This window comes from Marmota flaviventris, chromosome 18 (genome assembly GCF_047511675.1).
Source record: "Marmota flaviventris isolate mMarFla1 chromosome 18, mMarFla1.hap1, whole genome shotgun sequence".
Classification (NCBI taxonomy): domain Eukaryota; kingdom Metazoa; phylum Chordata; class Mammalia; order Rodentia; family Sciuridae; genus Marmota; species Marmota flaviventris.
This window is the reverse complement of record NC_092515.1, coordinates 30377008-30448440: the sequence shown is the minus strand read 5'-3', so window position 1 is coordinate 30448440 and position 71433 is coordinate 30377008. Positions and strand designations below refer to the sequence as shown.

Here is a 71433-nt window from a genome sequence, read left to right as displayed (position 1 = left end):
CCGCAGCTCCTTAGTGGCTCTCTGAACATGCCAGGTGGTGGTCTCAGGGCCAAGGGCAGCATGGTTGCCCCACCCACACCTCCAAGTACCGCACTGTAGCGTCACAAGGAGGCGAAGGGCTCAGAGTCGGGCATGAGACCGCTCTCCTGCTTTGGGACTGTTGTCAACTCTTATCGATTTTCTGAACCTGTTCTTTGACTGCTGTGGAGGTGGCTGGGACCAAATCCAGGGCCTCCTGCCTGCCAGGCACCCGTTCTACCCCTGGGCGACATCCCAGCAGCTCAGCCTGTCTTTTTCTGTAAAATGGGGTTGAGGATGCCGGCAAGAGGGCAGTAACATGCCTGGTCAAGGTCACCCAGGACAAAGCCCAGCCACTGGGAGGGTCCTGGGAGGGACCTGTGTGAGATGTGAGCTTGGGCTCCTTCCCTTCTCAGGGTTGTCCCCAGGGTCAGGGAGAGAAGGTGACTGTGGAGCGTTAGAGTGGCTGTCCCAAGGTCATTCCTCAAGATCCTTTGACTCATAGACCCAGGGGACTCCTGAGACCTCAGGACTGGGAGGTCTTCTTCAGGGTCCCCTGTCATTCTCAGCCAGCCCTGACTCTAGGGACAGCTCACCCTTACCTCAAAACAAATGGGTCTGATCCCCAGGAAGTCCAGTCTGTGAGTCCTGGAAATTTGGGGCTGGGTAGTTGCTGAGGGAAGGTCCTCTCTTCTCCTCTCTGCCACCTCCTCCAGGCAGGCACCTGGGAGGGTCACTTAAGTCCTCGACCCCCATGGCTTCTGCTCTCTGTCACCCTGCCGGCAGGAACGCTGTCTCCGTTGGCCACAAGGTCCACTCAAGCTGCCTGCAGAGGGTTTGGAGGTACAAGGTGGTCTCTGCTCTGCCTGATGCTCTCTGGGCATTTTGGGGTCACTGGTTGGGAAGGGTGTGGGGATCTTTCCATCTCTGCCTTTAGTCGTCCCCCACAGCGCTCACATTCTTCTTTTCCCTTGTTTCCCTGCCTCGGGTCCTTCAACCTGCTCTCCCTGTTTCCTGCTGCGTTCTGTCCCGTGGTGACTCTGACGAACTGTGGAAAGTGCCAAGCCAATCCCGAGGCTCCTTTGTTTTAAACCTCAGAATGCCTGCCCCGCCCTCAGGGCCCCCTGCCCGGGTTCCTGCTGGGGTCTGCCTCTGTGCCCTGAATCGTTGTCCCTCCAAACCCCTTTTCGGGCCTCTGGCCAGGCCCTTCCCCATGCTGTTCCCTGCACGGGAGCTACTTCCCTTCACTCTGCTCCTCTGGACCTAGATGCCTCTTCCTCGGAGACCTCCTCCTGCGGGTGGGTGGCAGGGCCTGCGCTGACCCTCCTCAGCACACCCAGTGCCCTTCTCCCCAGGCGCGTCTCCCATTGATCTGTGAGTGGGATGTCCCCGGAGTCCCTCCATGCTCGCCCCACTGTCCACCCTGCTGGTTTGGGGAGGCCTCCCCTGCCTGCACCTGTCCTGCCCTGCCAGGTAACCCCGGAGACCCGGGACCAAGGCTCCGCCGGGATCTGGGTGAACCTTGGTGGCTTCTCGGCAGCGCACAATGGCAGCCTAATAATTAGCTCTCCAATTATCGGCCCATAATAGAGGCTTAATCTGGGGCTCCCTGGTAATGAGGCTGTTCACAGAAGGCCTTTCATGCCGGTCCCAGCCCTGCCCCGCTCAGAGAGCTCCCGCCTTGGCCGGCTGTCAGAGCCACCCTGGGGTTCCCTGGGGCCTCCGCTCTCTGGTCCCCACCCTGGCTGGGGGCCTCCCCTGGCTGCGGTGGTGTCCTGGGCGGAGTCTGCTGTCCAGGTAACCCCGGGTGGGCTCCAGCCTCCCTGCCCAGGGAGGACTGGTGGGCAGCTGAGGTCAGAGGCAGCCTGAGATGCCCCTGCGGGGGCAGCCGGGCGGTAGCCACTGGGAAGCGAGCCGCCCGGAGCGCCGGGCCCCCTCATTATGGAGACGCACCAGTTGGCGCGGCCCGTGAAAGCCTCAGGTTTGCGGAGGACTGAAGACTTAATTGCCTTATGGACATGGGAAGAATGGAGGGCTTCTCCAGGGAGCGCTCCTCGCCTCGCGCTCTCTCTCCCCCACTGGATAATGACAGGGCTGGTGGCTGATTAAAGGGGGGAGAGACAAACTCCTCTCTTGGGGGCCGGTGACAGGTTCCACCTACATTTACAGCATGTCCCCTCCCCAACTCCACTCCTCCTCCCACCGACTTTTCAGAGGTGATTTTTAATTGCGTTTTCCCAGGTGGAGAGAGGGAGTCGAGATGAGAGGGGGGCGGGCCAGTCTCTGCCACGTCTGTCTCCCAGCATCCTCCTCGTCACCGTGGCACACTCTTCCCGGGGACTTGGACTCTCAGTAAATTTGTGGACCAGGTCAGCGTGGGAGTGAGCAGTGACACCAGAGTCCCCTCCTTGGCCCCGGGCCTGCTCTGCCCTTGCCTCTCCTGGTCTAGCTCCTCACTCTCTGCTCCAGCCACACGGGTCCCTTCTTCTAGGGACTTGGTCCTTGGAGGTTCCCTCTCCCCCAAAAACCACAACTCCTAAATCTCTGCATGTCTTGCTCTTTGTTGTCATGTCACCGTTGCTTCAAATGACCCTGACTGCTCACCCTGCAGAATGTCGAGTATAGTCGTCCCTTGGTATCTGGAGATGGGTTCCAGGACCCGTGCAGAGACCAAAATCTGGAGACAACTCAAGCACTTTCTATAAAATGACACAGGATTTTCATATATTCTGTGTGCATGCTCCGGTATTGAAAGTATTTTCAATCATCTCTCCATTATTTCTAATACCTAATACAATGTAGAGGCTAAGTAACTAGCTGTTATATTGTATCACTAGGGAATCAGGACAAGAAAAAAAAAATCCGTACCTGTTTAGTGTAGACACATTTTTAAAAACATTTTTGATCCACAGTTGGTTGAATGGTGAACGCAGGACCCGAGGATTTGGAGGGCCAAGTGGGTGCCCTACAGAGCTTCCCTCTCCCTGAGCTCTCCACATACTTCCTTGTATTTTATTAGGACTCGCTCTGCCTTGACTGCAAGGCACGCTCCTAGACAGCAGGTCTGCTCACCGTGGTTTACTCAGTGCCTAGTGCAGTGCCTGGTCCAGAAACATTTGTGACAAATAGAAGGGCTCTTCCCCTCCTTGACACACAAGCGCTCTTTGGGCCCCGAGGTCTGGCGGGAAGCCCGGTCTCGCCTCTCCTGGTTGGGGACAGGCCCCTCCTAAGGCTTCGCGGATGATAATGGTACCTCCTGGAAGTCACCTCCATTTCTAGGCGGGCCCAGTGGGGCCAGGATAACGAAGCTGCTTTAACATAAATAATTTGCTTCTGAGGTGTAAGAAATGGGGGATATTTTTAGAAGGCCTGCCCTCCTAGGGGAAGTAAATGACTTATGAAAATGGGATTTTTCAAAGTGGCCTTCAAGAGAAAAGGGAGCCTGTGTGTGATGGCCAAAATGGAATTCTATGAATTAGTGCGACTCATTATTCTGGCCGTCCGCACACGGGGACACACACACACACACACACATGCACACACGCACACACACACTTGCTCGCTCACTCACTTTTCCTCCTGCCTTCCATTTCATGGTCTTAGCTCAAATCTGAAATAAAACCACCGCAGCCCTCCTCCCCTAGCCCTCAGCGGCGGCCTGTCTGATTGGATGCCTCCCACAGCCCCGAGGACCAGAGCTTCAAGGAGGAAGCAGCCGGGGACACGCTGAGTCCTCGCTTCTTAAAGTGCGCGCCGTAAGTTACCTTGAAAATGTTATTTTTTTTTTTTTTAAAAGTATTTTAGGTTCAACAGACACTTGGGTTCCTGTTAACAACTCATTTAAGGAGAAAGTGGGGGGAAGGCATTCAGATCAAGGTTTCTTTGACAACATGAACCTCCTTACTTTGAACCCTTACAATGTCGGTGGGATGAAAGATTTCGTGGAGACGCAGATGGGTAAATGCGCAGGTGAGAAAGGACAGATGTTCGCTATGCGGAGACGCGGGGATCTTGGGATGGGCTTTGTCTGGCCAATAATGGAGAATAGATATCGGAGGGAGGGGGGGTGGGAGACCCAGAAAACCAAGACACAAAAACCACTTTTGTGGCCATTGTGTTTCTACCAGAGTCTTGATCTAGGGAAGATGTGCTGTTTGGAGAACTAATAAGGCAACCGGTTTCTTTGATGAGACACGTTCTGAAAACCAAGGTCTATAGGAGTCATCCATAGCTGGCTCCCTGGGGCCTTTCTCCCCTTATCTGCAAAATCTGGCCTCCCAGGGGGCTTGGATGTGTCTTCCGCCCATCACCCCTCAAGCCCCAGAGGCCCCTCTCTTGAAGGTCCAAGGTAGCTTCCTATCGCCCACATGCTCAACTTCAAATCCCTAGTCTAGTAACCAAGGTCACCATGAACAGGCTCCACTTGACCTTTTCTTCTTGGTCCCCTCCCCATTCCAAGACCTCTACTCTTACTAGACCAATCCTCTCTGAGAGCCCACTTTATTTTTTCTCTCCCATGCAAGGTGCCCTTCTCTGAGATGCTCTTCTGCTGTTGTCCAAAGTCTACTTAGGCTGGCCGACCAGAGTCCCAGGAGCCTCTGCCCAACCTCATGGAGTCCCTTCATTAGTTCTTACACATGGAACCAGTATGCATCTCATTGAGTGTCCCTCTAGCATGCTCTCCAAAAAGGGGCACAGGTGACAGCTTTATAGGGGCCAGAGAATAAACAGAGTGGGCACAATAAGAAGCACTAGCCTTCTTCAAAAATCAAGAAGAGGCCTCCAGCAGACTGCAGGGTACAGAGGACATCACCACTTTCCCCTGAAAATCTTCTAACTCGGAGGCCTGGGAGCAGGGCTCTAGAGAAACCGCTGACATATTGCTGACATCCTCTGCCAAGCACCCCTGAGGACCAGAGCTTCAAGGACCAGACATCCTCTGCCAAGCACCCCGAAACCCAAAAGGTGAGTTTTTAAAACCTGGAATGATCCCTGGGACAAGGCCCAAACTTTTAGCCTCTCAACATTGTCCCAACTCCTTCTTTTCTATAATATTTCATTCATTCAACAAAGAGTTGAGTGGCCAAGTGTGCCTGGGGATTTGGTGGTGTATAATCCAGACACAGCCCCAGCCCTTGTCATGGGGCTTGCAGATGATGAATCAAGAGCCACAGAAGTGACTGATTGCAATTGTGACAAATGAAGTGAAGGGTGAGTGCAGGCTGCTCTTAGAGGATTTAGTTAGATGGAACAGTCGCTTCTCAAGTAGAATCATGTCTAGTTCTTTGCATAGCAAGGATTCTAGTGAAGGCATAAACCAAAGTATCTGGCATGCCTGCCTCTACTTCCAAATCCAGTGGCCATGGCAGACATTATTAATCAACCCTGGCACTCATTTCTGGACAAGGTTTTAAAGCACCTCCTCCGAATGCTTTTCCACGGGGTGGGCTGTGTGCAGGCTGCCCTGCAGCAGTGGCCGTGGGGAGCCTGAGTTGTCTTGGTGCACCGCTTAATGGATGCTGGAGTGCAGCGAGGCTGATGGAAGAAGGTCAGTTCTCACTGTGGGTCTGAGGCAGACTGGGGCCCAGGAGCAGGTGGAGAAGGAAATCCAGGCAGAGATTGTACCTGAACTTGTCAGGAATGTGCAGAGGATCAGAGCAGGAACCAGCTGGCCCATGCATGATGTCGCAGCCTGAGATGTTCCAATGTCCTCCCAGGCACTTGCCTTCTCCTACTTAAAATGAGGACCTTCTTTTCAACAGGGCCCCAAATCCCATGCGAGGAGTCCTTCAGGACTTGCTAACATCCCCTTCATGGGAACCAGTCACTCCCTCACTGGTTCTATTTCACTTCCTCAATTTTTCTACCTAGGAAGCTAGTGAATTGCCTTGAATCATGGTTTCGACTGCAAATGTTCATCTACTCTACCTCACAGGGAATAGTAGGAGTAGAATTATGTCTAGTTCTTTGCATAGCAAGGATTCTAGTGAAGGCATAAACCAAAGTATCTGGCATGCCTGCCTCCACTTCCAAATCCGGTGGCCAGGGCAGACATTATTCATCAATCCCGGCACTCATTTCTGGACATGGTTTTTAAGTACCTCCTCAGATTGCTTTTCCCTGGCTACCCTCAAAAGGAGTCACCCTCTTCCAATTGTTGCTTTAGACTGTTCTCATTCTTCTCTTTATAGTGCTCTTCACACTTGGTAATTAGGTATTAAAAAAAAAAAAGACCTATTTAAGGCCTGTATCCCCAACAGTCCTGACCCTTCTTGAGGGTGGACCATGCCTGAAGTTTGTTCATCACAGAATCTCTGATTCTGATCACAAGGCTGAGCACAGTCCTGATCACCTGGAAAGAGCTCAATGAATAGTTACATCAAGTTGACCAAGAGCTTGAGAGAACCCAGGCCTCCCGTTACCATTCCTGGTCTGATCGCGCGCGGCTCTGCAGTTTCCTAACTGCACTTGGGCAGGTCCCTCTCCTTCTCTGGGCTTCAGTGCCATGAGGCTGCAGCCACTTCCTCTGCAGTCTCAGCGAGCACCGGGCTGTGGAAAGGAAAAGAAAACACTTTGCAAAACCAGATACCGACGCTGGCTGCTGTGATGATTGGTCTGGTTTCTCCCCTTTTCTCTGCGCGAGGGCCAGGAGCTGTTTGAGCAGAAGTTTCACTCTCTTGAGGCTTTTGAAAATCTGAGATAAAACCTGTCCCTCCTGAGTGTGGTGGCCACGAGGGAATTTTATTTTGGGTTGGAGGGCTGGTTTGCTGTGGAGTCCATGGGCTGGTGTTCAGGGTGGGCCCAGAGGATGTGAGGGGGCAGGGTTGCCCTCCTCTCCTGCTTGGGTCCAGGGTGGCATCCTCTGAGCTCCTGGACCCTGAGGGGAGGTGACCTTGGCTCCTGGGGCTGGACTCTGCCGCAAGGATGGGACTCTGACCCTCCACTGCTTAGGATGCAGTGTGGCAGCATCTCCCCCCCCCTCCCCACTCTCCCCTCCCCCTCCTCCCCCTTCCTCTCCCTCCTCCTCCTCCCTCTCCCCCTCCTCCTCTCCCTCCTCCTCCTTTCACCACAGGGAAGGCGAGGGCACTGTGGTGCCCCTTTGTTGTTTCTACAGCTGGGGCTCTGCGGCCCCTCCCCCTGGGACTTGAGCCCCAGAGCCTGGTTCTCAGCAGGCTGGCCTGCTCTGACCAGCGGAGCCTGCCTAATGTGCCCTGGGGGAGCCTGCTGGAGCTGATGGGGCTGCCCAGCGCCCACGGGGATTTCTCTGTGTGCAGTGCCAAGTGGGACGGTTGGCTGCATGACTGTCACCAATCCCAGAAAGGGGTGTGGTGCGATGGGGCTGCCAGGGCCCTGTGACTGAGAAGCACAGAGCCCCTGGCTGCCCTGCCCTGACTCTCAGCTGGGGTGGACGACGGGCCCCATGACTTGTCTTCCTAGGGGCCAGTTAAGGCAAGCTGTGTTCCCGGGACAGAAGCCACTCTCCCCTGGCAGCCAGACAGCTGGAGCTCTGGGAGAAGGAAGCAAAGGAGGACCCGGGAGCTGCCCCCTTCCCAGGCAGGAGGCTTGGGGCACTTGCAAGACTCTCTCTCCCACTCTCTGGGTCAAGCCCCATCAACTACCCAGCAGAGCCCGACTCCACCCCTTCCCACTCCTGCCCATGCCTGGAGTGCCCTTCACCCCGTCTTCTCTTTGTTCACAAAGTCCAACTCCAACATCACCACCTCCAGGATGCCTCCCGTGGCTTCTCCGGATGAGCTCAGTGGCCTCCTCTTCTGGGTTCCTAGGCTCTTTGTTCTGCTTCCCGTTGCTGTGAGTGCTCTCAGCCGAGTAATCACTAATTAACTATGACATCCTTATCTTCTGCCTTCCTCTACACTGTGAGCTCAAGGGCATCGTCACTGTGCGGAACATCTGTTAGGCCTCCTGCCTCGCCTCCAGATCCCCTTCCTCCTACGATGGCACCTACAGTAGGTGGGCCCTGTGACCGTCCCAGAGATGCCCAACTCCTGGTTTGCCACGTGCGTTTTCCCCTTTCCTGTTGAGTAGGACTGAGCTGTGTGACCAATGGGACATGCAGAAAGGAGGTTATGTGACCCTGAGGAGGGAGCATCAAGACCTCTGAGGTTCTACCTCGTTCCTTTCTGGACCGTTTACTCAAAGGAAGACGGCCCACTGTGTTGTCAACATGCTTAGGCTGAAGAGGAGAGGCACCAACCGCCTTCTTGGAGACAGAGCCAGGTCAGAAGTGGATCTCCAGCCCCACGAGGCCTTCAGATGACCGAAGCTCTGGCCAACAGCTGGACTGCACCTACTCTGAGACCCAGAGCCAGAACTTTCCAACTATGCTGCTCCTGAGTGCCTGGCCCACGGAAGCTCTGCGAGATGATCCGTGCTTCTTACTCTTTGGAGAAAAATCACCACTTGGAAATAGGTAACTAGTAAGTACGTCGTGCTCCATAGGGAACTGTCCTTTCTATGCGTGGGCTTGGTGGAATTGTCACTCCAAGTGCTCTGCCCTTCCTGGGTCCCAACAGGTGGAGGCCCTGACTCTAGAGAGCTCAATCAGACCCTCTCCTTAGAATTTATACCTCGAGCAGAAATACCAGACCAGGAAGTGTTTGGGTTGATTTTGGAAACCACTTGTCATTATACACACATACACACTTTTTTGTCAAAGTTAGGTATGGCCATTGCCATTGCTATGGTCTCTTCATATTGCTATCACCTTGCTCATCAAAGGCCTTCTGTGTGCCCGGAACACACATCACTCAATAAGCGCCCAACCATTGTGTGTTGGATGAATGGAACACTTAGAAATGCGAATGACCTCAGGCCTATTTATTGCACTTTTAATTTGTGTTTTGTCTGCGCTGTTGAAGAATTTAAAAGCCTGGGAATTCATGATGTTGAATCTTTCCCTGTCATTTACCTTCTCAGAGAAAAGCGGCTTTGGGCTCATTCGCCTGCCACAGGAAGTTCCCGTCCCAGGCCAGAAGCAAGTGTCTGCAGACACCTTCCTGCCTAGGTCTGGAAGCCACACTCTTTGAGGTACGTCCTAGGGTGAGAAAGTATCAGTCCCAGGAGAAAGAGATTGGCAGCAGGGCAGGGTGATGATGCATCTTTGTGTTGGCAGTGCCCTGGAGGTGACAAAAGTCCCATCCTGGGAGAGGGGGCTGTGTGGCTCTTCTCAGGAGGCAGCATCACGGATGTGGCCAGCTGAAATCCTTGAGCCAGCTCAGTGAGGACCCAATGGAGCTGCCCGTCTTCGGGGGACATTTTGGGCTTTGGAGGGCTGTGACCTGCAGAATTTAACAGTGTCACCGGATGATGGGAACACCACAGGGCCCCCACGTATCACTCAGTGTAACATCCTAGGACCTTGGGGGTGTGAGACAGGAACCTCACTGGGGACAGAAATTGAACTTTCCACCAAATCCAGTATGACAGGGATATGATGTCGTTATTTATATTTATCGATTTAGGGATGTGGGCCATTTCTTTACACCTAAGCGTATGGAATAAGGCTCACACGCCCACTCCATGGTGACAGGAACCTGTTTTGTTGTCCTGTTTGGGCCATTATTGTGTTACAAAGCCTTGCATATTTCTTGACACACAGTAGGAACACTATAAATATTGTGCCTAAAGGCACAGAAGAAAATAGAGTTTACTGAGTGCTTACTAAAGCGCTGGAGGAATTCCCCTCAGATTCTTTCCACGACAACCCTCAAAACTTGCTTTTCTCATGGCACTCATCAAGAATGCCAACAGTAATAAATGCTGGAGAGGATGCGAGAAACAGGGACACCTTTACACTCTGGTGGGGCTGTACATTAGTAAAACCACACTAGTTTGGAGGTTCCTCAAAAGACTAGGCTTGGAACCACCACGTGATCCAGATAAATCATGTCTCAGTATTTATCCTGGAGAATCAAAGGCATCTTCATGCAGTGATACATGAAAGCTGTTGTTTATGGCAGCTAATTCACAACAGCCAAACTCTGGAACCAGCCTAGGTGTCCATCAGTGGATGAATGGATAGAGAAAATATGGCCTATATAGGAATCTATATAGGAGCTTTTTTTAGTTGTCAATGGACCTTTATTTTATTTATTTATATGTGGAGCTGAGAATCTCGAACTCAGTGCCTTGCACATGCTGGGCAAGTGCTCTCCCACTGAGCCACAACCCCAGCCCCTCAATGGGGGAAATGGCAGGGAGTGATGCTGGCCAAATTATAATTGTTATATCGTGTATTGGGTGTGTGTTCAGATATGTAGCAATAGAAAACCCCAATTTGGAATTCTCCTCCTTGTTTCATTTCTCCCTGCTCCCTCCCTCCCCCTCTCTCCCCCTCCCTCCTCCTCCCTCCACCCCACTGGGCCATCTTAGCGCTCACACGTGTTTTGGTGTGCAGCATGCTGTCACGCCTGTGCACTCTTAGGTGTAGAATGGCCGAGTGTCACTTCTCATCCCTTTTCCCATCTTTGTCACCCTTCACCTCTTGCCCTCTGCATCTTGCAGACATTGTCTTGCTCCAGGACCTGGCTGCTGTGTGTCCCTCCTGGGCTGAGCCTCCTCAGATAAATCCCTGGTGCAGCTGCTGTGGGGGATGCTCCCAGGCCTGGGATCGCTACCCAACCAAGAATGACCGCCGGGGCCTGGTACCGACCTGTCCCTCCATGGCGGTTTCGGTGCCCATCATTCTCCGGCTCTCTTAGTTTCTGGTCTAAGAGGTGCAGACTCCTTATTATTTTAAATTGCATTTCTCAACCCCATTCTGGGGCGAAGAATTGAAGCTTTAGGAAAGCGGCACGCCCAGGGTCCCCAGTTGTTTTGTAGGTAGCTGGGCTTGTGCCCAGCCCCTCTGGGCCGGCCTGGAGGGCCCAGCAGCCCCTCGGAAGGGCCCGGGCTCAGCCGGCAGCGGGCCCCTGTGGGCTCCGCCGGGAGAGCGTCTTGCGCTGGGATCGAGCCCCACCTGGTGGCGCCGAGAGGGAACTAACGCGGGGGGGAAGAGGGAGACGACAGACGAAGGGGAGAAAGAAGTCCCCCACCCAGGGGCTGGGGCCAGGAGGGTCCACCAGGCTCAGGGCCACGATGGGATGCAGTCTCCGCACACCTGGTGGGAGTGGGCCAGCCCTAGGAAGTGGGTGAACCTTGGCCATCTTCGTTTTTGAGGCTTCTGTTGTTTTTCACAAATGAAACCAGAACTTTGTCACCAAGATATTTAGTAGACTTCTTTTAAAAATGCACTTTTAACCAAAGTACAACCCACCTACGTAAAAGGCAGGAATCCTAGGTTTGCAGTTCAGTGAATTTTCCTAAGCAAACATCGCTCCTGCCACCGTCCCCGCTTCCAGGGTGGCCCCTGCCCTGACATCTAATAGCATGGATCAGTCTGGCCCGGGATGAAGGCTGTATAAAGGGCACTGTTCAGGTGTCCTTTATATTTTGCTACTGTGTGAGGCTGCGCAGGAACTTTCAGAGGTGAACCGAGAACTGTAACCTCTCACTGGATTAATCCACTCGGTAGATTAGTGATTTGGGTGGATTTCTGGGTGGTTACTGAAGGCTGGTGAGGCGTGGCTGGAGGAAGTAGGTCACTGGGGGATGAGCCCTTAGGGATTATTTATCTTGTCTAGGGTTCCCCACTTGTGCACGCAGAGTCTCTCTCTCTCTCTCTCTCCCTCTCTCTCTCTTCTCTCTCTCTCTCTCTGTTTCTCTCTTTCCTCCACAGCGCCTTCTGCCTTGATGACCTGCCTTACCTTGGGCCCAGAGCCCTGCAGTCGTCCAAACACAGAACTCTGAACCCATGGTCCCCAAACAAACTTTTGGCCCATTAAGTTGTTCTTGTCAATATTCCAGCTACAGTGTCAGAGAGCTGCCCAGTGCTGTTTAGAGTGTTCTTTTACATTGTTTGTTCATTCTTGTTTTTACATCATAGTCTAAGTTATCTGTTCTGCTCTTGACGGTTGGTTTCATTTTTTGTTTCTATGGAATCAAGGTGCTGGGAACAGCTAGCACGTGTCTGTCTGGTGGTGCCCACCATTCTGTCGCATATGCATACATGTGCACTGGCAGGAAACACCGGACCATGGGGTAGGTGCAGATTCAACTTTAATAGATGCTGCCCACTTCCCTGAGCTGCTGGCCAACTGGACAGTCCCAACTGCAGGGGAGGAGAGTTCCGGTTGCTCCACATGCGCACCAACAATTGCCGCTATCACTCCATTAACCATCCTAGTAGAGGTGTGTGTGTGTACGTTGTGTTTTAGAATTTGCATATTCTGGTGACTAATGAGAATTTCTTGCATTTCTTGACCACTTGGCTAATCTCTTCTGTGAAGTCTCTCTGTGATGCACAAAACTTTAGCCCATTTTCCTATTGAATGGTCTGCCGTTTTCTTATTTATAGGAGTTAAATAAATCATCTGGACAGAAGTCCTTTGACAGATATATTGACAGAAGACATCTCACATTGGCATCACTTGGTCTTTCACTCTTTTGATGAACAGAAATTCTTCATCTTAACATAATGTTTAAAAATATTATTTTTCTGCTTTTTGTGTTCTGCTTAATTTTTTTTTAGCCTACCCCAGTTCATGGGACTCGCCTTGCATGTTTCTTCTTCGAGTTTCCATAGTCGGCTTCTATCTGGAACATATTTTGCATACGGCAGGAGGTAGAGGGTCAGTATATTTTTTCCATATGGATATTAACTGATCGGCCTGATTTATTGGGAAGATTAGTTTCTTCTCACACACTGCAGATCACCTTTTTTGTTAATGTGTGTGTCTCTGTTTCTCGTGTGTGTGTGTGTGTGTGTGTGTGTGTGTGTGTCTGTTTCTGAATCTGATGAGAACTCTAAGGAAATGCCATAGAACTGTGCAAGTTTGGGTTTGGAGTGCACTGCAGGGGGCGCTGTCTGCTGACAGATGCTGCCTCTGGGTTGGCTTGGGAACATTCCCTTTTTTTTTTTTTTAAATTGATTTTTTAAAAAATAAATGACAGCGGAATGAATTACAATTCTTATTACACATACACACACAATTTTTCCTATCTCTGGTTGTATATAAAGTATGTTGACACCAATTCGTGTCTTCACACATATACTTTGGAATATGATATTCATCACATTCCACATCCTTGCTAACCCCTGCCCCCTCCCTTCCCCTCCCACTTCTCTGCCCTATCTAGAGTTCATCTATTCCTCCCATGCTCCCCCACCCTACCCCACTATGAGTCAGCCTCTTTATATCAGAGAAAACATTCATCATTTGGTTTTGGGGATTGGCTGACTTCACTTAGCATTATCTTCTCCAACGCCATCCATTTACCTGCAAATGCCATGATTTTATTCTCTTTTAGTGTAAGTAATATTCCACTGTGTATATATGCCACATTTTTTTTATCCATTCATCCACGGAAGGGCATCTGGGTTGGCTCCACAGTTTAGCTATTGTGAATTGTGCTGCTATAAACATTGATGTGACTGTGTCCCTGTAGTATGTTGTTTTTAAGTCTTTTGGGTAAAGACCGAAGAGAGGGATTTCCAAGGAATCTCCATACTGCTTTCCAGATTGGCTGCACCAATTTGCAGTCCCACCAGCAATGTATGAGTGCACCTTTTCCCCCACATCCTCGCCAACACTTATTGTTGTTTGTCTTCATAATAGCTCCCATTCTGACTGGAGTGAGATGGTATCTTAGAGTAGGTTTGATTTGCATTTCTCTAATTGCTGGAGATGATGAACATTTTTTCATATATTTGTTGATTGACTGTTCAGGTCCTTGGCCCATTTGTTAATTGGGTTATTTGTTTTTTTGATGCTTAGCTTTTTGAGTTCTTTATATACCCTAGAGATTAGTAGTCTATCTGATGTGTGAGGGGTACTCCCAGGATGTAGGCTCTCTCTTCACCTCACAGATTGTTTCTTTTGCAAGAGAAGAAATTTTCAGTTTGATTCTATCCCATTTATTGATTCTTGGTTTTAATTCTTGCACTATAAGAGTCTTATTAAAGAAGTTGGGGCCTAATCCCACAAGATAAAGATTAGGACCTACTTTTTGTTCTATTAGATGCAGTGTCTCTGGTTTAATTCCAAGATCCTTGATTCACTTTGAGTTGAGTTTTGTGTATGGTGAGAGATAGGGGTTTAATTTCATTTTGTTGCGTATGGATTTCCAGTTTTCCCAGCACCATTTGTTGAAGAGGCTATCTTTTCTCCAATGCATGTTTTTGGCACCTTTGTCTAATATAATTGTAATTTTGTGGGTTAGTCTCTGTGTCCTCTATTCTGTACCATTGGTCTACCAGTCTGTTTTGGTGCCAGTACCATGTTGTTTTTGTTACTATTGCTCTGTAGTGTAGTTTAAGGTCTGGTATAGTGACGCCACCTGCTTCACTATTCGTGTAAGGATTGCTTTAACTATGACCATACTATCAAAAGCACTATATAGGTTTAATGCAATTCCAATCAAAATTCCAATGGCTTTCCTAATAGAAATAGAAAAAGCAATCATGAACATTCCCTTCTTAATGCTTTCTGAATCTTGAGGCTCACTGTGGGCTTATTGGGCTGGATTGTCAGGAAGCCAAGGTCCCTGGTGCCTGTAAGGTCGGTGCATAAAACCCCTGAGGATCCCCAGAGAGAATCCTTGTAGCCCCAACATTTACAAGTGGAATAAGGGCTCTTTTCTATTTTCCATACTATGTAGAACCCAGGGAAGCTTGCAGCCAGTCTCTGTAGGGCTGTCTGGAGCCCAAGAGGTGGCCTTCCACTGCAGTTCCCTCTTTGAGGGTCTGGAGGCACCACACAGTCCCTTGAGGCTGTGACACTCAGCTCAGCAGGGGCTGCACCTCATGCTAAGGTAACCGTGGAAAAGTCCAGTAGTGGGCCTTAGGGGTTCAGGGGAAAATCCCCCAGTAACTCTGCCTCTGGATGTCCCAATGTGGGGGTGGACAGTGGTCACTGGGTATCAGGGTATGGCTATGGGGCCAGGTCAGCAGAGTGGTAGGCATGTGGCTCCATGGTGACCTCTGCCATGAACTCAGGAGCATCTGGGGGGATCCGCTGCCCCTCTCTGGGCCCCTGACTCCTCACCTTCGATGTCCTGGTGTCATGGTCGTGTCTCCTGAGAAGATGTGTTGGGATCTACCTCCCTGATGCTAGAGAAAGTGACTTTATTTGCAAACAGGATCTTTGTAAGATATAATCAGGTTAGGATGCGTTCTCTGGGTGAGCCCTGATTTAACACGAGAAAAGGAGACAGAGCTGGGGGTGTGGCGCAGAGGTAGAGCGTGCCAAGGTCCTGGGTTCAGTCCAAGCATTGCAAAGACAAAGAAGGGGAAGAGGGAGAGGGAGAAGACAGAGGAGGAGAAGGGACCGGAACCCAGAAAAGTGAACCCGGAGGCAGAGACTGTGTCATGCTGCCACCTGACAGGGAAGCCCTGGGGCACAGGAAGCTAGGAGAAGCCACTAACATTCTCCCCTCGAGGTCTGGGAGCTGGCAGAGCTGCCGACACCTTGGTTTCAGACACCCAGGCTCCAGACTTCTGAGACAAAGTGTCCAGCCACCCATTTTGAGGGCCTCGGTCACAGCAGCCCTAGGAGTGAATGCTGCCTGTCTCCGGGTGTGCTCCTCCAATCCTTCCCCAGGTCGCTCTCTGGCTCAGAATTCCAGTGGCATTCCTAATGCCAGCCTGTCCCTGGCCCCTGGCTGTTCCTGGGACAGCATGTGGGGGCTGAAGGCACCTCCCACCCTGCCAGCTCCTGCCTTCCTCTCTTTCCCCTCCCCTGCCTCCTTTTACTGAGCACCCAACACTGACCCAGACCACAGCATGGCCAAGGGTCTTCCCGAGTCCTTTGTGACACTCTCACATTCAATCCGGTGACAGATTCCTTCAGCTCTATCTTCAAAATGTCTTCTTGGTCGTTCGCTCCCACCGTGATCACCCTGTTTAAAGCCAAATTCTCTGTCACTTGCAAAAGTGGCCACTGTCCTTGGCTCCTCCTGCATTCGGTTCCTCCGCAGCGGGACCCTGTGGTTCTTTCCTTCAGCAGGTGAGGGCTTACTTCTCCTCCCTTGAATCTGAGCTGATCTTGGGACTTACTATGGTCACTCTAGTCTAGAATGACAGGAGTGTGGCTGTATGCAGGTTCTGACCTGGGCCTCAACCTGGGCTTGCCCGCTTCCTAGAATTCGGCCACACCCTAAGCACAAGCCCAGGGCCACCCATTAGAAGAAGATGGTCCTCAGGCAGAGACTGGCCATCCCAGCTGCACCGTCCTAGGCCAGCCAAGACCCCAGCTAACCCCACTTGCTGACCACAGACCCCCGTGCCCAGTCTAGGTCCCCTGAGGCTGGCCAGGATTCGCAGAAATGCTCTATTGACCTGTAGACTCCTGGGAAGTTGTATTCTGTGTGTTGGGTTCATTTGTTACACAGCTGTAGCTAACTGATACAACCTCTTCACTGATCTCTAGGCGTTCAGTTCCCCTCTTAGAATATTCTGTCTTCTGAGAAGCCACAGGGGTCTCTTCTCTATTCATTATTCTCCATAGTGGTTCCCTTGTGCAAGCAGAATGAGATGCAAGCTCTAGACCACAGCCTGCAAGACCTGGGCATGTCCCTGGCTCTCCCATCCCTTGCTGCTTCAGCCATTGCTGACCTTCATCTCTCTCCCCTCTGCGGGAGCTCGTCCCTGATCTCCTTCTTGCCCTTCAGGCATTAGCTCAACTATTTCCCGGGAGAGTCCTACCCTCAAGCCGCGGTCCCCTCCCCTCTGCCCAGGCTCCTCCTGTCCCTCCACCTCACTTTCAATTTCTCACTTCTTGCAAGAATTTTTGCCAAGGTGCGTGTGTCTCCCAACTGGAATGTCCCCCCAGTGTCCTGTTATACCATTCAGCTTATCTCCCCAGCACTGTGGCTCTGTGAAAGCCAGAAGGTGACCGTTGGGACTCACTGCTGTACCCTTAGTCATTAAGAGAGTTCCCGGCCCATAGTAGGTGCTCACTGTGTGGGAAGTGGATGAAGAACAGCTCCAGGGAGAAACACCTGTGCAGCTCCCGAGCCCTCCCTGCACAGGTCTCTCGACCCCGCTCCCCTGTCCACTGTCCCCTCCATTCAGACTCAGCCAATGCGGGCTCCCCCACCTGCCACTCTGTCCCTGGCTGCAGACTTGGTTCCCTTGACCTTCCCCTGTGTCTCACTCAAAGGCCCTGTGACTCCTGTTTATCCACAAGTTTTGCCTGAGCTCCTCTGTTTCCCGAAAGTCTTCCCTACCCTTCCTCTTCCCCCAGGCTATGGGGATGAGCCTCCATCCCTGGCTCTCCTTGGCACTTGACTCCCTTCACTGTGCTTTGACTGGTTCCTCCTCTGTCCTTGGGACGCTAAGCCCTGTGTGGACAGAGTAATGGAGAACTGGGATCCCAAACATCCGCCTGCTGTCCATCACCCCGAACACTTCACCAGGTGTCGGGGAGAGGGACGGGATGCTGGGCCCTGGATCCTTTGCCTTCAGACCTCTTAGTGCTACCTGGAAGGATGGAAGAAGTAAACCACCCCAGCTCTGCAGGAAAGGATCCAGGGGTCTTAGTGGACCACAAGGAGAATGCAGAAATCCAACCATATAATGCAACTGGTGCGGGGCAAGAAAAAGGATGAATAAATAAAATCTAGGTTACCCCAAAGTCATCCCTTATTACTGGAAAATAATTCAGTCATGGGCTTCATGCCTTATTAAAGACCTGGGCTGAGACTCTTCCTGGTCATTCATTTTAAGGAGAGACGTGGTAATGATCCTGGAGAGAGAAACTGAATTGTAGGTAGAAAACTAGGGGGGAGATCTAGTCTGAAGATGAAGGCGCTAAACGGCCGCTGTCGTGTTACATTGCTGTGGTTGATATATCCGACATTTAACTTTTCAGGGCCATTTAATCTGTTATTTAATTTGTTCCTCATCCCTTGTCCTTCCTGAACACAAATATTTACTAGACAATGAGACCTGACATCTTCCCTTCCACAGTGGTTGGAGTGAGAGAAAATAGTTGGAATTGCAGCAGGAGAGAGGCAGGCTGGACAGGCTGAAGGACTTCCTGGAAGTGAAGACCCTGGATGCAGGAGAGAAATTGGCAGAACCTCATCCTGATTTGCTGAGTCTGCAGGAGTGAGGTTTGAAGATGGTTCTGGGTTTTGCTTTTGGCTGAGATACTATCGACAGGGCTCCTAACACCTGGGCATTGCTATGGTTTGGATCTGGTTTGAGTGTGCCCCCAGCGGTTCCTGTGCATGGGCATCTGAGGGGTGATTGACATCTGAGAGGACCTGTGAGAGGCAGGGCCTCATGGGAGGGCACTGGGGGCAGTGCCTGTGGGACCCTGGTTACTTCTCCTAGAAGGTTGTCATGAAAGAGTAAGCTGGCCCTTCCCCCTCTCGGGCTTCCTGTCTTGCCATGTGATTGTTGCCTTCTGTGTGCTCTTGCCTTGAGGCCATCTGCTGTGATGAGATGCAGCCAATGAGGCCCTTGCAAGAGCCACTGCCCTACCGTTTGAATCTTTAGCCTTCAAAGCTATGAACTAAATGAACCTCTTTGCTTTCTAAGTCACCCAGCCTCAGGTATTTTGTTATAGGAACAGAAAATGGACTAATATAGTTTTTTTTTTTCAAAAAATACTTTCCTTTTCTGCTTTTGAACTGCTGCTTCTCTCAAAGGAACAGGTGTTTACTGGAAAGGAGTGTCATCTCATCATACGCACCTGGTTTCTTGAGATTCTGGTGAGTTTTGCTGTGGTTTTATCCTAACATAGCAGGGCTCACTGAGATCTTGCTCATGTTGCTGTGGCGTCCCAGCTCCTCCAAGGGGCCCCACCTCTCAGCTGTGACTGTACCTCTGGTGTGGGCTTTGGTAGCATGGGGTCTGGTGGTCTCCAGGGCCTTCCTCTGACCCAGGGTGGTGACTCTCATGGGAAGGCCACTGACCTCTGAGGGGTCACTTTAGAGCCTCAGTGTGAGCATGGAAATTTAAAGGCCCATGGACCGAGAATGCCTGCCATTTTTCTTTGCGGAGTCCAACAGTCATGGTGGCTCGCTGGGCCCGGCTGGAGCGCTGTGCACACGGGTGGTTTTATGAGTCTTGCTCCCCGGGCTGTGTACTCGCTCTCAGACCCAGGGACCATCCCATTTTAGGGTTTACCCGGGGAGGACCTAGATTTAGCACCAGTAGCTTTTTAACGTTGCTTGACTGACATGCACAGGCCTGATTTTGAGGATCATTTCTAGGAATGCAGCCACTGGGAAGTCAGTTCCCTACCCAGCCCAGGGGACCATGGGAACAGCTCTTAGGTGTCAATGTCCGGGCTTCTTTACTCTTCACGGCAACTCTGCTCAGCAGCTACCATCATTAGTACCATTTTGCAGATGCATAAACAAAGGCACAGAGAGGTAAAGTGGATTACTTAAAGTCACACAGATAATAAGTGAGGCAGGCGGGTTTCAAACTTACTTAAAATGCTTATGGGGACTAGAGGGGCTTGGGTCTGTAGCTCTGACTGGCAGAGGTGCCAGGATGGGGAGGACCTATCTCTGAACAGTCCTGCAGGATTTGCCCGTGGTCTCTGCCATGCAAGAAGGTGGATCAGGAGGCTGAGGTGAGGACCCTGTTTACATTCTGCCATTCCTCATCTGTGTGACTCTGGCCAAGTTTCTTACCCTCTCTGGTCTTTGCTTTAAGGGAATAACGAGGTCCTGGACATACAGACATCAGGGTCCCTACCAGCTCTGAAAGCTCCCAGCTCCGAGGTGGAAAGCCCGTAGGTGTGAGTCCCCGAGAGACCCCTTGTTGACCGAAGCTGTCCCCTGTTCACTGGGTGAATCTCCTTGTCCTTCACAAAGGGGGCCAGCACCCCTCAGGGCCAAGTCCTGCACAGGAGTCCCCGTCAGCCCTTGCACCTTCTGCCCTTCCTGGGGTGGCTTTGGGGACTCTGCGTCCCCACTGTGTCACTAAGACCTCCTTCTTAAGGAGCCCTTTCCTGGGGGCAGGAGGAGAAACAAGGTTTATTTCCGGTTGGTTTGGACTTGGGTGTCGAGGCAGAGCCTACCCAGGCACAAGGATGCACGCTCTGAGTGTCACTGTCTAAGAGAGACGCACTATGTCTGGAGGGCTGTGGCCATGGGCCAGAGGGCGGCTGGCACCTGGTGGCCAAGGGCCCCAGGGCAGGAGGACCCGCAGGCTGCGATGGCGAAGAGCCGCTTAGGGGGCTGTACTGGAACTTCGGCCGAAAACCTTCTTAGAGTCGATCTCTGACTCAGTCATGTGGGGGTGGATGTCCATGTTGAGCCCCGCGTCCTTGCAGAGTTTGAGCAGGGTCCGGATGTTGTTCTTGGACAGTCTCAGGTACCTGCACAGGAGAAGGGGTGACAGTTGCAAGTGGCGTCAGGGTAGCCTCTATCTTTACAGATAAGGGCTTACCTTTAAGGAGCACACCATGTGGGACCTCTCCCGGGGACTGGCTCTCCAGACACCGGCGGTGAAGGGGGTAGGGTGCAGCCGGAGGAGTGGGTCACTGGGGCGTGGCTGTGGGATGTCACATGGTGGGTCTCTCTGCTTCCCGATCACCATGCCAGCCGCCCCCCTCCACCACATCCTTCCATAGGGGTTCAGCCTCACCTCCAGCCCCAGGAATGAAGTCGGCTGTCTATGGCCTGAGAGCCCTGAACCCTGAGCCCTCACGTACACTCTCCCCCCTCTACAGTGGGTTCTGGTCCAGACTCTTAGTCACAGCCGTGAAAAGAGCTGATTGAAACATCCACTCGTCTCAAGTAAAGGATCAGTGGAAGGAGAAGCTGCGGAGGAGACAGGGTGCGTGTGGGCGTCCTCAGCACAGGGACCTGAGCAGTTCCATCAACAGAGGAATTCTTGAGCAAAGAGCCGACTGTCCCAATCTGAGGGCTCTTAATTAAAATGCCATAATTAAAATGGCACTAGCAAGAACACAGTGTAACGCGGCTGTCACCTGAAGCCAAGTGGGGAGAAGAGCCTAGAGTGTAAATCATTGTGTGCCGTGTCTCCTCCGAGGCCCCTACTCCGAGAGATGCCCAGGGCTTCGGGAAACATGGAATGGTGGCAATAGTGGGCAAACAGCGCTAGGGACAGAAGTGCATGTTTTATGCTAGTACTATTCAGGCACTTGAGAAAATTAGGACACTGATTGACGCCGTTTTCTAAAGCCCCACAATCTGACGTATGTTGAAGGATGGAAGAGATTCCATTTTTACTGTAGGTTCTAGAAAGTACCCCTGCTGTTCTGGCCAGAGAACTTATTCCACCATTAACCCTGACCTTCCTTCCTCCGTGAGGGAAGGAAGCAGGGCACTCAGGCCACCTGCTGGTGGTACTTTGTACAGATGGTGGAGGAGGAGCGGCCTTCGGATGGGAATGGCCTCCTTTCTCCTCCCGGAACCTCCCAGAGCTCACTTGATCTCACACCCTCACCTATCCCCACATCCGGACCACCCTTTCCTTGGCTCCAAACGCAGCCTCTCCCCTTCCTCCCTGACCAGCCCAGCCTCTGAGGTCCCCCCTTGGGCGTTCTTCATGAGCCCACTCTGAACCACTGCATCCTTCCCTCGAGTGGTTTTATAATGGCTTCCTACGTGGGCTTCCTCTCTCCCCCTCCTTGGGGGGCCACAGTCCTATCCAAATCTCTTTTCTTCCCACCCTGGAGTCAGAGTCAGAGTCAGAAACACATGATCGGTCTGAAAGCCACAGCCAAAGTCACCCAGCCATGGATTGCCCACCAGGGCCACCAGCTGGGGACTCTGCCTGTTCATCCTGCAGCCAGTGAACCATCATCCCACTGTCCCGCCCCTTAGCTGGGCAGGAAGCAGAGCGCGCGTGGCAGTGGGGCCACTTGACTTCCTGCCACCGTGGTGGCCCTGTGACACCAGGGATGCGTTTATTGATGTTGATCTCACAAGGACAACCACATCACTCTGCTGTCTCCTTTCCCTTCAGCCAATGTTCTGGGACTTTGTCATTTATGTCTTTATAGTAAGGATAACACTGGGCCAGGGAGGGGGATCCTTGTTTTTTTTTTTTTGGGTGGGGGGAGGGTGGAGGGAGGCCAAGCTGAGAAACAGAGAGTCCTGATAAATGAGTGAGCAAGCAAGAAAGGAGGCCTTTGGTAAGAGCAGCCTCCATCAAATGGCCTCACTTGGTTCATGGTCCTGCTAGGAGTCTAAAGGTCGGAAACTATAGCAGGATGCCGCTGGGGACTGTGGCTACCACTCCACCCCACAGTGTAAAGGATCTTAGTAGAACTTCCTGTTAAGACCAGACCACAGGCAACTCGTTCTTTTTTTCTTCTTTTTTCTTCTTTCCCCCCACTCAGATTGAACCCAGAGGCAATTTACTACCGAGATGCATCTCTCATCTCTGGTTCTGGCTAAGCTGCTGAGGCTGGCCTGAACTTTCGATCCTCCTGCCTCAGCCTCCCCTCTTGCTGGGATGATGGGCAGGGGTCACTGTTCTTTTTTTTTTCCTTTTTGAATTCTATTCATGGCTTCTATTGGGTAACCAATGGAGCTATTGGAAGGGTGGCACCACGGGCAGGTGAGGCTGCTGGGGAACCCACTGGCTTGGCTGGAACCGTCCTTTGGGACTCAAGGCCGGAGCTGTCTTGGGTCCCAAAGCTCCGAACCTGGAGTCAGCCGTGAGCGCAGCCTCCCACTCTCCTCGCCCCGGGGCTGCTCACCGGCAGCTGAGCACCTCCTCGGGCTTGAGCATCTTCAGGGACTCCATCTTGGGCTCCGTGCTCTTATCCATGAGGGTCTTCAGCTTGCGCTCAAAAGACGCGTCCTGCACCTTGCTCCCCCAGTCTCGTATGAGGGTCCCCCTGCGGCTGCTGAAGATGGCTTCCTGCAGCAGCGGGTCTCCGATGCTGCTCTGCCGGCGGAACATGCTGGGCCGCTGAGTGGACTCTAGGGCGATGGCGTCCTTGATGTCCAGCTCTGAAAAGGGACAGATGCCACCGTGAGTCAGCGCCGGGGAGGGGAGAGGCGAGCAGGGCTTCGGGTCTAAGGAGGCGGCTTGCAAGGTTCCCCAGAGTCCCTTTGCACCATTGGATCTCCCTCCATCTTTCCTCTCCGCCTTCCTCAGGGAGAATTCACCTAAGGAAACTGGTCTAGAGGGAAATCAGAGGGGACAAGCTCTGGGGACAGGAGCGATGCTAAAGGACGAATAGTTCGTTAGACAGAAAAAGGGAGGAAATGACTGCAGGCTGGAGGGACAGCATGCATGGAGCCACAAATATGCGAAACTGGGAACATCTGAGGTGACCCAAATATGGCATTCCTACAGAATACAATCCTACTGGGGCCAGAGCTTGAGATCTTCATTTTCTTCTTCTTCTTCTTCTCCTTCTTCTTCTTCTTCTTCTTCTTCTTCTTCTTCTTCTTCTTCTTCTTCTTCTTCTTCTTCTTCTTCTTCTTCTTCTTCTTCTTCTTCTTCTTCTTCTTCTTCTTCTTCTTCTTCTTCTTCTTCTTCTTCTTCTTCTTCTTCTTCTTCTTCTTCTTCTTCTTCTTCTTCTTCTTCTTCTTCTTCTTCTTCTTCTTCTTCTTCTTCTTCTTCTTCTTCTTCTTCAATTCCTCTAATTATTTTATAAACTTTTACTTATGAGAATGGAAATGTCTTCTACCCATTCCATTTTTAATTGATGTGACTCCTATAAAGAAAAGTCTATTACGGTTTCTTCAAATGTATTTGTCTAGTTCACCAACAAACAGTGCATTTTGTCAATTAGTAAATTTTATTGATTTTTTTTACAAGACTATCTTGACTTTGGCAGAATCATATTTGAGAAAAATAAAAAAAAAGTCCTCCCACTATTTATAAAAATTATGTTTTCTTCTTGACATATTGCATTTGACAGACCCTGTAAAATAATGGGAGGATCAGGTGGTCTTTGCAATCTCTGTTTTTTTTTTTTCAGAATAGAAATTGATGCTGTGTTCTAGGAGAATCACCATTTGAATATTCTTCTTAATACAAATGGGGAATCCCTTGAGGAAAGGACCATAGACTTTTCTGAGACTATCTGATCCTCTTCTGGGTCAAAGTGGGCCTATATTGGAAATAGCCGTCAAGGGCTCTCTAGGGAGGTAGGGGCATGGTAGTCTCATGCCTGTATCAAACTCATTTAACAAATTAGAAATGCAAAGATCAGAAAGCTTAGGCACTGGGCACAAGATGCTGTATCTAATTTGTGATAAACTTAATGAACCTAGGTGGACAACCCCTTTTCCTGGGAGTCTGTGCTGGCCACTCTTTGGGACAATATTGATCCACATTTCTGGGTCTGTGGTTGAACAGGTAATAAGTTGTATTTCCCGTGGGCCATGTTTGGGACTCCAGGACCCTACATGGTATTCATGAGTCAACAGGGTGTTTTGTTCTGTGTCCCTCTGCGTTAGCAAGGCACTTAGCATCTGCAGGATACTCTAGCCATAGGTTCCCAGCAGGGAAGGCCAATTGAATTCCCCTTGCCCAGTCCCAGCTACTCAGATTTTGCCAAGATTGACTTTGGAAATGTGTTCCAATTGTTTCTCAGGGTCTTTTATTGCCCACATCAGGCAGAGGGAAATAACACCAGATAGCTTGCCTCGCAGGCACAAGTTCAATCCCCAGCCCCACAAAAATAAATAAACAAAATTTTAAAAAATGTAGTTTTTAAAATAAATTGTGCCGTTTATATATAACCTAATTTTTTGGAATGAATTTTGTTTTTAAAAAAATTTTAATATATATGTTTTAGTTATCGATGGACAGAATGCCTTGATTTTATTTATTTATTTTTATGTGGTGCTGAGGACTGAAGCCCGGGTCTCACATGTGCCAGGCAGTTGGCTCCACCGCTGAGCGACAGCCCCCGCCTTGAGAAAGGTAATTTTGACGGCAGCAGCATGAAGGCTGGGAGAGGAAGGAGCCAGCGAAGTCATTTCTTGTACCTTGCGGTGGAGTGAAGGTCAGTGATTGGAAGTGAGAGACGACCTGCCGCGACTCCCGACTAAATCAGCCAGGGTCACTCCAGGTGAATTGGGCTGGCACTAAATAATCACACAAAGTCAGAGGAAATACCTTTTTATGGGGGGTTCAGTGCCCCAGCTCCCACAAGGAAGACTGGCAAAAAAGAGCGCGACCGCCCGGAGCCCTGCCGATTGAGGGGAAGACACTCAAAAGTTCCACCAATAGGAAGCGAGGGGTTGGGTTTCAGGGGGTGGAGCCCAGTCGCGTTGGGTGATGCCCACTCGCAGAGCTCCACTCCCCTGCTGATTGGAGGTGAGGTCCCCCTGCTTTTCGCTGCAGCAAGCCGGTCCCACACCCCCATTGCTCAAGGCTAAGGGTGCTCAGCTTCTAGGTGGCAGCTCCTGATAATGAACTCCGTAAATTCCATGGTGTAGCCTCTCCCCCTCCCCCTCCCCCCCTCCCCCCTCCCCCTCCTCCCCCTCCCCCTCCCCCCTCCCCCCTCCCCCTCCTCCCCCTCCCCCTCCTCCTCCTCCTCCTCCTCCTCGTTTTTGTAGCTGTAGATGGACTGCTGAGAGCCACGGCTGAGTCTGTATGGCCCCTGGCATTTTGCCAACAGTATTGATTGACAGGCGCCTCTGCCTGTCCGCCTCTGCCAACTTTTGAGTTCCCGAGTTCTAGTGGGGATTTCCCGGGATTCCCCGAGAGTTCCCATTGGTTGGGGGAAGTGCAGGAGGAGGGATTTCGGGGAGAGATATTTCCGGCTGGGGGTTCCTGGACAAGCCTAGTGGCGCGTTCAGGAGGATTCCCCGGGAGCTGTGTGAAGTGTTTTTCTGCAGTTTAAAAATAAAGTTTGTTCCTGCTTCAGTGGCTCGTGATTTGTGCCCAGCCAGACTGCGGCATTTGGTGGCCCGTGCGGGGAATGTCTGAAGCTTCGGGGTAAGTGAAATTGCTTGCCCCTAAGGGAAGGCGAGAGAATGGGTGACCATTTTAAAAAACAATGTGTTCTTGTTTTGATTTGTTTTGTGTTTGTTTCAAGCTGCCTATCCCTAGAATTTTCTCAGGCAGATTGGGAAAAATGGTTGGCTCAAGGTTTGAAGTTGTTCACCCCTGAGGAAGAGATAGAAATAGACCACAAATGCACATATCAAGAAAATAGGAAAATTGATACAACAATTTTTTGTTCCGTTTTTGTTTCATTCTGTTTCGGTTTTGTTTTGTGCTATCTTATTGGGTTGCGTTATCTTTATAACAGATTAGAAATTAGTAAAAAACAAACTGAAAGAGTGTTAAGTAAATTGTTAGAGGTTCAGACCATGGAGAAAGACATTTTAGATCAAGCAAAAGAGAAGGTCTCTCAAGCTAGTCAGACAGAGGAAGAAAATTTAAAGGAAGAAAGCTTAGAGGAGAAACAGCTATTAGGGAAAAAGCTACAACAGGAGGCTGCTACTAACACCGTTATATCACCAGAGGGCGTAATTCAACCAACAGCACCCCCTATGGAGATAGCTGAGTGGCCCTCAAACCCCGTAGTTGATAGATGGGATCCTGAGACAGGACCTCAAAGATTAGCATGCCCTGTACTTGAGCAGGCAGGAGGGCAGCGAATTCACCGTGCTTTAGATTTCAAAACAGTGAAGCAGTTAAAGGAGGCTGTAACAACCTATGGTCCTCAAGCACCGTTCACTGTAAGCATGGTCGAATCCATTACCAACTTGGACATGACGCCAGCAGATTGGGCTAGTATGTGTAAATCTGTGCTAAATGGAGGACAATATTTGTTATGGAAGGTTGCCAATGAGGAATTTTGCAGGGAGACAGCTAGGCGAAATGCAGCAGCCGGTTACCCTCAAAGAAATCTAGATATGTTGTTAGGAAAAGGACCTTATGAGGGTCAACGGCAACAAATTGAATATGATCCTGGCGTATACGCACAAATTGCTGTAGATGTGGTTAGGGCATGTAAAACTTTACAGGGGCATGGAGGTTTACAAGGTCAATTATCTAAGGTAATACAAGGAACTAATGAACCTTACGCTGAATTTGTAGATAGGCTTATTCAAGCAGCTTCTAGAATTTTTGGGGATACAGAACAGGCAATGCCATTTATAAAACAACTGGCTTATGACCAAGCAAATCGTTGTTGCAGAGAAGTCATTAGACCATGGAGACATGAAGATTTAAACACATATATTAAATTATGTAGAGACATTAATGAACAAGGGCAAGTCTTAGCAGCAGTACAACAGGCTTTAGATGCCAGGCCAAAAACATGCTATAATTGTGATCAAACAGGACATTTTAAAAGGAGTTGCCCCATAGGAGGAGGGTTTAACAAAGCTAGATATCAAACGAATAGAATACTGGGTATTTGCCCACGATGCCGTAGAGGGAAACATTGGGCTAATGAATGCCGTTCTCAAACCACCATAGAGGGTATTCCGTTATCAAAAAACAGACAAGGACCAAGTGTTTACCCACGATATCGTGGAGAAAGGCATCGAGCTCCATTGCCAAAAAATGGACAGGGGGGCCCAATGCTCCGGGGCCCACGACCACAAATGTATGGGGCAGTGGAGGAACCCAGCAACACCATCAGAGTAGTGCCCAGGACACATTGTCCATCAGATCTCTCATCAGACGAACCAGAGGGAGCGCAGGGTTGGACATCTGCGCCTCCGCCAGAGCAGTACTAACTCCAGAGATGGGAGTTCAAATCATTCCCACAGGAGTAAAAGGACCTCTTCCCCAAGGAACAGTAGGCTTATTGTTAGGACGCAGTTCTTCTACGCTAAAAGGACTTATGATAAGTCCCGGGGTAATTGATCCCGATTATGAAGGTGAAATAAAAATTATAGCTAGTTCTCCAAAGGGTATATCAGTAATTTCACCAGGAGATAGAATAGCACAGTTATTAATAATACCCAGCCTACATGATAAATTTTCCAGTAGTACTATAGAAAGAGGTTCCAGGGGATTAGGCTCCACAGGTGTAGATTGGGCTATGCTGTCTTTAAATTTAGATTCTCGCCCCATGCTAAAACTAAATATTCAAGGACATGAATTTAATGGGCTACTGGATACAGGTGCAGACCTTAGCATCATATCTCATCAAGAATGGCCACAACATTGGCCATTACAACAAGCCACTCAAACGCTTCGAGGCCTAGGAGTGGCAACTAATCCCCATAGAAGTGCAATGGTATTAGATTGGAAGGATCCTGAAGGATGCGAAGGAACTATACAGCCATATGTATTGGATCATCTTCCTATAAATTTATGGGGACGAGATGTCCTAGATCAATTAGGTTTGACATTAACAAATAACATCAATCCAAATGCGCCCACTATTAGGGCTAGACAAGGTTTCAGGAAAGAAAAAAGATTAGGAGAACAAGGCATAGCAGCACCCATTCAAATAGATCAGGGAATAAATAGACATGGACTGGGTTTTCAGAAGGGGTCACTGAGGCAATAAAAATTACTTGGAAATCAGATAGACCAGTATGGGTTCCTCAGTGGCCCCTGACTAAAGAAAAGATACAAGCAGCCCATGACCTGGTCAAACAACAATTAGCGGAGGGACATATACAACCTTCCGTATCTCCTTACAATACTCCCATTTTTGTCATTAAAAAGAAATCTGGTAAATGGAGATTATTGCAAGATTTAAGAACCATTAATAATGAGATGGTTATTATGGGACCTGCTCAATCGGGGATTCCTCAATTGTCTGCTTTGCCAAAAACCTGGTACGTTTTAGCTATAGATATTAAAGATTGTTTTTTTTCAATTCCAATTCATCCTGAGGATAGTCCACATTTTGCATTTACTATCCCTGCACTGAATCATGAAGGTCCTGATCAGAGATATGAATGGAAAGTACTCCCTCAAGGGATGGCTAACAGCCCAACTATGTGTCAAATTTATGTTAACAAAGCAATCCAGCCACTTAGAAATCAAAATCCTAAACTACAAATATTTCACTATATGGATGATGTATTGTTAGCACACAAAGATAAAAACACATTGCTAGAATGTTATGCCACACTTACAAATTTATTAAAAAATTATAATCTAGAGATAGCAATAGATAAAGTACAATTAAATTTTCCAATTAATTATTTAGGAGTTCTATTATCCTCAACCATGGTCCGTCCACCAAAAATTCAAATACGAGTAGATCAACTCAAATCACTTAACGACTTTCAAAAGTTATTAGGAGACATAAATTGGATAAGGCCTTATCTAGGCATACCAACAGGAGAGTTGGGACCTTTATTTGATATCCTAAAAGGTCCATCAGATCCAAATTCACCCCGCATGTTAACGCCTGAAGCAAGAAAGGCATTAAAAATTATTGAAACATATATGGAAAATATGCATTTGGATAGAATTGATATAAGTTTGCCTTTATTATTTATTGTACTACCAACAAAAAATATTCCTACAGGAGTATTTTGGCAAGAAGGTCCATTATTGTGGATACATTTATCTTATTCTCCTAACACTATTCTTACTAGGTATCCTGAGGCTGTAGGACAATTAATACTCAAAGGAATAAAAGCAGCAAAGGGAGTGTTTGGAATTTCTCCCAATAAAATTATTACTCCATATACTATGGATCAAATTGATGAGTTAGCTAATGAGTTAAATACTTGGGCAATAATCATGTGTAAATCTAATGTTTCATTTGATAATCACTTACCATCTAATCCTTTGTTGTCTTTTTGGTCTTCGCATCCTGTAGTTTTTCCAAAAATGACAAGAAAAACCCCTATCATGAATGCTCCAAATGTATTCACTGATGGGTCAAATAATGGTACAGCAGCAGTAGTTACCCCTGATCAAACTTTTACATTTTTAGTACCCAAACAATCAGCTCAAAAGGTAGAGCTTAATGCAGTTTTACAAGCTTTTGTGATGTTTAAAGATTCTGTATTTAATTTATTCTCTGATAGTCAGTATGTAGTTAATGCTATAGTATCCCTTGAAGATGCTGGCAGGATTTCCCCTTCCTCTACTGTTTTCTCTTTGTTTTCCGCTATACAAAGTCTAATCTGGGACAGAAAAGATCCATTCTTTATAGGACATATCAGAGCACATACAGGATTGCCTGGAGCCCTTAGTTTGGGCAACGATTTAGCAGATAAAACTACACATGACATACATATTTTCTCTACACTAGAAGAAGCTACACATTTTCATAAAAGGTTCCATGTCAATGCTAATACTTTACAAAAGCGTTTTAAAATAACTAAGGAACAAGCTAGACAAATAATAAAACAATGTCAAAATTGTGTGACCTTTTTACCACAAGTTAATCTTGGAGTCAATCCTAGAGGACTGATACCTAACCATATTTGGCAGATGTACGTCACACACTTGCCACAATTTGGAAAATTAAAATATTTGCATGTTACAGTTGATACTTCTTCCGGATTTTTGATGGGCTCCCTTCATTCCGGAGAAAAAACTAAAGATGTTATAGCTCATTGCTTACAAAATTTTGCCACTGTGGGCTTTCCAAAACAGTTAAAAACAGATAATGGTCCTGGTTATACTTCTACCTCTTTTAAACAATTTTGCTCATCATTTGGCATTACTCATATAACAGGAATTCCATACAATCCACAAGGACAAGGCATAGTTGAAAGAGCTCATCAAACTATTAAAATGTACTTACTAAAGCAAAAAGAGGGAATTGGAAAGGGGTATATGTCACCCAAAGATAAACTTAAAATAACCCTTTTTACTCTAAACTTTTTAAATTTGGATTCCTCAGGGCTTAGTGCTGCGGAAAGGCATATGTGTCCAAAAAATGTACATAAGCCTAAGGTACTTTGGAAGGATATTCTAACAGGACAATGGAAAGGTCCTGACCCAGTGATTGTCTGGAGTCGGGGTTCTGTTTGTGTTTTTCCACAGGGAGAACAGCAGCCGATTTGGATTCCAGAGAGATTAACTAAAACAATTTCTACAGGCCAAAAGGAAGATGATTTGACTCAAATCCATAACAGCTGATATCCAGAACTCCAGTTTGGCTATTCTTACATCTGCGACAGTGATTAACCAGGATGCTTTTTTCAATATTTATTTTATTATTTGCGTTTTCCCACATCATAAAGTTCTATTTTATTTTTGAGCTCATACAGACCTAGGTTAATGTTTTTCTGATCAGTTTTATTTTTTGACTGTGGAGTTTTTAAGCATTGCAATGGAGATTTCACCTAGGTAAAGCTTCAAGGCCTTTACTATTGTCTTAAGTGTTGTATGTTATGTGTGCACACTTCTGTTTTGTGTTGTATGTCTGTATGTGCGTATGTCCATATATCATATATGAGGAGCGCTCATGAATAAATGGATCCGAATTTTTTTATTCACGTGATTTTAATGGTTTAATTTAGATTGGGTAAACAGCTGTTGAAAATTGTTTTAATATGTGAACAAATAGGAGGTTAACAGATCTGTTTGTTTACTTTCACCTTTCCTTCTCATTATATTTAATAATTCTGTTCAGGATAATGTAAATTGTTCAAAAAATTGTTTTCTTAGTGCCTGTTGGAATGTTACATAATTTTTTTCTTAGCATCATTGCCAGAACTCCTATCTTCATCCCAGTGCCGGTGAAGACAAAGATAAAACCAAACTACAGCTTCTTCGATAGTTATCACAACAAACTGTAAAAACTGATGCATCAATGAATAATAACTCCACAAGTAATGCTCAATTAAGGAGTCGATTTACTTTGGGAGGAAATGGACATATTGACAGATTCCTCTGCTTTGAATTGCTTGCAGACCTTGCCTGGACTATGTATCACTTGTATGCATTGTGAACTATCTGTTGGTACAGCGAATTGTGGTAGTGCTGGAGTATTTTTGTTGATGGTGTCACCGGTGGTACAATTTTTCAAAGGAGCCCTCAATTGACTTAGTGTCATGGCATTTTGCATCCTCCTCCCTTCTGCTAGTGATGGTCTAAAATTTGGGGGCCAATGGCTTATACTGGACCGGTAGTCAGTGACGGGTATGATCCAATTGCAGTGGTATCAACCTAAGACAGGAGGCTGACGCCTAAAGGTCAGTTTTCCGATGACGGGTAAGAACCATATGTTGAATTGGACAACCTACCAGGCACGGTCCTTAAGCCACATTAACCTCACTCCCCCACTGGCACCAAGGCCAAATTTGGGGGCCAACAGAGGTGAGGCAAAGAACCTCACCCCCCCACTGGTGCATAGACCTATCCACAAGTATGGCTGTATGCTGGACCGGTAGTCAGTGACGGGTATGATCCAATTGCAGTGGTACCAACCTAAGACAGGAGGCTGACGCCTAGAGGTCAGTTCATCCGATGACGGGTAAGGACCATATGTTGAATTGGACTGCCTAACAGGCACGGTCCCTAAGCCACATTGCTTGTTGTTTAATTAAACAAAAAGGGGGAGATGCTGAGAGCCACGGCTGAGTCTGTATGGCCCCTGGCATTTTGCCAACAGTATTGATTGACAGGCGCCTCTGCCTGTCCGCCTCTGCCGCAACTTTTGAGTTCTTGCACTATTTTGGAGTTCTCGTGGGGATTTCCGGGGATTCCCCGAGAGTTCCCATTGGTTGGGGAAGTGCAGGAGGAGGGATTTCGGGGAGAGATATTTCCGGCTGGGGGTTCCTGGACAAGCCTAGTGGCGCGTTCGGGAGGATTCCCCGGGAGCTGTGTGAAGTGTTTTCCTGCAGTTTAAAAATAAAGTTTGTTCCTGCTTCAGTGGCTCGTGATTTGTGCCCAGCCAGACTGCAGCAATGGACAGCATGCCTTTATTGTATTTGTATATTTGTTTGTGGTGCTAAGGATGGAACTCAGTGCCCTACCCCTGAGCGGCAGCCCCAGCCTGTGTTCCTGATGACTGCCTTTCTAAACCATCCTAAGTGAGGTGAAATCTCAGGGTGGTTTTGATTTGCATTTCCCTGATCTGCTAAAGATTTGAGCAATTTTTTTTCATGTATTTGTTGGCTATTTGTGTTTCTTCTTTTCAGAAGTGCCTCTTTAGTTCATTTACCCATTTGTTAATTGGGTTATTAATTTTGCTGGTGTTAAGTTCCTTGAGTTCTTTATATATTCTGGATATTAATCCTCTGTCAGAAGAGTAGTTAGCAAAGATTTTTCTCCCATTCTGAAAGCTCTGTCGTCAGATTCTTCATTGTTCCCTTTGCTGTGCAGAAGCCTTCTAATCTGATGACATACCATTTATCAATTCTTGATATTATTTCCTGAACTTTATTAGTCCTCTTGAGGAAGCAGTTGCCTGCACCTGTATGTTGGAGTGTTGACCCTATGTTTTCTCCTAGGGGTTGCAAAGTTTCTTGTCTAATTTCTAGGGCTTTGGTTCATTTTGAGTTGACTTTTGTTTAGGGTGAGAGTAAAAGATCTAGTTTCATTCTTCTACCTATAGACAAACAGTTTTTCCGGCCCTATTTGTTAAAAAGGCTTTTCTTTGATGTATGTTTTGGCAACTTTGTCAAGGATTAGATGACTGTGTGGGTTTGCTTCTCTGTCTTCTATTCTTTTCCATGGTCTATATGTCTGTTTTTTTTTTAAATTATTTTTTAAGTTATCGATGGACCTTTATTCCATTTATTTATATGTGGTGCTGAGATTTGAACCCAGGGCCTCACACATGCCGGGCAAGCACTCTACCACTGAGCCACAACCCCAGCTATGTGTCTATTCGTATGTCAGTACTATGCAGTTATTGTTACTGATGCTCTGCAGTATAACAGGTATTGTGATACCTCCAGTGTTGCTCTTTTGACTTAGCATTGTTTGGCTATTCTGGGAAGCTTGTTCTTCTAAATGAATTTTAAGATCCATTTGTTTATTTTTGCATTTATTACTTGTGCTTTTAGTGAGATATCAAAAAAATCATTACCAAGGCCAATCTCAAGGAGTTTTTTTCCTATGCTTTCTTAGCTTTATAGTGTAAGGTTTTATATTTAAGTCTTTAATCCACTTGGAGTTAATTTTTGTAAGTGGTGTGAGATAGAGACCTAATTTCATTCTTTTGCATATGGATATCCAGTTTTCCTAGCATCATTTATTGAACAGGCTGTCTGTCCTTCCCTTATTGTATATTCTTGGTGCCCTTGTCCAATGTTAATTGACTGTATTTGTGTGGGTTTATTTCTGGGTTCTCAATTCTGTTCCATTAGTTTGTGTGTTGCCAGTACCACACTGGTTTGGTTACCATAGCTTTGTAGTACAGTTTGAAGTCAGGAAATCCAGCTTGCTCTTTTGTCTCAAGATAACTTTGGCTATTTGGGGTCTTTTGTGATTCCATCTAAATTTCAGGGTTTTTTTTTTTCCTTATTTTTGTGGAAAATGACATTGGAATTTTGATGGGCATCATGTTTGATGTATAGATTGCTTTGGTAATATGGAAATTTTGACAATATTAATTTTTCCAATCCACAAATACAGGATAGCTTTACATTTATTTTTGTTTAATTTCTTTTGTTAATGTTTTATAGTTTCTAGTACACGCATCTTTTACCTCCTTGGTTACATTTATTTCTAAGTATTTTATTGTTTTTGATGTTATTGTAAGTAGGACTTTTAAAAAAATCTACTTTTTAAAGTAGTTTGTTGCTACTGTAAAGAAATGCAATTTTTTATTTTTTCATTTGATATCCTGCACCTTTACTGAATTTACTAATTTTAACAGTTCTTTGTTGGCATCTTTATGGTTTTCTATGAATAAGATCATGGCATCTGAACAGAGACAATTTACTTTTTTCTTTCTGATTTGGATGCTCTTTATTTCTTTTTCTTGCCTAGTTGCTTTGGCTAGGATGGAATTATGTTCACTAATAGTGTAAGAGTAGGCATCCTTGTCTTGTTCCTGATCTTAAGAATAAAGCTTTCAGCTTGTCACCACTGAGTCTGCTGTTAGCTGTGGACTGGTCGTGTATGACCTTTATGATGCTGAGGTACACTCCTTCCATACCCCGTTTGTTGAAAGCCTTTATTGAGAATGGATGTTGAATTCCTTTGAAAGATTTCTTGCATCTATTGAGATGACCGTCTGATTTTTATCCTGTGCTTTGTCAATGTGGTGTATTGAATTTATTAATTTTCACATGTTGAAACATCCTTGCATATAAATCCCACTCGGTCATTGTGTATGGTTCTTTTAATCCAGTGTTGAATTGGGTTTGTTGGCATTGTGTTGAGAGTTTTTTGCATCTAATTTTATAGGTATACTGGCCCATAATTCTTTTCTTGTAATATCCTGATCTGTCCTTAGTGTCAGGATAATGATGGCCTGGAGTTAGGAAATGTTCTTCAACTTTTTGGAAGAGTTTGAGAAGGAGACTGATATTTATTCTTATTTAAACATTTGATAGACAGTGCTGTTGTTGGGTCCTGGGCTTTTCTCTGTTAAGAGGTTTTGTCTACTAATTAAATCTTCTTACTTGTTATTGGTCTGTTCAGATTTTCTATTTCTTCACATTCAGTCTTGGCAGATTTTATGTTTCTAGGAATTTATCTGCTTTTTTAGGTTATACAATTTATTAGTATATAATTATTTAAAACAGTCTCTTGTGATCCTTTGCACATTTGTGACACCAGTTGTAAAGTCTACTCTGTATAAGTCTTCTTTTTTTCTTGGTTAGTCTAAACTAAAGATTTGTCAATTTTGTTTTATCTCTTCCCCAAACCAACTCTTAGTTTCATTGACCTTTTAAACTGTTTTAGTCGACTTTATTTCTCCTCTAGCTTTATTATTTCCTTCTTTCTATGAACTGTGTGCTTACTTTGCTATTTTTCCAGTTCCTTGATGTATAAAGTTAAGTTATTTACTTGAGGTCCTTTCTTTCTTTCTTCTTTTTTATTTATTTTATTTTTTTTTAAGAGAGAGTGGGAGAGGAGAGAGAGAATTTTTTTTTAATATTTATTTATTATTTTTTTGTTTTCGGTGGACACAACATCTTTGTTTGTATGTGGTGCTGAGGATCGAACCCGGGCCACACGCATGCCAGGTGAGCACGCTACAGCTTGAGCCACATCCCCAGCCCCTTCTTTTTTATTAATATAGGCATTTTATAGCTATAAATTTTACTCTTAGAATTGCTTTTGCTGCCCCCATATGTTTTGGTATGTAATGTTTCCAATTCCATTTGTCTTTTAAGATATTTCTTCACTTCCTTTTTGATTTCTTCTTTAACCCCTTAGTTATTCGAGCAGTGTGTTTAATTTGTTAAATTACAAAACTTTGATTGCATACAAAAGTCATCATTTATTTTAAAAATTTCCAATTTTTCTCCTATTATTGATTCTAGTTTTATATCATTGTGGTCAGAAAAGATGCCTGACATGATTTTGATCTTCTTGATGTGTTAAAAGCCTTGCTTGTGTCCTGGAGAATGTTTCAGATGTGTTTGAGAAGAATGTGTATTGTGCTACTATTGGGTAGGATGTTCTGTACATATTAGGTTCATTGGTTTATAGTACTTTTCAAATCTGCTGTTTGCTTATTGATTTTCTGTCTGGATGACCTACCTTGTAAGAGTTGGATGTTAACCTCTACTATTATTATTATCATATTGTATTTAATTTCTCCTTTCAATTCTGTTAATATTTGTTTTATCTATCTAGGTACTCTGATATTGAGCACATAAGAACTGCCCTTTTTTCATTGTTATACAATGACCTTCTTTACCTCATGTGACAATTTTTGGGAGGGCTACCGGGGATTGAACTCAGGCGCCCTAGACCACTGAGCCACACCCCCAGCCCTGTTTTGAATTTTATTTAGAGACAGGGTCTCCCTGAGTTGCTTAATGCCTCACTTTTACTGAGGCCAGCTTTGAGCTCACCATCCTCCTGTCTCAGCCTCCCAAGCCACTGGGATTCTAGGTGTGCACTACCGTGTCCCCAGCTCATGTGACAATTTTTAACTTAAAGCCTATTTGGTCTGTTATAGCTCTAACTACCTCCTTCTCTCTTTTAGAATCTATGTATAAAATATCTCTACCTGTTCCTTCCCTTTCAGCTTATATGTGTTCTTAAAATGAATCTCTTGTGGCAGCATATAGTTGGAGTTTTAAAATCCTCTTGGATACTCTATTTTAATTAGAGAATGTTATAACTTGATGTATTCCCCAAATTCATGAGTTGGATACTTGGTTCCCCAATATGGTGGCGTTGGCAGGTGGATCCTACTGGGAGGTGTTTGGGCCATGGGTGCTTTGTCCCCTGTCCGATGAATGGATTAAGGTCATTATCAAGAGCATGTGGTTATGAAGAGGGTCCACCCACCCCTCAGGCTTTGTCTCTTCTGCACACACTGGCTGAGCCCTTCACCTTCACTACTTTATGACACAGCACAAAAGCCCTCCCAGGATGCTGTCAACCTGCCCTCGGACTTCCCAACCTCCAGAATGGTGGGCCAAAGAATCTTTTCTTTATGAATTACTCGGTCTATAATATTCTGTGGTCAACAGAAGATGGTCTAAATCAGAAAATTTAATCCTTTTACATTTAAAGTCATCATTGATAGTAAGGACTTACTATTATTATTTTGTTGTTTTCTGCCAGTTTTGGAATTTCTATCTTCTTGTCGTCTCATCCTCCTTCTGAGTTAGGACCTCAGGCTTTTTTCTCTGTGGTCCACGAGGCTTACATGAAGCCTCTTAACTGTTATCACATTCTGTTTCAAGCTCATGACAACTTAACTTTGATTGCATACAAAACTCTATTTTTACTTCTCTCCCATTTTATGTTTTTGATGTTAAAGTTTACATATTTTTCTCTTCTGTATCTACAAATTATTATGGTTGGGTTTTTCTGTTTATATTGAAATTCAATAGCCTTACCCACACTACAGGAACTTGATTCTGAATGCATTTCTGTTTTAAAAATTTAAAGGGAGACAATAGGATTTTTAGAAGAAATCAAAAGAATAGCTCTGTGGGAAGAGGAGGAGGGTGAAGAGATGGAGGTAAGTTAGATAGCAGACACCAAAACACATTTAGACAGGAGGAATTAGCTCTGGTGTTCCGTAGCACAAGGGAGTAACTGGAGGCTACAAAAATTTATGATATATTCCAAAATAAGTGCAAGAGTCTGGAGATTTTCCAACAGATAGAAATGATAAATGTTTGGGGAGATGGAAATGCTAATTACCCTGATTTGATAATTACACATTCTATACATGTGTCAAATTATAGTGTGCCCCACAAATACGTACTGATATTTTATGTGTCAACTATAAAAAGATAAAAATATTAAAAAGTTTGACACTAGTAGGCACAATTAGCTTTTTATAGTTATAATTTTAAAATGTGTTTGTTTTTAACTTTCATATTAGAGTTGAAAGTGATTTATACACCACCATTACAATAGTAAAAAAAATTTAAATTTGACCATATACGTACCTTTGCCAATGAGTTTTATACATTTGTATGTTTTTATGTTGTTAATTGAGTGTCCTTTTATTTCAGTGGAGGGACTCCTTTGGCATTTCTTGTAAAGCAGTGATATAGTGGTAATGAACTCTCTCAACTTTTGCTTATTTGGGAAGGTCATTATCTCTCCATTTCTGAAAGACAGCTTTAGTGGGTATAGTTTTTTTGATTGACAGGTTTTTTTTCTTTCAATATTTTAAATATATTATCCCACTCTTTCCTGGCCTGTGAGACTTCTGCTGAGAAATCCATCGCTAGTCTCCTGAAGGCTGCCTTGAATGGGACACGTTGCTTTTCTATTGTTTTCAAATTTTTCTCTTTGTCTTAGGCTTTTGACAATTTAATTATAATGTGTAGATGTCCTTATGTTTAACCATTTGGAGACCTTTGTGCCTCATGAAACTGGATGTCCAAATTGGGAGGTTTTCAGCCAATATTTCCTTAAATGATTGTCCAGTTCCTTTCTTTCTGTCTTCTTCTCGAACACCCAAGAGGAATATACTGTTTTGCTGGATGGTGTCCCATAAATCCTGTAAGTTTTTCTTCATTTTTTTTTCTGTTTGCTGCTTAGCATGGTTTGGAATGAAGTGTTCCCCCAAAGCTCCTGGGTTAATGCAATAATATTCAGATGTGAAATGATTGGATTGGGAGAGCTGTAACTTAATCAGTGCACCCTAGTTAGAAGCGGCTGGTGGTAACTGTAGTTAGGGGGGCTGTGGCTGGAGGAGTTAGGTCCCTGGGGCCCTGCCCTAGAAGGGTGCACCTTTCCTGCACTTCCTTGCTCTCTCTCCCCCCACTAACTGCTATGAGCTGACCAGCACTCCTCTACTACTCCCCTTTGCCATGATATTCTGCCTCATCTTGGTCCCGGAGCAATGGACTTGGCCAATCACAGACTAAACCTCTGGAACTGTGAGCCAGAATAAACTTTTCCTCGTCTAAGTGGTTCTTGTTGTATACTTTGGTCACAGCAATGAAAAGCTAACACAGAAATTGGGACCAAGAAGTAGAGTCATTGCTGTGACTGACCTGACTATGTGGCTCAGAAGCATTTGTAACTGGTTTGCAAGAGGAATTTGGAAAAGTTGACACATGCAGGCTGGAGAAGTCTTGACATGTTGTAAGCAGTTTAATGGGTCATACTAGTGGGAGTTTGGAAGTACAGAATGTTGATAGGAGTGTGGATTGTGCTTGTGAAGTTTCATAGGGGAATGGGGGCTCTGTTAGGAATTGAACTGGAGGCCATTCATGTTACATTCTGGCAAAGAACTTGACTACATTTTGACCAGGTCCTGAGACGTTGTGTGGGCCTGAATTCTGAATTTGTGAGGGCAGAGGAAATTTCAAGGCTACACGGGCTTGCCAGCAGTGACATGGACATCTCTAGCAGCATTTGGCCAAGTTTTTAAAAAAATTTTTTTTGTGTGAGACTCAAGAGCTTAGAAGGGGGAGTTTAAAAGCTGACAGCTTGACCAGAAAAGTACTTGTCAAACCCGGGCCAAGAAAGTTGTGCTTATTGAAGAGATTACATCCCCCAAAGAGATGCTAAGTCAACTTGAGGAAAGTTTTGCAAGTCAACTTGAGGAAAGATCCTTCAGGGCATCATCTCAGGAATTTGCAAAACTACATGCATTGCAAAGTTCCAGGGTCTAGAAGGGAAAATCCCTTTGAGAAGAGATCACAGGGGGCACCCTGCTCACACAGGGGGCCTGGGAAGTTGTTTCACCATACTCAGTCACCCAGTCCCTCAGAGGCTACAGCAACCAAGATCCCAGGGGATCCCACGGTGGTGTGAGCTGGCAGTCGGCCTTGGCATCATCCACATGCTGCTGGTTCTGCTGGAATGCAGGGTTCTGGAGTTAAGGGGTCATGAGGCTTCCACTGAGATATCCAAGGAAGGCCTGGGAGACCATGCAAAGAGTAGGAGCCTTGAAGTCTCGTGGGCTGCCCTGAGAGGGTGATGTGTGATGGAGGCCCCAGGAATTAAGAAATGCCAGGAGTGTGTGCTGCCTGCTGAGAAAAACTGCTGACCATGGACAGAGTCCTTCAAAGGAGAGCCCAAGTGTGTTGCAACCAGCAAGGGCAGAGGGTGGGCCTGCCCTTTGGAGAAAGCATCTGGCTACCATGGGTTCTAGATCTGTCTGAGGAGTTACAGGGCCTGTTTGCCCATCTGGTTTGTAGTCTTCTTGCACCCCATCCTTTTTTTTTTTTCTATGCCCGTTTTGAAATAAGAACATTTACTCTGTGCCACTGTATACTGGACATGTGTAACTTGTTTCTGATTCTGACTCATAGCCAAAAACTTGCCTTAAGTCTCAGAGGAGACGTCAGACTTAGAATTTGGGGCAATACGTGGACTGTTAAGACTGTGGGATTCTTGTAGATGGACTAAATGCATTTTGCATTTTGAGGTGAACCTGAGCTTTTAGGGGGGCCAGGGGCATCTCAGCCATCTTATGGTTTGGATATGAGGTGTCCTCCCACAGCTCCTGTGCTCATGAGTCCATCCTAATTTGAGTGGACTAACTGGGTGGTAACTGTATGCAGGTGACTGAGGAGGTGAGTCACTGGGGGTGTGCTCTGGGACAGTGCTTTGCCCAGTGGCCCCCCTTCCTCTCTCTTTCTCTTCCTGGTTGCCATGAGGTGAGCAGGGCCCCTCCACCATGCCTTCTGCCACGATGTTAGGTCTCACTAGGGTCCCAGACAATGGACTTGACTGACCATGGGCTAAACCTCTGGAACCACAGACAAAATAAACTTTTCCTTCTCCAACTTGTTCTTGTGGGGCATTTTGGTTACAGCAATGAAAAGCTGATAACATATTCCTCCCACTGGATAACTTCAAATAGAGTGTCTTTGAATTCACTTATTCTGTTCCCCAAGTCTGCTGTGAAGGTGCTCTCTAGTCACCTTTCCTGATGAGACATTGTATTCTTCATTTCTTGGTTATCTATTTTGTGAATTTCTTTCTTTCTCACACTTTTCATTTTGCTCAAGTATTGTTTTCCGACTTCTATTTAGTTGTCTGTTTTCTTGTAATTCCCTGAACTTCTTTAAGAGGATTATTCTGAATTTTTTTCAGCCAGTTCATAGAACTTCATTTCTCTTTTTTGGGGGTGGTATTGAGGATTGAACCCAGGAGTACTTACCCACTGTGCCACATCTTTAGCCCTTTTTATTTTGAGACAGGGTCTGGCTAAGTTGCTTAGGGCCTCACCAAGTTGCTGAGACTGGCCTCAAACTTATGATCCTCCTGCCTCAGCCTCCCAAGTGGCTGGGATTATGGGCATGTGCCATCACACACAGCAGATCTTCATTTCTTTAGGGTCAATTATTGCAGCTCTATTAATTTTTTTTTGTGTGTGTGTGGAATCATGATGAAACTCACTTTAAATATAGAGACACAAATAAATTAGGAAGAGCAATGTAACAGTCATAGAAGCTGAAAACGTTTGGAAGCTATCAATGCTGAACTAAGATAATGGTAGTGAATATGAGGAGGAAGAGAAATAGATTAATAATTTTCAGGAGTTAGGAGCTGAATGACCTGAAACCTGGTCATGAGGTTGAGAGGAGATGGGGCAATTGATAGAACAGGATCTCTGACTTCTGGCTTTGGCCTCTGTGTTGGGGTATGCCATTCTCTGAGGCATGCAATGTGTGCCTGCTCGGTTTGCTGAGTCTCTTGCAACGTGAGCTAATGTGAGAATTGAGCATGTAGTTGGCTCCATGTCTTCCTAGGCTTTGCTTTGTCTTGAACTTGTCTCCCAGTCCAGATCCCACCCACTCAGTAGGACTTTTACCAGCCTGCACAGGAAGTGCCTCTTGCTGAGCCCAGTCCCAGCCCTGCCTCACTCAGTTCTGGGTGCCACATCTGAATACCCAGTGTCTCCCAGATGTCTCTATAGATACCTGCTGCTGTGCTTAGGCTGGCCCCCTTTCTGTCCCCTAGTGGCTAATCATTGTATTACACTAGGGAAGACTAGCTGTCCTCATTTTCCAACAGGGTATTTGTCTTGGTAGGGAGAGAAGAACCGGACAGCGAAGGTTTCAGTAGCTGACAAGTCAGCCTGCCCTGCTGCATCCTTGTTAATTGAGAAGTAAATACTAATTACTTTTTATCAGAGCATGATAATTATACATAGTGTTGGGGTTCATTTGGACAAAATCATGTATGCAAAGAATTTGATTTCAATTCCCATTTCTCCCTCCTCTTCACCCCTTTATTTTTGATTGGTACTTTCTACATATAAAGGTGAAATTCCCTTTGGTACATTTGTACTGTGTATAACATGATTTTGTTAAATTCATTCCATTTTTCTTCCCCTTCCCCTTCTTTCCTCTCTTCCTCTTGCTCTCCTCCTCTCCATCCATCTTCCCTTTATCTTTATGATAACTGATCCCTTACCGCACTGCCTTCTTTCCCTTATTTTGCTCTGGTTTCCACCCATGAGAGAAGACAATCCACTCTTGATTTTCTCACTCTGGATTATTTCACTTAGCTTAATTTTCCTTCATTTACTGTCAGGTGTCATCATTTCATCTTCTTCATGGCTGAGTAAAACTCCATCCTGTGCATCTATACCACATTTCCTTTATCCATTCATCTACCGATGACACCGAGGCTGGTTCCATAGTTTGGTGATTGTGAATTATGCTGCTATAAACAAGGGTATGCATGTGTCACTGTAGTAAGATGACTTCAGTTCTTCAGGGTACATGCCCAGGAGTGGGACAGCTAGGTCTCTGGTGGTTCCAGTCCTAGTGTTTTGAGGAATCCCCACACTGCCTTCCAGAGTGATTGTACTAATTTGCAGTCACACCAACAATGTATGGGTTTATCTTTTCCCCCACATCCTTATTATTATTTGTATTGTTGATCTTTGACATTCTGACTGGAATGAGATGAAATCTTGGTGTAGTTTGGATTTCCATTTCCCTGGTTGCTAGAGATGTTGAACTTTTTTTCATGTATTTTGGCCATTTGTGTTTCTTCTTTTGAGAAGTGCTTTATTTAGTTCTTTTGCCCATTTATTGATTAAGTTATTTATTTATTTATTTTTGGCATTGAGTTCTCCAAGTTCTTTAGGTATTAATCCCCTGTCAGATAAGTAGCTGGCAAAGATTTTTTTTTTAACATTCTTTAGACTATTTTTTCACTTTCTTAATAATCTCCATTGCTGGGCAGAAGCTTTTTAATTTGATAGCATCCTACTTATTGTTTCTTGGTATTATTTCTTGAGCTTTAGAGGTCTTGTTGAGGAAATCAATGCCTGTACCTATAGGATGCAATGTTGATCCTATGTTTTCTAGCAGCTGCAAGGTGTTTTGATCTAATCCTAAGTCTTTGACCCATTCTGATTTGACTTTTGTTTAGGGTACAGGGATCTCATTTCATTCTTCTACATATGGATATCCATTTTCCCCAGCACCATTTGTTTAAAAAGCCTGTCTTTTCTCCAACATGTATTTTTGGCACCTTTGTCAAAGACAATGACTGTGTGGGTTTATCTATGTCTCATACTCTGTTCCATTGGTCTTCATATCTATTTTGACACCAATACCATGCTGTTTCTGTTATGATAGCTCTGTAGTATAATTTCTGATCAAGTATTGTGATACCTCCTGATTTGCTTTTCTTGCTCAATATTGCTTTGACTATTCTGGGTCTCTTATTCTTCCAAAAGAATTTAAAAATAATATTTTCTAGTTCTGTGAACAATGTCATTGATATTTTTCTGGGCATTTCATTGAACCTATATATTGCTTTTGGTAGCCTGGCCATTTTGACAGTATTAATTCTGTCTATCCAAGAACATGGGAGGTCTTTCCATCTTCTAAATTTCTTTCTTCATTTTTCTATCATTTTCATTGTGGAGATCTTTCATCCCCTTAGTTAGATAATTTTTGTTTTCATTTTTTTTTTAGGTTATTTTGAATGGGATGGTTTCCCTGATTTTTTTCTCAGTAGACTCACTGTTGGAGTGCAGAAAAGCTATTGATTTATGAGTGTTGATCTTGAATCCTCCTATTTGCTGAAAAGCTTTTTTTTTTCAATTAAATGTGATGTTGGCTTTGAGTTTGTCATACATAATCTATTTTTTTTGTGTGTGTGTGTATTGGGGGGCTGCTGGGAACCGAACCCAGGGCCTTGTGCATGCAAGACAATCACTCTACCAAATGAGCTATGTCCCCAGTCCCAAGTTTGCATATATAATCTTTAGGTTGGGGTAAGTTCCTTCAATCCCCTTGTTTTTAACATGAATAGTGCTGTATTTTACCAAAGGCCTTTTCTAGATCTATCAAGATGGTCATATGATTCTTGTTCTTAATTATATTTAAGTGGTGAATTACATTTGATGTGTTGTAAGTTGAACCAACCTTGCATCCCTGAAGTGAAGCCACCTTGGTCATGGCATATTATCTTTTTAATATACCATACGTTTTTAAAAAAATATTTTTAATGTAGATGGACACAATACCTTTATTTTATTTACTTATTTTTTTATGTGTTTCTGAGGTTTGAACCCAGTTCCTCACACATGCTAGGCAAGTGCTCTCCCAATGAGCCACAACCCCAGTCCCATTTGAAAGCAGTTTGTTAATATTTTATTAAGGATTTTTTGCATCTATATTTATCAGGGAGATTGGTCTATAGTTTTGTTTCCTAGGGGCACCTTTGTCTGGTTTTGGTATCAGGTGATTCTGGCTTTATAGAATAGATTTGGGAGTGTTCCCTCCTTTTCAGTTTCATGGAATAATTTAAGAAAGACTGGCGTTAGTTCTTCTGTAAAGGTCTGGTAGAATTCAACTGAGCATCCATCAGGTCCTGGGCTCTTCTCTGTTGGAAGGCTTTACCTTCTGTTTCAATTCTATTACTTGATATTGATCTATGTAGGTTTTCTGTATCTTCCTGTTTCAATTTGGGCAGCTCATATGTGTCTAGAAATTTGTCAATGTCCTCTACATTTTGCAGGTGATTGGAGTATAAATTTTAAAATTTATCTGTTCAAAGAGCCAACTCTTTGTTGCAGTAATAATGCATATTTTTTTTTCACATTTTCATTAATTTTGGCTCTGATCTTAATTATTTCCTGACTTCTACTGATTTGGGACTTAGTTTGTTCTTCTTTTTCCAAGGCCTTGAGGTGAAGCATAAGCTTATTTATTCGAGATCACTCTGTTTTGTTTTTTTTTTTAACTAGACACTCAATGCCATGAAGTTTCTTCTTAGTGCTGCTTTTATACTGTCCCAGAGACTTTTATATGTTGTATTTGTGTTCTCATTTGTTTCTAAGAATTTCTTCTCTCATTTCTTCTTTGATCCATTCTCCAATTAAAGGAATATTGTTTAATCTTCATGTGAGCATGGGGTTTCTTCTATTTTTATTGGTTGTTCAAAACATTACAAAGCTCTTGACATATCATATTTCATACATTTGATTCAAGTGGGTTTTGAACTCCCAATTTTACCCCAAATACAGATTGCAGAATCACGTCGGTTACACATCCACATTTTTACATAATGCCCTATTAGTAACTGTTGTATTCTGCTACCTTTCCTATCCTCTACTATCTCCCCTCCCCTCCCCTCCCATCTTCTCTCTCTACCCCATCTACTGTAATTCATTTCTCTCCTTGTTTACTTTCCCATTCCCCTCACAACCTCTTATATGTAATTTTGTATAACAATGAGGATCTCCCTCCATTACCATGCAATTTCCCTTTTCTCTCCCTTTCCCTCCCACCTCATGTATCTGTTTAATGTTAATCTTTTCTTCCTGCTCTTCGTCCCTGCTTTGTTCTTAGTTGCTCTCATTATATCAAAGAAGACATTTGGTATTTGTTTTTTAGGGATTGGCTAGCTTCACTAAGCATAATCTGCTCTAGTGCCATCCATTTCCCTGCAAATTCCATGATTTTGTCATTTTTTAGTGTTGTATAATACTCCATTGTGTATAAATGCCACATTTTTTTTATCCATTCATCTATTGAAGGGCATCTGGGTTGGTTCCACAGTCTAGCGATTGTGAATTGTGCTGCTATGAACATTGATGTAGCAGTATCCCTGTAGTACGCTCTTTTAAGGTCTTCAGGGAATAGTCCGAGAAGGGCAATAGCTGGGTCAAATGGTGGTTCCATTCCCAGCTTTCCCAGGAATCTCCATACTGCTTTCCAAATTGGCCGCACCAGTTTGCAGTCCCACCAGCAATGTACAAGAGTACCCTTTTCCCCACATCCTCTCCAGCACTTGTTGTTGTTTGACTTCATAATGGCTGCCAATCTTACTGGAGTGAGATGGTATCTTAGGGTGGTTTTGATTTGCATTTCTCTGACTGCTAGTGATGGTGAGCATTTTTTCATGTACTTGTTGATTGATTGTATGTCCTCCTCTGAGAAGTGTCTGTTCAGGTCTTTGGCCCATTTGTTGATTGGGTTATTTGTTTTCTTATTGTTTAATTTTTTGAGTTCTTTGTATACTCTAGATATTAGGGCTCTGTCTGAAGTGTGAGGAGTAAAAATTTGTTCCCATGATGTAGGCTCCCTATTTACCTCTCTTATTGTTTCTCTTGTTGAGAAAAAACTTTTCAGTTTAAGTAAGTCCCATTTGTTGATTCTTGTTATTAACTTTTGTGCTATGGGTGTCCTATTAAGGAATTTGGAGCCCGACCCCACAATATGTAGATCAGAGCCAACTTTTTCTTCTATCAGACCTAGAGTCTCTGATTTGATATCTAGCTCCTTGATCCACTTTGAGTTAACTTTTGTGCATGGCGAGAGAAAGGGATTCAGTTTCATTTTGTTGCATATGGATTTCCAGTTTTCCCAACACCATTTGTTGAAGATGCTATCCTTCCTCCATTGCATGCTTTTAGCTCCTTTATCAAATATAAGATAGTTGTAGCTTTGTGGATTAGTCTCTGTGTCCTCTATTCTGTACCATTGGTCCACCCGCCTGTTTTGGTACCAGTACCATGCTGTTTTTGTTACTATTGCTCTGTAATATAGTTTTAAATCCGGTATCGCTATACCACCTGATTCACACTTCCTGCTTAGAATTGCTTTTGCTATTCTGGGTCTTTTATTTTTCCATATGAATTTCATGATTGCTTTATCTATTTCTACAAGAAATGCCATTGGGATTTTGATTGGCATTGCATTAAACCTATAGAGAACTTTTGGTAATATCGCCATTTTGATGATGTTAGTTCTGCCTATCCATGAACAGGGTATATTTTTCCATCTTCTAAGATCTTCTTCTACTTCTCTTTTTAGTGTTTTGTAGTTTTCATTGTATAAATCCTTCACCTCTTTTGTTAGGTTGATTCCCAAGTATTTTATTTTTTTTTGAGGATATTGTGAATGGAGTGTTTTTCCTCATTTCCGTTTCAGAAGTTTTGTTGCTGATATACAGGAATGCCTTTGATTTATGCGTGTTGATTTTATATCCTGCCACTTTGCTGAATTCATTTATTAGTTCTAGTAGTTTTTTTTTGTAGACCCTTTTGGGTCTGCTAGGTATAGAATCATGTCATCTGCAAATAGTGATAATTTAAGTTCTTCCTTTCCTATTTTTATGCCTTTAATTTCTTTCGTCTGTCTAATTGCTCTGGCCAGTGTTTCGAGAACTATATTGAATAGAAGTGGTGATAGAGGGCATCCCTGTCTTGTTCCAGATTTTAGGGGGAATGCCTTCAATTTTTCTCCATTGAGAATGATGCTAGCCTGAGGCTTAGCATAGATAGCTTTTACTATGTCGAGGTAAGTTCCTGTTATTCCTAGTTTTTCTAATGTTTTGAACATAAAGGGATGCTGTACTTTGTCGAATGCTTTTTCTGCGTCTATTGAGATGATCATATGGTTCTTATCTTTAAGTCTATTGATGTGGTGAATAACATTTATTGATCTCCGTATATTGAACCAGCCTTGCATCCCAGGGATGAATCCTACTTGATCATGGTGCACAGTTTTTTTGATGTGCCTTTGTATCCGATTCGCCAGAATTTTATTGAGGATTTTTGCATCTAGGTTCATCAGAGATATTGGTCTGTAGTTTTCTTTCTTTGAGGTGTCTTTGTCTGGTTTCGGAATCAGGGTGATGTTGGCCTCATAGAATGAATTTGGCAGAGCTCCCTCTTTTTCTATTTCCTGAAATAGCTTGAAAAGTATTGGTATTAATTCTTCCTTAAAGGTTTTGTAAAACTCCACTGTATACCCATCCGGTCCTGGGCTTTTCTTGGTTGGAAGTCTTTTGATTGCTTCTTCTATTTCATCTATTGATATTGGTCTGTTTAAGTTGTGAGTATCCTCCTGACTCAGTCTGGGCAAATCATATGACTTAAGGAATTTATCGATGTCTTCACTATCTTCTATTTTATTGGACTATAGGTTTTCAAAATAATTTCTAATTGTCTTCTGTATTTCTGTAGCGTCTGTTGTGATATTGCCTTTTTCATCCCGTATGTTAGTAATTTGAGTTCTCTCTCTTCTTCTCTTTGTTAGCATGGCTAAGGGTCTGTCGATCTTATTTATTTTTTCAAAGAACCAACTTTTAGTTTTGTTAATTTTTTCAATGGTTTCTTTTGTTTCAATTTCGTTGATTTCCGCTCTGATTTTAATTATTTCTTGCCTTCTGCTACATTTGCTGTTGTTTTGCTCTTCCTTTTCTAGGGCTTTGAGATGAAGTGTGAGCTCATTTATTTGTTGGTTTTTCCTTTTTTTGAGGAATGACCTCCAAGCGATGAATTTCCCTCTTAAAACTGCTTTCATTGTGTCCCATAGATTCCAATATGTTGTGTCTGTATTTTCATTTATCTCTAAGAATTTTTTTATTTCCTCCTTTATGTCTTCTGTAACCCATTGATCATTCAGTAACATATTGTTCATTTTCCATGTGATGTAGGATTTTTCCTTCCTTCTTTTATCATTGATTTCCAGTTTCATTCCATTATGATCAGATAAAATGCATGGGATTATCTCCACCCCTGTATATTTACTGAGGGTTGCCCTATGGCATAATATATGGTCTATTTTTGAGAAGGATCCATGTGCTGCTGAGAAAAAAGTATATCCACTTGATGATGGTTGATATATTCTATATATGTCAGTTAAGTCTAGGTTGTTGATTGTGATATTGAGTTCTATAGTTTCTTTATTCAACTTTTGTTTGGAGGATCTGTCAAATGGTGAGAGAGGTGTGTTGAAGTCACCCATAATTATTGTGTTGTGGTCTATTTGATTCTTGAACTTGAGGAGAATTTGTTTTATGAACGTCGCAGCACCATTATTTGGTACATAAATATTGATAATTGTTATGTCTTGTTGGTGAATGGTTCCTTTTAACAGTATATAATGTCCTTCCTTATCCCTTTTGATTAACTTAGTCTTGAAGTCGATTTTATTCTATATGAGGATGGCCACCCCTGCTTGCTTACGAGGACCGTGTGCGTGGTATATTTTTTCCCAACCTTTTACCTTCAGCCTGTGTATGTCTTTTGCAATCAGATGTGTCTCCTGGAGGCAGCATATTGTTGGATTTGTTTTTTTAATCCATGTTACCAGCCTATGTCGCTTTATTGGAGAGTTTAAGCCATTAACGTTTAGAGTTACTATTGATATATGGTTTGTACTTCCAGCCATGTTTGATTGTTTATCTTCTTTTTTTTAATTTAATTTAGTTTGTTTCTCCATGGTTAGCTTCCCCCCGCCCTCTGTTTTTATAGAGGCACTTCCCACTGATGGTTTTGGTTATTGTTTTTCATTTCTTCCTCGTGTAGTGTTTTGCTCAAGATGCTTTGCAATGCTGGTTTTCTGGCTGCAAATTCTTTTAGCTTATGTTTATCATGAAAGATTTTTATTTTGTTGTCGTACCTGAAGCTTAATTTTGCTGGATACAGAATTCTTGGTTGGCATCCATTGTCTTTCAGTGTTTGAAATACGTTGTTCCAGGATCTTCTCGCTTTCAGCGTCTGTGATGAAAAATCTGTTGTTAATCTTATTGGTTTACCCCTGAATGTAATCTGCCTCCTTTCTCTTGTAGCTTTTAATATTTTCTCTTTGTTCTGTATATTGGATATCTTCATAACAATGTGTCTTGGAGTTGGTCTACTGTGATTTTGTGTGCTCGGTGTCCTGTATGCATCTAAAATTTGTATATCCGTTTCCTTTTTTATTTCTGGGAAGTTTTCTGTAATTATTTCATTCAGCAGGCTACTCATTCCCTTGGTTTGAATCTCTGTACCTTCTTCTATCCCGATGACTCGTAGGTTTGGTTTTTTTATGTTATCCCATATCTCTTGGATGTTTCTCTCGTGATTTTTAACCAGCCTTTCTGAGTTGGCTAGGTTCTTTTCAAGATGATATATTTTGTCTTCATTATCTGACGTTCTGGCTTCTACTTGCTCCACTCTGTTAGTGATACTCTCAATTGAGTTTTTAATTTGGTTTATTGTTTCCTTCATTTCTAGAATTATTGTTTGATTTTTTTTATAATCTCTATCTCCTGATAAAGATGCTTAACTTCTTCTTTTATCTTTTTATGTAATTCATTTTCAAAGTGTTCTTTCACTGTTTGGATTTGCTGTCTCGTATCCTCTTTAAGGTTCCATTCCATATGTCTAAGGTATTCCTTGAGTTCTTTATATGACCATTTTTCTGCTGACTCTAGGTCCTCCTGAATATTTAGGCTGTCCTTCATTGTTTGTACCCCTTTTCTTCCTTGCTTTTTTATGCTGCTCATGTTACTTCTTGTTCTGTTTGACTGCTGAGTTACTGTTTACTCTTATAAATTTATTTGATGCTTGGGAGGAAAGATATTAGAAGGGAAGGGAAGAAGTCACCAGAGAGAATGAGAGTAGGCAGGTAGAATTCAAGGAAGGGGGAATAAGAAAATTGAAAAGAAATGAAAAGACAAAAGAAACAAAAACAAAACACACACAAAAAAGTTAGAAAATAAAGAAAGAAAGAAAAGAAAAAAATTTTTTTACAAAAATAATAATGATAATAAAAATAATGAAAATTAAAATTAAAAAAATTATAATAATAATAAAAATAAAAAAATTAGAAACATTAAAAAAGTTAAAGAACAACAACAAAAAAAATTGAAAATGAAAGAAAAAGAAAAAAAAATGATAATGATAATAATAATAAATGCAGTCATAGAGTTCGATTAATTTCTCTTCCAGTAGGTGGAGCTGTGCCCACTGGGTCAAGCTTCTCCTCTCACTAAGTGGGAACCAATCACTGTGTAGCAGCTCTTCCTCACACACTGGGCGGGTCTCCAATCCTGAGTGCCTAGGGCCTTCTCTTGTGTTTCCTCAAGCCAGGCCGCGCTCACCTGTGACGCTCACCACAATACTGGCTACACGCCATGTCTGCTGCTCCTGGGAGCCCTGTTGCGCTGGTTTCAATGCAGTTATCTCCTCCGCCCGTGAGGTCAGTTCTCTGCCAAGGTGGTATCACATGCAAATGGTGACCGTTCGTTCCCTTTGCCGGGTGACCAATGCAACGGGTGGGTCCTGACTGTCTCTCCCAATCCCTGTTTCAATCCTGTGGCCACTGCCTATGAAGGCTCGGTTGGTTTTTACCTCTGAAAGTTCCTAAGTGCCAACCAGTTATTTCAGCGGGATCGTTAGTGCTGAGTCACGAGAAGCAGGCGAACCGGAGCTTGAATGCAGCCGATCCGGGCTCGGTGTGTGTGTTCTGAGGGGCCCAGACTGTACACCCCAGATCCATGTCAGCTCAGCATTGCCTAGTGATCCTGGGCAAACAGCATTTATACAGTTCACAGCTCCCTATGCCCGCGCAGTTGAAGAGGTCAGAGACTTGATCTCTCCCCGCCCGCTGCCATGTTAGATCTCCTCAATGATATTCATGTTGCCCTTACAGCTTCCTGACATAAGCAAGTTCTTGGGATTATACAAACTGCTGCTTCTGTTTCCAGTCCAGATTTCTAGAAATTAAACCCTGCCGCCGTCGCCTCTTCCCCAGGGCCACGCTCAGGGGCGCCGCGCTCGTCCGCGACCGTAGCTGCGCCGCCAACCGGTGCCCAGCCCCCGGGGCCCAAGCGGCTGCCGCCGCGGCTCTCCAGCTCCCTCCTCTGAAGCACGGGTCCCCTCGCAGGGGGATGCAGAACGACCCCAGAGCAGGCTCTGCCCGAGGGTGCAGCGGCGAACAGGCGACCCAGGCGCTCAAGGCTGCGGTCCAGCCTTTGGAGGACAGGGCTCGGCACGCAGCCCAGCTCCAACCTCTAGGTGCGGCTGCCGGACAATGTAGACATAGCCATCAAGACAGCTAGCAGAGAGCAAATGGCGGCTCCCGCGGAGTGGATTTTCGGCACAGAAACCGCAGCCCAGCCAACAATCCCAATCCACAAACTCTCCCTGTATAAAAAATATTCAAAAAAAGAAAAAAAAAAAAGGCAGGGCGCACTGAGCTTTCTTTGCCTAGGGTACTTACAATCCACTGCTGATTACACATTCACCTTCTCTGCCCGGAGCGAAGCGAAAGAGAGCATGGGGTTTCTATTATTTTCCTTGCTATTTATTTCTAGCTTCATTCCGACATGGTCTGATATGATATATGGAATTATATATTTTTTCTTTTGTTTTGTATTTGCTAAGGCTTATATTGTGACTTAGAATATGGCCTATTTTTAAAAATATTTCATGAACTGGTGAGAATAAGGTAAATTCAGCTGTTTTGGGGTGAAGGATTCTGTGATGTCTATTAGATCCATCTGTTTTATACTGCTTTTTAAGTTGGTGATATCTTCATTGATTTTAGGCTTTGATGAACTGTCCATTGGTGATAAGGGTGTGTTGAAATTACCCCGGTTTATTGTATTGGGGCCTATCTGGGGTTTAATATCAAGAAGTATTTTCTTTTAATGTAATTGGGTGTCCTGACATTTGGGGCATAAATGTTGATATCATGATACCTTCTTGTTGGCTTGTTCCCTTTATCAGGATGTAGTGAAATCATCTCTTCTGATTAATTTTTACTTGAAATCAACTTTGTCAGATATGATAAAAGCTTTCCAGATCGTTTTTGGACTTAATTGTGGATGTTCTCCCATCCTTTTACCTTCATTCTGTGGATATCTTTGCCTTTGAAATGAGTCTTTGGCAATCTGCACATGGCTGGGTCTTGTCTTTTAATCCATTCCTGCTCATCTGTGTATTTTAATTGGTGAGTCGAGACCATTTATATTCAGTGTTATTATGGATAATGTGTTTGTGGTTTACTGCTGTTTTGATACTGTTGTTTTATTTAAGTCCATCTTGATTCTCATTTAGATGATTAGTCTTCTGTTGACCTTCATCTGTGTGGAAGTTTGGGGGTTTGTTTTGGGGGTTCCTCTGTGTGCATTTTATCTTTGAGAATGATTTAGTCACTGTAAGTTTCTTTTAGGGAAGGGACTGATTCTGTCTAGGAAAATACCTTGAAAGGAGGCTACTTTGGGAATGGGATAAATGAAAGAAAGATCTCTCCAAACAAAAAGCTGGTGGAAATGTGTGGAGGAATGCAGAGGAGGAGGAGAAGGAAAGGATGGTGAGAGGAAGGAATGCTGGGCAGGACGGTATGGGGGCGAGGCAAGCAAGGTGTCTTGGGCAAAACTGAAGAGGTCTCAGTGTCAAGTTGACACCAGTGCTGGGTCAGTATTAGGCATTGATTTGTGCCCTGGGTGCCTGTCTTAACCTCGTCCCCGTCTTGGAATTGAGGAAAAACCTCAGGAAGCTACTACCTGCAAGGAACTATAGCCAGGAAAAACCTTCTGGGGTTAGGGGACAAAGGACTTTGAACAGGGGCGCGTCATAGTCAACCTCTGGTTTCTTTGCTGTTGAATCTGATACAATTCCTTCCTTCAGTTGCCTCCAAACCTTCAGTTAAATTTGCTTATGTATAAAGGCTTCATGTGACAGGTTTGAGGAGAAATCAGGAAATAGGGCTTTTCCGCGTCTGGGTTGGCAGAGAGAAGGGAAAAATCTACTGGAAGCAAGAGAGAGATTGAGGACCCAGGAGGACCAGAACTTTGGAGCCAGACATGACATTGGGGACTCACAGAAAACTTGGGAAGTCCTTGCCATAGGACACAAGCCAAACTTGTTTTTTTTTTTTTTTGGTACCAGGAATTGAACTCAGGGTCACTCAACCACTGAGCCACATCCCCAGCCCTATTTTGTATTTTATTTAGAGACAGGGTCTCACTGAGTTGCTTAGCACCTCACTGTTGCTGAGGCTGGCTTTCAATTTGCAATCCTCCTGCCTCAGTCTTCAGAGTTGCTGGGATTACAGGCATGTGCCACCCTGCCCGGCCCAATCTTTTTTTTTTTTTTTTAATAATTTTTTTTTTCATTTTGGAATGATTATGGATTTAAAGAAAAATTGCAAAGAAAATATGGAGTGTTCCTATACAGTCTTTATTCAGTTTTCTTGAATGCTGACATCTTTTATGCCCACGGACCATTCATCAAGACTAAGAAATAAACATTGGTACATTACAGAGCTTTTTTGGATTTTATCAGTTTTTCCACTAAAATGCTATTCAGGGACTCAGTCCAGGATCCTATACTGTATTGAGAGCGATCATATTTAAATCTGACAGGCAACTGACTACAGTTTGATTACAAGGACTTTGGTGTATTAAATAAAAAGGGGGGGAAAGGACATATTTTGGGTGCAATCGAGGCAACATTAGGTGGTAGAGTCGGCAGCTCCCATTCAAAGGCTCTTGCCTGCTTTTCCCTTGGGCTAGCAGGAATCCCTTCCAGATTTCTCTTTCACCACCTCCTTCTGTTTCAAAAGGCCTTGCACAACTAATGCATCTGCTATCCTAACCTCATAATACACCAACCCCAAATTTTAGCAAAATTTTTACTTAGCAATCGTCACTGATATTTATTGAGCATCTCCTCTGTGTCAAGGTGGGCACTGTACATGCAACATCTTGCTGAAGCCCCTCAGCCACACTATGAGGCAGGTAATGTTATTGTCCCATTTTACACGTGAGAAAACTGGACCATAGAGGTGGAGAGGCTTGCCCAGATCACACAACCCTGAGTCCATTACAAAGTGATGGAACCGGGTTCAGAACTTGGAAGTGGGGATTTGGTGTAACTGACACCTGCTCCTCCTTAGGTGTGAGCAGTGCCTTGGCCGGCCTTCAGGTCTGCAGGTGTGGCACCTTTTGTGATTGACATATTCACCGTATCTAAATTAATTAAATAATTGGGAATTCATGGGGTCAGTGTTACCAAAATGACCTGGGAACTCGGAATACATTATATTGATTTCCTGAGAAGAGAGAATTCACAGGGGTGGCTGGAGCTACTGGCCTCCTGTCCAGGTCACCCCCTGCTTGCCATAGGGTTTCTGACTCCTGGGTGCACAATGGTTGGATTGACGTGGATGCCTTTGAGCCAAGGATGGTAGGAGTTTTGGTTCCTCTGATAGGAAGGACCTCAGGAGGACACTTCTGGGCCCCTTACCAGACTTCCTGGAGCTTTCCTTGTTATAGACGGTGGATGCTATGCTGAGGCGGGTTCCCATTTGCTCTGACCCGTACATCCTCCGGTAGAGGGCTTCCTCATTCTTAACAGAGTTTTTCTTGACAGCGTTGGAAGGAGCAGGGGAGAAGGTACATCTTTGTTACGGGGTCTGCTTTGTCCACTCCCCCTTACACCCCCCCCCCCCCCCCGCCACCACCAATTTTAAAGGTTTGCTCAAAGACCCACAAAGGCAAAGAGGAGAGAGCTGCCCTGGCCTCTGGGCGAGTCTTGGAGGGGGCAGGGAGCTGCTCCTATGCTGTCCTCCCATCTCTCCCTACCTCAGGGGGAGGCCGGGAGGGGCCAGAGCCCCCTAGGGCTGGGGCTGCCCCTATAATCACACGACCAGGGGGTTCTTCTCACTGGGTCACAGGGTTCTCCTCTTTCAGATGGTACTCCTGAGAGAGTTGGGGGGAACGGCAGGTCTGCAGGGGTTGGTTGGGTGAAGCTGGACAGGGTGGGAGGTGGGTGCAGATGGTTCATCTGGGTGTCGGTGTGGGGCAGGAGTGCATTGCAGAGCCCTGAATTTAAAAATGTAGCTGGACACTGCAGGCGGGGAGTGGGCTCCCCTCATCCAGATGGTGGGGCCACGGGGCGGGGCGGGGGGAGCTGGGTCACCTGGGGGGTCACCTGTTGGCTCCTACCTGCTGTTTCACTACTTTGCGTTTTTTCTTTTCCTTCTCAGCGGCTTTGGGGGGCAACTCCACCTTGGTTTTTGGCTTCTGAAAAGGCAGAAGTGGAGAGACCTTCAGTGTCCTCATGAGGATTCCCAACTTCTGTCCCCAGGGAGGAGGAGTCCCCCTGGACAGTAGGCTGCTGCCACCCCGAAACCAGAGGCTTGTCTTCCTGTTCCCCTCCCTGTCCCCAGTTCTCCAGGTACCTGCTGCTGCTCAGGACACTGCCCCAGGAATGACCTTCTGGACCTCAGGTCTGGTCTTGTCCCTTTCCACCTCAATCTGTCTGTGGCTCCTTGTCACTCAATCCCCTGTGCTCCCTCAAGTGGCCATCTGCCTGTCACTTCCCTGCCCAGCCCCAAGCTGCACAGCCGGAAAGCTGTCTTGCAGCAGAGCCTGCATACCCAGGCTGCACCCCTACTCTCCTCCCACCCCATCCCCCATCCTGTCTTCCCGAAGTAGCCATCACACTAAACGTCACACTAGGTCCTGTCCTGTCCTTTCCCTGAAGGCTCCTCGTGACGGTCAAGGAGCCGAGCATTCCCTGCTCTGAGTCTGAGCTCCTGGTTCGTAGTCTGTGTTGGCCTTGCAGGGCCACAGTGGAAGCAGGGAGGGTCATCAGCCATCTCTAGGGTCCCGTGGGCAAAGAGCCTCACAGGGCTGCCTGAAAGAAGCTCCTCAGTCTGTAAGAGCTGGGGCTGGGGGTGCTGAAGCATCCCGGGACAGACGGAGTTGAGGTTCTCCTCTGGAGATGAGCCATTTGTAATTATTATTATTATTTTTTGTGGTGCTGGGGATTGAACCCATGGCCTTGTGCATGAGAGGCAAGCTCTCTACCAACTGAGCTAGATCCCCAGCCGTGGGCTGGGCCACTTGGAGCAGTGAGGTTCCGGGTCAGGCTGCCTGGGTTGGAATCCTGATTTGTCTGTCATTCAGGGACTGCATAACCTTGGGTAAATCACTGCTCTCTCAGTGGCTTTTTCTCCAGCTGAGGATTGGGGACAATGGTAAGATCTACCTCCTAAGATTCTCATGAGAAATAGGTGATTTTCTGCAGGTAGGTTCGAAGCTGCCCAGGAAGGATGCGCCGAGGCAGGCTTGGCGCAAGTGGTAGGCATGTTTCCATGGTGGCCGGGTGGAGGGAGCTGTCCAAGGGCTTCAAGGATGGGACATGCCAGATTGCCTTCTAAGGAGAGCGGAGTGGGTCCCTTCAGAGTTTTGTTGGGCTTAGTGGGGTGGGGGGAGGGGGTTGCAAGTTGGGACCAGGGCTGAGTTTTCAGGTCAAGAGGAGAGAGGGTAAAGCCATCTCCTCAGGGTGGTCCTCCTTCCATGGCCCCAGCTATCAGTCCTCAGTATCCCCACAGGGGCTCCTGGAGTATCCCAAGTGTCCCCAAGGCTGGGTGGAAGTGACATGGTGAAGCCTTAGACCCAAGGAAAGTGCACCAGCCACAGTTCAGAGCTCTTGTGGCTGGGACTCTGGACTTCGGGGGTCTTCTTTGATGCCAAACGGGTCACAGGAAGCAGCAGTGATCTGAGATGGTGGCAAAGCCCAGATTGCCGTGACCCATCCCAGAAGGAAGGAGAGGAGGCTGAAGGGGCTGGAGGGAGGTGGACAAGCCTTTTCCCAGCCAGGTCCACTAATGGGTCTCCCGCCACCTCCTGCTGTCCGGGACCTGCCACGTAAGATCTGTCACCCTCTTTCTTAGGAGCTTCTCTAAAATTCCAGAACAAATGTTCCCTCACGGGGTCCCAGATTATTTACAATAAAAGCCGTGTGTACGGTAAAGCTGTTAAGACGTTATTGTAACCCTAGTGAAGGAGATGGGGACATTCTAGCTGTGAAGGTGAATAGGATTCTGTGATCAAGACTGAGTTCTGAGGGAGGCGGCTGTCGGTAAGTCATGAGCACCTTAGTGGAAAACGTATTCATCAGGTGTCTTTTAAATTGTCGCAGGGAATTAGCTCTCAAGGCCTTTTTGGCTGTCTGAGAAACAAGCAGTTCAGGAGAACCGGGGCGATCCCCAAGGGCAGGGGTGCCGAACCGGAGAAAGCCCAGTGCAGGCCGTTACGGGGCGTTGACCTAACGGAGTCCATGAGCTTGGGAATCGGATACCTTTGGGCTTGAGAACTGGTTCTGCCCTTAATTAACTGTGATCTCAAGAAAACGGCTTTGCTGCACCCCCGTCTCCTTATCCTCCAGTTGAGGGGTGGTCACGGCTCCTACCTTGGAGCCGGCCTTGGAGCAGCTGAGGCATTAACCCCTCTGCGATGCCAGGCCAGTAAGGGAAAAGCTATTTGTAGGGTGAGCATCGTCACTAGTAATGCTGCTGTCACCCATCTTGCTCTGGGGTCAGAGGAGACAAGATCAGGTGGCATCTTCTGCAGAGGATACCACTTTCCAAGGACGTGGCTTGGTTCTTCATAGCTGATGGCCTGGGGTGGCGAGGTCTAAAGTGGTTGCTGGACTTCCTCGGGAAGGACTCCACCTGCCAACCCCGAGCCCCCAGGAGCTGCCCCTTGGCCCTCCCAGATACTGACCGAGGATAACAATCCTCCTGGTTTGACTAAGCTGGAGCCAGCCTTTCCCTGACCCCCGACTTTTCTTAGAACATTCATACTTTAGGAAACGTGCATTTGTCACTTATTTGTCTCTGCCCCTCTGTGACATAAATCTTCTCTCAGCCCCTTGCCCATCTTCCATGCAGGAGTGTCCCTCCAGGACCTGGAGCCATTTCTTGAAGGACAGTCAAGAGAGGCTGGACTCCGATGGGTCTTTGGGGGGTGGGTAGGAGGCTGAGGAGCACCCGTCCACAAACACGAGGGCCTACTGTCCCCAACCTCCCCCCAGCATCCTCCAGAACCTTGCCACTAGCTCACTGTGGTGCTTAAAAAAAGGCTCCCTCATCTTGTCTGGGGGGAGATGTGAATAACGTCTTCCCGCCATTTTTCCTGGCAGTACCCACCTGGAGACCTAGCTTCTTCTTCCCCCGCCTCCGCTCCAGCCACTCCAACACCCGAGTGAGGTCGGACATCCGCCTCTCCTCGGGGGTCCTCCAAACGGACTTCCTCTCCGTGGGCATGGCTCTCTTTGGGTCCTCCTGGTCCTGGGACATGCTGGAGTGTTGGCTGTGCCTGGGTGGGAGGCTGGTGATCTCCTATTCTCTCCACCCCTGGGTCTTGATGTGCTCGTGCGTGTGATTCAGAAGGTGGCCTGTGGCCTCTCGATGTGATCATAAACAGCAGAGTTAGCAAGCAGCTTGGATGTCGGCCTGAAAAGAAGGCTGAGGGTGATTGTGAGGTCACGCTGGGCTTGGCAGCCGGTCCCTGGGGTGACAGTGGAGATGGCCCTTTAGCTGCATTCCAATTTTTCCCCATGTGGCCACAGCCTCTCTTCAGGCACCGCCTTCCTCTGGACCTTTCTACGGCTTCCGTGACAGCCTCTCCACCTCCATTTCCGCAGAGATCTTGCTAAGACAATGGTCAGCTCCGGTGTTTCCCTTTCTCAAAAATTTTCAGTGGGTCTCTGTTTCTTATTTTTAAATTATATTTAAATTACATTTAAAATTCCTCCTCCCAGTTTTCCACAGAGTATTCTAGTTAGAACACAGTGATTTACAAGTTCAGTTACTCTCTGTTCATTTATTTATTCCACAGATAGCATCACATACCTGCTGCGCTCCAGGCAGAGTGCTAGGGATACAGTGCAGGAGAAAACCGTAGGCAGACCTCTGAACGCCTGGGCTGGAGCCAGGCGCTGTGGCACACGCCTGTAATCCCAGGGCTTTGGGAGGCTGAGACAGGAGAATCGTGAGTTCAAAGCCAGCCTCAGCAATGGTGAGGCACTCAGCAACTCAGTGAGACCCTGTCTCTAAATTAAATACAAAATAGGGCTGGGATGTGGCTCAGTGGTCGAGTGCCCCTGAGTTTAATCCCTGGTTCAAAAAAACCCCCCAAAACAAACAAACAAACAAAACCCCAAACTAAACATGTGCTGGAGGGAAAAACAGGAAGCATGTGGTTCCTGTGTGCATTCACAGTAACAAAGAAGGCTGGGCTCCCTGAAGGACAGGAATTTGACTCTAGGAGGAAGCCCCATACAGTGGAACCAGACTTGGATGGGGTTCTGGGCGAGTCGCCTCTGAGTATCAGGTTAAGTGGGTTCCAACAGGGCTGCTGTCATCTGAATGTTTGAGTCCCCCACAAATCCATATATTGAAGTTTTAACCCCCAAGGTCATAGTATCAGGAAGTGGGGACCTTGGAGGCGATTAGTTCATGAGGCTGAGTCTTCATGGAATTAGCGCTCTTATGTAAAAAGATGACATAGAATTAGCCAGCCCTTTCCATCTTGTGCTGATAGAACTAGAAAGTGCCATCTATGAACTTGGAAACGGGTCTTTACTAGATGCAGAATATGTTGGCGTCTGGATCTCGGATTTCCTAGACTCTGGAACTATGAGAAATAAATATTTGTTGTTATAAGCCACCAGCCTATAGTATTTTGTTACAGCAGCTCTAGTAGACTGTAACATCTAATAGGTGAGGGCTATGGTCCAGAGGGAAGAGCATGTGCAAAGGTCCTCAGGCAGGATGGGAGGCAGGGCATGGCATACTTAAGCAACAGCAGGAGGCCGGGGTGGCTAGAGAATCATGTGGTGAGAAACAATGTTGGTGAGGTTGGTGGAGTCCACACGTACAGGACCCTGGAGGGCACAGGCTCTGCTCAGACTGGAAAGGTAATAGAAGCTAGGAGAAAGCAATAAGGGGGAGGAAGTGACATGGTGAGCGGCTTAGCTTTTACGCTGCTGTGACTAAAAGGTCTGACCACAACAATTGAAGAGGAAGAAAAGTTTATTTGACGGCTCGTGGTTTCAGAGGTCCATAGAAGGCCCGCTCCATTCCTCGGGGCTTGAGGTGAGGCTGAACATCATGGTGGAGAGTGTGACAGAAGGAAGCAGCTCACAAAATGATCAGGAAGCAGAGAGACTCCACTCTCCAGGTACAAAATATGTACCCATAGCCACGCCCCCAGAGAACCCTTCCTCCAGCCACACCCACCTGCCTCCAGCCACCATCCAGTTAATCCCATCAGGGACCAATTCACTAATTAGGTTAAGGCTCTCCCAACCTGATCATTTCTCCTCTGAACCCTCTTGCATTGTCTCAGCGTGAGCTTTTGGGGGACACCTCACATACAAATCCTAACCATCAGCTTCCCTTCCTCCCTCCCTCTTTCTCTCCCCACCCCTCCCCTCCCCTCCTCCCCTCCCTCCCCCCTCCTCCCCCTCCCTCCCTTCCTTCCTTCCTCCCTCCCTCCCTCCCTCCCTCCCTCCCTCCCTTCCTTCCTTCCTTCCTTCCTTCCTTCCTTCCTTCCTTCCTTCCTTCCTTCCCTTTTAACTGAAGGCAACTATGTATTGTGCCTGAATCACAGATGAGGACATCTGTATAACTAGGGCCCCAGAATCCTCCTTGTGGCTTTAAGTCACAACCACCCTCTAAGGGTAAACATCATCTTAACTTCTAATTTCCTCCTGCTTTAACTTTTATATTTCTAATTTCCTCCTGGTTTTTAACCTTTTGCTCAATTCATACGTTTTACAATTTTACTTGCAAGATTTTGACAGTCAATCCTTTTGTTTTTTACGGGGCAGTGTCTTCATGTTACCTTCATTTTTGAAGAAAGACCTGCCAGGTAACAGAGTTCTTGTTAATGGGTTTCAGCAGGTTTCCTGGGCCCTTTTGCCGCCTGCTGCCCGCCCTGTTTTATGTAAGAGGTGGCGGTAATTGTGTTGTTGCTCCCTCACTCGGGAGTTGCTCTTCTCTCCTGGACTTCTGTCTTTGTTTTGTCTTTTGACTGTTGCTCAGACGTGTCCAGCTGTGGGTCTCTTTGCAGTTTTCCTGCTTGAGGTTTATAGAACTTCTTGGATGGTGTTGAATGTTTTTCATAAGATAATAGAAGGTATTGGCCCTTGTTTTCGCCACAATTTTTTCTCTGCTCCTTACTTTTAATTTTTTGCTTCTGGGACTCCCATTATACATGTGTTGGTGTGCTTGATGTTGTCCCACTCATCCCTAAAACTGTATTTTTCTTCATTTTTTCCCCCCTCTGTTCTTCAGATGTGGATAATTTCTATTACTCTATCTTTAAGTTCATTTTTTCCTCTGCTAATAATCTGCTCTAATAAATCTTTCATTTCAATTGAATTTTCAACTCCAGAATTTCCATTTGTTTTTCATAATTTCTATCTCCTTATCTGAATTTTTATCTGCTGATTCATTTATGTCAGAACTTCATTTAAATTTTAAACATGGTTTGCTTTAGTTCTCTGAATACATTTATAATAGCTATGTGAAGTCAGAGACTGTCTCTAGTAATTGCTTGTTCCCAGAGTATGTGTTACACTTTTCTGGTTTTTTTTTTCATATTTTATAGTTTTTTTTATTGTTGAAAACTGGAGATTAAAAAATACTGTCATGCTCTGTTGATTGATATGTAATGGATAAGTTAATTCACTTGATTTTACCATTCCGCAATGGCCACATACATAAAACATTATGTCGTACACCATGGATAGATGCAGCTTTACCAATTTAAAAAAGAATGTGGTAACAACCCTGGATTCTGATCCCCTTCGCTATGGTTCATGGTTACTGTTTTTTCATTTGTTTCTTTGCTTACTGACTGACCTGACTCTGGGGACCCTGTCATCCTTGCCTGGGAAGCTGTGGATTCTGTCCTCCTTATAATATGAAGCTGCACAAGTTTCTGATGAGTCTCTCACAGCCTCACTTTGGAAGTGACATCCATCATTTTTTGCCACACTTTGTTTACGAGAAGCAAATGATCATGTCTGCTGCAGCCCCAACAGGGAATTACCCAGGGCACTGAGACCAGGAGGTGAACCAAATTCAGGCCATCTGCTTGTGCTGTCTTTTACTTTCTGCTGGGCTCTTTCTCATCTCTAGGTGTAGGCTCAGGGCTGGCTGGGAGGGGGGGGGTGGCTGGACGGGACTCCTCCTGGCTTCTGCTCTGCATGCATGCACACAGCTTTAGCAGGACTATAGCTGCCCCCAGGATTTGACTGCAATCTGGGTCTGGTAGGGCTGTTGGCCCTCCTGCTTTTTCTGCCTTGGGGACTTTGACTTCACAAGGCTGCCAAGAGTAGGGACCACCACTGCTTCCAATGAAGACAACCCCCTTTAACCACAGCAGAGAAAATGCCCATCCTCACAGCCGGCCCCACCCTGGAGCAGCCTCCCTATGGGCTAAGCTTGGAGGAGAGCAGCCCGGGGCTAGAGTGCCCCAGATCCTGGCTGCTCCTGCCCACATTTCTCTAGTTCTCAAGCATGAACCTTGCTCCAACTCTCGTGCCCTGTTTGGTTTCCAGAATGCTGCATAGCTGTTTGGGTTCACTTATCCAGTGTTATAGTCGCTTTGGGGAAAAAAAGATTCACTTTTTCTTCACTCAGTCGTGGGCAATGTCCCTTGCCAATGTCCTCTTCATACCACATTTTGTAACATCCCACTTGCTACTATGGGATGCATGTAAAACATCACCTATTTGCCTACCCATATTTTTAAAAAATTACTATAATCCTTTAAAGTGAAGAATTTTTTTTAAAAAATCTCCCTTTGGATATATTTCAATATTTTAATGTGTGGCCACAACTCAAAAAGAAGGCCAACTCCTGAATTTTTCAAATGCCCCTTAAGGAATAGTCCAATCTCACTGAAAACCAATGACTTAATTAAAACTCTTTAGACTCTATTTCTGCAGTTCTGGTGGGAGAACTGGTAGGGGAACTGCAGAGAATTTTCTGTTTTGGAAATTCTCCTTTGCTGAAAGTGTATCTCCCCGTTGTGTACCGTTTGGTGAAAGTTGCCAAAGCTCCCATCCCCAAAGCCAAGGAATCCTTTTCCAAATGTATTTATTTTTTTCTCCTTCTCCTTTATCAATACTCACTTAATATCAAAATGTTTTTCTTTGCTACCAGTCAAGAATATTTTGACAGCAGATTTTTTTCTGCATGGCTTCTGTGTAGTCATGAGGGGCCAGGTCTATTTTCCCTCTGAACATTTGTGCAGACAAATCAGAAATGCATGGATTTCCTCAAAGCATACCAGCATCAAGGTGAAACGCTTTCTTATGTCTTTTCTACCTGGAAAAACTCAGAGACACCTGTGGTGGAAGGGATATGGAAGCCCAGTGATATATTTCCCAGTGGGAAGGAAAGACAGACAGGGTCCAGGGTGGCCTGGCCTTGAGACAAGTAGGTCTCTTTGGTGGGTTCCTGGGCTCCATGGGTGAGGATGTACATAGAAGATATCCAAGTAAAACCATCAGCTATTTCTCCAAGAATAGAAGCCCTTTTCCAACCCTCTGGCCCCTTATCTCTCAGATACCCGCCCATCTCTTGGCAGACAGCTGTTTCTGCCAAACCTAGCAACCTCATCCTGGCTTTTCTTAATTTTCTAATTTTCCTTCTAATTTCCAAAATCCAAATTCTATTATTCTTTTAAGAGGCATCCTCTCCAAGAAACCTTTTCTGATTTTTACCTCCAACCCCTCCTTCTACTGAATACACAACATACACCGGTGTTTCTTAGTGTCTACCTCGCACTTAAACTGGTCACATCCACTTTATAGTCATGAGGGTCTGAGGATAAAGACCCTATTTGGGTCATCCCCACATCTCTTGTGGCATCAGGCACAGGGCCTGCCTGGCACAGAGCAGATGTGGGACAAGTGGTTTTTGAAATAATAAACATGCAGCAGATTAATATGCAAACAGTGACTGGATTATCCAGAGGGACCTCGGAGCAGATAAAACCCAGCAGGGGAGTCAATGAATGAGTGGAGGCTGGGAGGAGTCACTGCCTCGCTCTCTGTACTAGCCAGAGCCCAGGAACCAACTCACCCAAGTCCAGGTGAAAACAACCACCACAACAAACAGACAGCTCAGAGGGGGCAGGCTTTGGCCAAAGCGCTGGGAGAGAGGAAAGGCTGCTGCTGCAGGGACTGGGCTGGGAGCTCCCACAGACCTCCCCTAGAGAGCTGTCGTGAGTACCTTGGGACCCTGGGCTCAGGGGACGAGGATCAGAAACCAAACAGGTGGGAGCCAGCGCTGGGGCTCCGTGTCCCTTCCACTTCTGTCCCTCTACCTGTCCAGCTGTCGCGCCTGGTCTCCTCTTATTCTGGCCATCTGCTTCTCTCTGTCACAACCAATGTCTCTTCGGTATTGCTTTCCTCGTGTCCTTGTTTCTTACGTGACATTTCAGCCTCAACGTTACCCATTGGCATTCTTCTTGGCTTGAGTTTCCAAAAAATAAGAGAAATCTGATATTGGAGTCCATGCCCTCTGGGCGAGGTTTGGTTTTCTCCTGGACAGCTGTCACCCTGATCTGGATGATGGCAGGGCTGGGTGGAGGCAGGCAGGGGACAGTCACTGGCTCTGTGGCCATTCGGCGGGAGCTGCCGACGGGGAGGCATTTCCTTGTATTTACAAGGAGCAAGAGTGATGGACCATGCCCGGGGCATCTCCACCCAGGTTTCCTCTTCCTCAGATCTGTGGAGAGACCGGAAGGGCTGCTCATGTCTCCGCAGGTGGCAACTGGAGGCTCTGTTAGGGGCTGGCATGGGAACTGGGCTCCCAGAACTCTACTCTTCAAACACGAGTTACTAGCTGTCTCTTTCAGCCGACCGACATTACGGTCGTCCTTTTTGGAAGAAACCTTGTTAGGGAGTGCGCGAGAATTACAGGGACCAAGCACAGGGGACCAAACTGAAAGGGAAAAAAGGTCCTTTAATGAGCAAGCCAGGCAAGCGACCGGGGGCAGCCTAGCGCCTCAAAGAACTCCCGGCACCTGATTTTTGGAAGTACAGAGTTTATAAAGGCACAATCCACAAAAACCACAAGAACAATTGAGGTCCAGGTAGGTCAGACAGACCCTGTTGAGACATGTTTTGATTACATGAGAGAATTGTTTTGATTATACATTTCACAATCATTTTTTGTTACACACCAGGGCCATAGGGACACGAGAAGGTCCTACTGTACTGTCAACATAGATACAGCTGTCTGGGAGGCTGAAAAGACAACATTTAAGCAAGATACAAAGGAGTCAGGTCAGAACAAAATGGCGTTACTTTGGTTCTTTTTCATTTCAACCTAAAGTCAGGCCACCCAGGCCCCAGAGAGTCATCTGCAGGAACAGTGAGGAATTGAACTTGAGGACCGTCTGTGTTTGTGCATGTGGTGCCAGGTACAGTGCTGGGCACTGAGGAGGACAAGGCTGAGAAGAGCCAGTCTCTACCCTCAAGGTGCTTATCACTTCTTTGTGACAATATCTGTGGTCAAGTGGCCTTGTGGTGTAGCTCCAGGTCCCTTCTCTGCTCTTCTGATATTTAGGTGAGTAAACAACACTTAGGTTGAGGGGGCAGGACCAAAATGCTCTAAGCCATTCAAAATCCAGTGGCTCTAACCATCCCCAACCCCAGAGTGATTGACGCAGGAGTCCAATCAACACGGAAGTGAGTGCTTTCACTGAGAATGTGGGGACAGACTGTCCCCCATGAATGGTAGGATATTTAGATGTGAAGCCTGGTGGTCATCTTGCCTTGGTGAGGGAGGCCAGCTACCCTGCAGATGAACCCCGTTCAGAGATGGGGGGCAGAGCCAAGAAGCTCCCTGAAAATGGAGCCAAAGTCTGGGTTTTCAGACTTGGAAGGTGTGACTCAATTCGAACTGTTCTGTCATTTGGAAAGTCTACGTGGTACAAGTTAACACAGGTGGGATGGTAAGAGCGCAATAGCAACCCCAGCAAAGAGCAGTGGAGCCCAGAGCAGGCCTTGGGCAAGTCTGCTCGGGGGAATCAGAGAAGCCCCTGTATCCGAGCTAGATCTTAAAGAGGGCTGAGGGCTGCGGCAGTGGGGACGTTACATTCCAGTGGGTGTGGACGGAGGCGTACTGGGAGGAGGAAATAACCTCAGGCCACCTAGGTTCCTGGAGACTTCTTCTGTCTAAAGAGTAGAGGCCCCTAGAACAGAGCTGGTTTGGAGCCAGAGGCTGAAGATGCACGAATACGTCACTGCTCTGGAAAGCTGCCTTGGTCCATTTTCTTTGTCAGTTGAATACCAGGCTGGGTAGCTTACCAGCAGTAGAAGTTTACTTAGTCTGGGGTTTATTTAGGCTGGGTTGTCCAAGTTCAAGGGTGAGAGTCTGGGGAGGGCCTCCTTTCTATGACATACCTGGTGGGAGGGCCTGTGAGCATGCACGAGACACAGAGAAGGGACAGGCAATGACTGGACTTCTAGCAAAGCCATCTCAAATAACGACCCCCCCTGCCGTAGTAACAGCATTGAGGATACATGAGAACAGAGCTCCCAAGACCTCATCACCTCTTCAAAGCCCCTCTTCTTAAAACTGCTACAATGGGAATTAAATTCCAACGTGAGTTTTGGAGGGGACATTCGAATCATAGCCAAAGCTTATTCATTCATTCAACCGGCCACTCTTGAATGCCTCCTGTGGGGCGGGAACCTCTAGGTTGTCTGAGCGGAAATGGGGGTGGGTGGGGAGTGGGCAGGCTGAGCCAGAGACCCAGGAGGATGCTGTGGGTCAAACAAAGCCACACTGCTGGAAAGGCCTCGACTCCAAGTCCAGACCACACCTGGGACTGTACTGAGGGTTGGGAGAAAGAAATGAAGCTCGGGGCGCAGACATGGGGAAAGGGTAGGAGAGCATGTTTCCCCACCCCCACCAAGTGATAAGCATTGAAACCAGATTGTAAGGCAATTTATCTGTATGATGTTTACTGAACCTTTGATTAAAAAGATGTTGGGAACAGCCGTGTCAAAGAAAGCAAGTGTGGCCCGGGAAGACCGTTTTTCCTGTGGTTTCTATTATCAACACCAACATGTGGGCCTGTGCCTGGCTGGCCCACCCCCAGACGCTCCTCTGGCTCATGGGTGGGGGAGAGGAGATGGGTGGGCTAAGACAGAAGAGGTCTCCAGGAAGCTGAAGTGCACAGGGAGCCCTCCCTCTTGTCCTCCCCCCTCTTGGCCTCCTCTAAACGAGTGTCATGGCAGAACCTAAGAAGTCCAGGGGCTCTCTAAGAAGTCCAGGGGCTCTCTGAGTGCACCCGAAGAGCCACGATCCCAGGGCGGAACCCTGAGGCATTTAGCATCGGAGCTGGAAATGCCCCTGAAGGCCTCAGCATTTGCCCTCATTTCACTAATGGGGAGGACACCAAACCCAGGGAGCCCAAGGTCACAGCAAAATCGTGGGGAACCCAGAAACTCCATCATAATGAATGAGGCCTGGGCTGAGTGCACTTCTGCCTAAATCTTTTCATATCTATCACACTGGATGGCGGGCGTTGGGGGTCTCCAGTTCAAGTGCAAGACAGAGAACCTGAAGGAGGGACTCTGACTGGATCTCCAACAGCAGGGAGCGTGGGGAGGATCACAGGCCACTCCTGAGAGGACGACTGTCACTTGGTGTCAGGTGAATGTGGCCTTGTGGGAAGGGGACCCAGCACGGCCAGATATTCTGAAATTTTTTCTAGAGAAACTAGAAATCCTGCTTTGTATGTGAAACTAGTTGGAAACACATTTAAAAAGAAACGCTGTCTGGACAAAGCTCACGTAGCCCTGCTCAGCCCTAGGGAGGCCCACTTCCTGCCTCTACTACCTCTACCTCCCCACCGCTGGGAGGCCTGTCAGGCCAAATGACAGGAGAAGAGTGAGGCCGAGAGAGTGGAGGGGACTTTTTCAAGTCCACTGGAACCCCGTTCTCCCGACCCCCCCAGCCTGGTGGGCTTCCAAGGGTCACCCAGGTGTCACGCTGTCAAGGGCCCAGGAGGCCTTGAATGCAGGGAAATGTATGGCCACATCTTCACCCTGGCTCAGGCTGGGGGACCCAAGGGCATGAAATCCACAGGGGCTTTCCACCTGGGTGCTGCATAGTCCTGAGGAGACGGGGTGGCTCTCTGTGTTGCTATTTTGTTCTACTTTCTGGCATTACTAGCCAGTGTCGCTGCATTATGCAAGGACAATTTAAAATATGTGTTTTCTTTTTAGTGAGAACTGTCTTCCCCGGGGCTCCTCCAAGTTCCAGAGAAAAGAGTGAAAAGGCGTTGATCCCCAGTCTCAGCCAGGCGTCCCCGGCAGGAGGCTCTGACCTGGAGCAGCACCCCAGCCCTGTGTTCCAGGCTACTCCAGGCAAACGTCTCAGTTAGGTGGCAGGATGAGTGTGCAGTGGGGTGGGCTGCGATCCACACATTCAGAGCCCTGCAGTCTGCTTCACCCTGAAATGTCCTTCCTCTGCTCTGCAGGACCCCACGCAGGCTTCTGGCTTCCCAGGGGCACCAGCCTTGGGGCTGAATGGCCCTGAGTGTGCTGTGATAGACAGGAGAGCCGTGCAGGGCACTGTGGGGACAGGGCTGCCAGGAGCCAGGGAGCCCACAGGAGGCCCACCTGGCTGTGCTTCATTGCCAGTGACCTTGGTTTGCTACGTGGCCTCTTTCATCTTGCCTTCCAACTATGAAGAGACTAGAACTCAAGGAGGTGGCTGCAAACAGGTGACAGTGAGGTTTGGTTGACAGAGGTACTACCTGCCACCTGCAGCATGTTTTGGAGATCAAGGCATTTCACACACTAAGATTTCAGATTTAATTACATAAATGCATGATCTGGTGTGATGGTGCCTGACTAGCACCCTGGGGTGGGGTGGGTGTCACCTGCTGCCACAGTCTCTACCTAGCCAACTGTACCCATCTATGCAACCTGCTGATCCCTTGAAGACATCTGAGTTTTTGACCCCAGGGTTACATAATAATTCTAGCCACTAATAATTATAAAATCACAAAGTTACTTCACCCTGTCTCTGACCTAGAGAAACATACATTCTTTTTTAAAATTCTAATTTGTTATATATGATAGCAGAATGCACTGCAATCCATATTTCATGTATAGAGCACAATTTTTCATATCTCTGGTTGTGCACAAAGTAGAGTCACACCATTTATGCCTTCATACATGTACTTAGGGTCATGATATCCATCTCATTCCACCATCTTTTCTACCCCATGCCCCCTCCTTTGCCCTCCCACCCCTTTGTCCTATCTAGAGTTTGTCTAATCCTCCCATGCTCCCCCTTAACCCCATTATGAATCAGCCTCCTTATATCAGAGAAAACATTCAGCATTTTGGTTTTTGGGGATTGGCTAACTTCACTTAGCATTATATTCTCCAACTCTGTCCATTTACCTGAAAATGCCATGAGTTTATTCTCTTTTAAGGCTGAATAATATTCCATTGTGTATATATACCACATTTTCTCTATCCATTCATCTACTGAAGGGCATCTAGGTTGGCTCCTCAGTTTAGCTATTGTGAATTGTGCTGCTATAAACACTGATGTGGCTGTGTCCCTGTAGTAGGCTGTTTTTAAGTCCTTTGGGTATAGACTGAGTAGTGGGACAGCTGGGTCAAATGGTGGTTCCATTCCCAGTTTTCCAAGGACTCTCCATACTACTTTCCAGATTGGTTGCCCCAATTTGCAGTCCCACCAGCAATGTATGAGTGTACTATTCCCCCATATCCTCGCCAACAATTATTGTTGTTTGTCTTCATAATAGCTGCCATTCTGACTGGAGTGAGATGAAATCTTAAGAGTAGTTTTGATTTGAATTTCTCTAATTGCTAGAGATGA

The 71433-nt window shown here is 46.0% G+C and overlaps 1 protein-coding gene across 1 annotated transcript; it reads right to left on the bottom strand.

The window, feature by feature from the left end:
- Positions 1-20269: 20269 nt before the first annotated feature.
- C18H16orf78 (chromosome 18 C16orf78 homolog) lies at positions 20270-59832 on the bottom strand. The gene is made up of 4 exons (XM_071604193.1): positions 59683-59832; positions 23619-23655; positions 22773-23028; positions 20270-20417 (listed from the first exon to the last, which is right to left on the bottom strand). Exons 1-4 carry the CDS (start codon positions 59830-59832, stop codon positions 20270-20272), a joined length of 591 nt encoding a protein of 196 aa, XP_071460294.1.
- Positions 59833-71433: the final 11601 nt, after the last annotated feature.

Bases quoted from the DNA above. Each gene is read 5' to 3' on its own strand.
- C18H16orf78 (XM_071604193.1), bottom strand. From the start codon at position 59,832: ATGTCCCAGGACCAGGAGGACCCAAAGAGAGCCATGCCCACGGAGAGG. The intron at 23,656-59,682 runs GTGGGTACTGCC...GAGGAATTGAAG, and splicing joins AGAAGAAGCTAGGTCTCCAG to AAGAAGAAGAAGAAGAAGAA. The intron at 23,029-23,618 runs AGAAGAAGAAGA...GTCCCTTTTCAG, and splicing joins GAAGAAGAAGAAGAAGAAGA to AGCTGGACATCAAGGACGCC.